At 38.6% G+C, this 62,671-nt stretch overlaps 1 protein-coding gene across 1 annotated transcript; it reads right to left on the bottom strand.

The window, feature by feature from the left end:
• Positions 1-2,140: 2,140 nt before the first annotated feature.
• Positions 2,141-52,691, bottom strand: RIF1 (replication timing regulatory factor 1). Its single transcript, XM_065413157.1, has 33 exons — positions 52,618-52,691; positions 51,660-51,790; positions 51,484-51,578; positions 49,246-49,435; positions 47,908-48,000; positions 47,667-47,805; positions 42,759-42,910; positions 40,597-40,717; positions 38,172-38,345; positions 37,748-37,858; positions 37,375-37,437; positions 35,330-35,430; positions 33,352-33,438; positions 30,648-30,721; positions 30,296-30,476; positions 27,846-27,953; positions 26,536-26,682; positions 23,580-23,679; positions 21,088-21,352; positions 19,433-19,475; positions 18,866-19,068; positions 18,208-18,307; positions 17,661-17,792; positions 14,127-14,272; positions 13,088-13,177; positions 12,943-12,997; positions 7,748-10,603; positions 5,773-5,922; positions 5,323-5,400; positions 5,118-5,233; positions 3,658-3,811; positions 2,825-2,933; positions 2,141-2,361 (listed from the first exon to the last, which is right to left on the bottom strand). Exons 3-33 carry the CDS (start codon positions 51,519-51,521, stop codon positions 2,141-2,143), a joined length of 6,597 nt encoding a protein of 2,198 aa, XP_065269229.1. The 5' UTR covers positions 51,522-51,578; positions 51,660-51,790; positions 52,618-52,691.
• Between the last annotated feature and the right edge of the window lie 9,980 nt (positions 52,692-62,671).

Genomic DNA, 62,671 nt, shown 5'->3' with positions numbered 1-62,671 from the left:
AAAGGCTTTGGGAGCTACAATGCTACCTTGGGGATTTCCTCCCAAGCCACGGTTCCACAGCTTCCCTCTGGAGAATCTGCTGGTATTCTTGCGACGATGAAGGCTGAAAGGAACACATTTGTCTCAAGGCTGGTCTGTATTCTCTCGTAAGGCATCGTGGGGTGTTAGAAGGGACCATTAGATTTTGTGGCACTGTCCGCCAGTACCTTGTCTAGCTTTCTCTGAAACGCAGGGCTCCCGTGAATTTGGCAGAACCTGGCGCCTGCTTTGAGTGGTTATCCACCTTCCACGGATGGAGCCATAGGTCACTGAGCTGGAGGCCATGACTGGCTGAGAAACTCATCGCGCCCTCTAAGACCTCAGCAACTGAACTGTTGCCAGGGGAACTTTCTTTAAAATAGAGCCAGTCAGGATGGTCTCTATCCTTTGAAGGCTCTGTGATCTTCCAGCCAGGAGATGTCATCACAAAGCACATAGCTGCTAAGGATGCTCTTCAGGATGCTGAGGAGGCCTTAAAGATCTTTTTTGAGAGTACTGTAGCCTCCATTTTTCTATTTATGAGGAGCCAGCATAGAGGCACTACAGCTGAGGCTCTGAGGGGTTCCAACAGATAAAAAACTGGCCCAAGTGGAGGAGGAGGGGGGGCTGTGACGGAGATCAATGCTCAGCACTCCCCCAAAGTTTGACAAAAAAGTCCCGTAGTCAGATGCAAAGGCAGGACCTGTAAAAATCACTATCATAATAAGCACTATTAAGAAAAGGCTGAGGAGACCCTTCAGACAGAATTTGCCAGGAGAGTTCTGACCACTGCCTGAGAGACATCTTCAGCAGGGCCGGCTCCAGGGTTTTTGCCTCCCCAAGCAGCCCAAAAATTTTAAAAAAGCCGTGATCGCGATCTGCGGCAATTCGGCAGGAGGTCCTTCACTCCGAGCGGGAGTGAGGGACCCTCCACCGAATTGCTGCCGAATAGCTGGACATGCCGCCCCCCTCCGGAGTGGCCGCCCCAAGCACCTGCTTGCTAAGCTGGTGCCTGGAGCCGGCCCTGATCTTCAGACAAGTTTCACGTGCATCATACTTCTTGTTCAGAATACACTAAAAAAATGAAATACGAATTTCTATTCGCAAGAAAGACTGTGTTAACCATTAGAGAACTATTCGTTGTTTTATTTTTACATACAGAAGTCCTAAAAACAGCTGCAGTAATCACATTATGTGACTGTCCATTCCTGAAACTACATTATATACAAATTATATTTCCAAAGTAAAACCCAAGAACTCTCACTAAACAAGGTCTTTGAGAAGCAGCAGTGCATTCCATGCAATCAAAATTCAAAATCATAAATTATAACCAACATCTGCAACAATAAGTCTATACAGAATATACAAAATTGTGCATGTCAAATCTATTTCCAGTGGGACATAACACTGCTGCACATAAAATTGTAAGGGCACATGAAAGGAGCCTGAGAAATTCTGCAGCAAACCCTTATGACCTCATAAGCCAAATCTATTACCAGCTTTGCCTTTTGAGGTCTATAAAAATGCATGCAAAAATAGACTAACTCAGGTGCTTGATAACTGGACCTTACTGAGATGTGAAAGATACTACTGTAAGGAATTAGTCAAGCATAGCACATCTCAATATGAAATAGGGTCTAAACCAGAAAGAATTCCTCTCAAAATATCAGCAATTTAAAAGAAAATCACAGGAGCATTAGGTAAAACTGAGCAACACTTTCTGGTTTCAATTAATTAGAGTTCTGAGATATATAACCTTTTACATTTAATAAGGCTTCACAGGAATAAAAACACTTTACATTTGAAAAATATTTAAGATACTATTTAGGTTTCACAGTCTTTGCTATTGCATATCTTAACAAGTTTACTTTTAAATTACTTGAAAGACTATGCACAGCTATAAAACAAATACTTTTAACATGGAAATGATCCCACAAATTAAAAAAAATTAAGCAATACACCATGATACACTGTCTCCCTCTGTATTAAAAAGTTTGCCATTGCATGAATGTTCAGTTTTTTATGGAATACTTCATATTATCAGTCAAAAATAAAAAACTGGTTTTCAAAAACTGTTGTATATCAAAACCTCATGCTTGAAAAGTGTTTCAAGTACAAATGACTAAATAGAACTTTCATGGGGTGGTGACTTCCAACGGGACTGCAAATTTTTCATAATACAGTTTGTCATGCTACCAAGTTTCTCTTGCATTTCAAAAAGTTGGCTCCCTGAATAACTGTGAAGATCTTCAGAGGTTAGCTGAGCAGCAAGTGCACTGACCTGGCTCAAGAGATCTGTTGTGGGCTGTCCATCTATGCTCAAGGCAACTGGTTCACTCAAATCTAAAAAAAGAAACAAAAGTGATTAATATATACTGTTGTAAATGCATCTTACTTTTAATTTGAGTGAAATTCATTGGTATGGAAATGTTATGAGTTTCTGCTATGAAAAAAATGCGTCTACATCACATTTATGGCACCAACATAATTCAGCTGCTGAAAGCGGAAAATTTAAAAATATTCCACTTTGATATGAATTCGTTAGCATGTTTATTATAAAAAAGTCTTCTATTCGTTTTCTAACTAGTATCTATGATATGTAGCAAAGTACTGCTAAAGGTGATCACCTCCCAAAACCAGCGAAATTCAATTACACAGCAGTTTTAGGAAGCTACCATCACAAAAGGGTATTAATTGAATTTGTCACGCTACTCAAACTAAGCAAGCTACAAGTTACACTTACAAGGGCAGGAGAGCAAGTGACAAAACCCAAATCTGAAGTCAAGCAAGATAATGCAATGTTTACCAGTTGCAAGTCTTTCTTCATCTGTGGAAAAAGGTTTCTCATCTATGACATTTTCTGTCTTCTCCCTGTCTTCAAGGACTGCAATTTCATCAAATCCACGAGCCTTCACCTACAGATTTAATTAGGAAAAAGATCAGAAAGGAAAGAAGATTTTTCCCCAAAAGGAGGCAGTCTGATATCACATGGTGGAAAGCATTTATCATACATTTTAAAAATGTCATTTGAATTTCACAATTTTTTGAACACAACTGCTGTTTAACCATATTACTGTGGTCATTACCTTGGTAAAAAAGTGACCTGTGTGATATTGGCAGCATGCAAACTCTATACTCAGCTGTAGCTGGTTTCCACCACACTTGAATATTGCTTTGATAGACAAATGTTAAAATTGTACTTTAAGTCAATATTAAAGCATGTGTAAGATTGGGAACTCCCATATTATTGGCATCACAAGTTACTTTTTTAATCCAACCAGTCACTGCCAACACTGTGCTCAGAAACTAGTTGTGTTTTAAATTTTAAGACACCTCATTTTATCGACATTCAGAAATCCTTCTCACCATGTGAACTTCTAGGCTTCTTGGCGAAGGAAAAAAGTATACTTTTGTCATAATGAAATATTACCACCACCAAACAGAAAAATGACTGAGATGCACTGTTACTCAGCTTGAAAATTTAAAATTAAGTTTCAAGTTGGCTTTAATATTGTATTTTAGCCTTTTGAGGAAAAGTTTTCTACATTTTAAAAAAATATAGATCTCCTGTGAAGAAAGTTAGCAATGCAGAACTTTATGATACTGTCTATTTCATTATAGTACTTAAAATAGCTTTACCTGTTGCTCATGATATCCTCTAAGAGCCTTTTTAACATTGGAAACTTTAGGAGAACGGATAGGAAGAGTTTTGATTTCAGCGGCTGTCAGAGTACTCAGGTCACCCACTGTCTTAATATTCTTTGCTCGAATGAGCTGCCCCAAACCTCTTGCCCTGGGGAAAAAAGGGATTCTGTATATTTATTCCTACTAAGACATGAAAAGGTGCTGGTAGGATCATGTTTCCTTCAGAGGCTGAGTTGAGGAGGAAGAGGGGCAAGAAATTTGCTGGAATGCATACTTTGTATTCATATAAAAGAAGGAGAAAAAAGTCAAAGCAGATGACACCTTTCTGCAGAAAAGAAAAATTTTATTCTCCACAGTTGATTGAATTATCCGTAAAATGAATGGCTTTTAAATCTAATTAAGTAACATGAATGGAAAAAAGGAGCGATTCAAAAACAGGTCATTCTGAACAGGTCCTGTGGTAACTCCAGAAAACTTGTCTTTTGGTACACCTCTACCCCAATATAACGCTGTCCTCGGGAGCCAAAAAAATCTTACTGCGTTATAGGTGAAACCGTATTATATCGAACTTGCTTTGATCCACCGTAGTGTGCAGCCCCGACCCCTCGGAGCGCTGCTTTACCACGTTATATCCGAATTCATGTTATATTGGGTCGCGTTATATCGGGGTAGAGGTGTATATGTTTTCAGATTCAAGGCACAAAAAAGCCAAGTTAGTTGAGCCTAGTAAAGCGTTGGAAACACTCATCCAAGTTTTCGTAATTGTGAAATAAGGCGCTTTCATCTCTTGAAATGCTCACTGCACAAAGCAGCATTTGACAATTTTTAATAAAATATGCAGGTAGGTCAGCTGGACATCATCAAGCATATTAATATCAGCTCTATTGAAAGGGCTGACATTCAGAATACTATAAATAAAAGAGTGCGCGCACGCACGCAAAAGCTAAAAGAAAGGTCACAAATACTGCAGAATCATAAGCTTTGTAATAAAATCTTGTTTAACAGAGACCGTGGAACATGTTCTTGTTCTAGAACACTAAAAATATATGAAATAAATACATTATTATAGGTAGGCTGGAAAAAAAAAACCAAGTTCATGTATCTTCCATATCTGAGTACAGACAGATAATGCAGTGGTAAAAACGCTAGCAGCTGAACCACAATAGTGCCCTCATTGCTGCTTTTACTGCTGGGGAAGCCCCTGTGCATTCTTGAAAGAATTTGCCAAGGCCTTTTTGTATTCTTAGGACAAGAATAAAAGAGTTGAGCACTTCTGCTAGATGTTAAAAGGAGACTAAGTTTGACAGTACAAACTCCTTTTACTTTTTTTTTTTTGCAGAAAGTGCCTCCAATGGATGCTAGAATTAGAGACCGATACATCCTAACAGAAAAGTTTATAAAATCCATGGAGGTGTAATTAAGAGTTTTTAGTCTTGAAAAGAATAACCACTTACCAAATGTTTGATGTAATCTGAGGTAAAATTATGTCAACTGGAGCTTTACAGCCCACCAATGCAGGGTACACACTCTCTGTAGGACACGGCAGCGACTCCTTGGCCATTTCAGTGATCTTGAATAGTACAGAAAAATTATTAAGTATCACACAACTGAATACAGGAGAAAATAGAGAAGGGATACATGAACTGAAGCACTTCTTACTAAACACTTCTTTGAGCTCTTAAATTTAGCGTTACGAGATCCTGGGGACAGAAGTCCTTTGGTTGGAGTGGTAATATGCTGGATAGAAAGAGAGGAAAAAAGATCTCTCAGGATCGTTGATATTTAAAAATAGTCATAGGATTTTAGTTATCAACATAAAGCTCTTCATTTCACAGGTGAAATTAGAATCAGACTATAAAAGTATTTCTTTCATTTACTAATTCTAAGGCCTGTTCTGTATCTTGGCCATTCTTGGAACTGTTTACCCTTAAATATAAGTTTACACTTGGCCATTCTTGGAACTGTTTACCCTTAAATATAAGTTTACACTGGAGTAAGACTAGCTCTGATAAGAAAGGCATACAGTTATGGTATAAAGGTTATGCTATACAGATTGTACTAATACCTAGAAAGAACTATTCTGAAGAAAACTTAAAACAAACAGTTTACCTTGGCTTGGGTATTAGATGAAGTTTTAAAACTTCGCAAAGATGGTGAACTATTCGAAGAAGAATGAGACCTAACAATGGGACTTCTCCTATCGATGTCATCTGCCAATCCTTCTTGGTAAATTGGATTTGCAAAAGAGACTCGACGAATCTGTTTTTAGAGATTAAGTGATTTTTATAACCAACTAACAGAATTTGATTTGTTACAACTATATTGTCAAATTAATTTCATACCAGATAGATCTAAAGTCTGAGACTTCAAATTGTTGCATTCATCAGATCTCCTGATTCATACAGCTGTGTTTCACTAAAGAATATTTAAGACCATAATAAGTTTGGTGGAGAAGGGGGTTAGAGTTAGGGTTACTGCTACAGGAAAGGTTACAAACTTTATAAAGAATTTCCGAAGGAATACAATAGTGAGGTGTTGACTGTACAACGATTTTGCACTAACAGTTATTTTCTTTAATAGTGCCAAAGCCTTGCTGCATTACAACTTGGGTGTTGCTACTATGCAAAGACTAATTAGGAGAGTGGCATAAAAAAGTGAAAACAAGAGAACCAAAAAATAAAGGGAAAAGTGCATAATAAGCATGCCTGAAAGGACAGAGTGGGAGTGAAAGGGTAGCAGTAAGACTACAAGAGAGGGAAGATGCAGGGTTGAACCAATGGGACAATAAAATGTGTATTTTATTTGGTAATCCACATTTTCATATCCAGTGCATTTACTGGCCTTACTGGTTAGGTTAGACAGATTCTTGATGAGATAGGAGGTGGGGAGAGGAGGGGGGAGGCGGGGGACAAACAATATAAATATATACACTACATACTTCCTTGGATCTTTGGCAAATAGACATTTACCCTAATCCTTTCCATTTCCATGATCCTTTCCAATATCCTAGAAGAAATACTGATTGAGAACATACTGAATTTCATATTCACATGCTGGGTATAGGAGTCATACCATTAGAATTATTCTGAAACACTGAAATAGCTGATTATTGCGGGGAAAACATAAAAGTTATTTAAATCCTGGACATGCAACACTTACTATAAACTTCAACTCATGTCCAATTTGCCTCATGTTCCACAAAAATTCCACCATAGAATCAGATCATAAGGGAATTGTTACCAGGTGTTAAAAATTGAACTTATAACACAAAGAAAGTCAGCTGTAACCACAGTAGACACTATTTTTCCAGTAAAAAGGAGAGCATTCAACAGTTTTTAAGAAATTAAACATCTATATTGCATGTAGCAGATAACTGTTAACCAGGTCAGAGAAAACAGAGAAATTGAGTCTCTTGGCCCAGAGCACTTATATTTCACAGCAAGTCACATAAACAGTGTTAAAGGTAACCTGCAAAGGGGAAAAAAAGCTGGGCTTGTCTCCCTCTTTCCATTCTGCTTGTTTATGATTTCACAAGGCCTGAAATGATTGCTTATTTTTTAATGGAAATTTAGGTCCTGTATAGTTCAGAAGACTATAATGACATGAGGAGGAGGACCTGATATCACAAGAGCCAAGAGTGAAAGTTGAACAACTGACAAGGGAAGAGATTTTTAGTCAGACAATAAAACAAACAGTTTTAATTAAAACCCATGACCACTAATTTGGAGAACAGAAGCTTTTACTAAAGATTCAATGCCCCCACCTTCAATTAAGGATGAAGTTAAGTGTACATCCTGATCATCCTGCCCCTCCAAACAAATCCTCCAGCAAAACCAAAGAAGGTAAGGAGTGGACAATATATATTTCCAAGGTAAAAACATGCAGAAAAATCATTTTTAAGATAAAACCTGTCAGGACTTACACATGAGAAAAAGGGGCACAGCCTAATTAAAAAAAATAAAATCTTTGCAGGTCTTCATTAGCACTTCTGCAAGATCATGTGGTAATGGCATATACTCAGTACACTCTCTATGTACACTCACAAGTGCTCAGTAGTACCTAAGACTGAACTACATCACAATACCTTGTTAGCAGGTGATGGGGAATCATCCTCTTGATGTCTTTTTATTCCCCTCTTTAAAATACTGGTGGATGGAGAAGCAGAAGGAGACCAAATGCAGCGTGTCTGCACTCCATTGGGGCTTTCATTAACTTTAACCAAAGCTACAGAATCAAGCTCCTTCAATTTCTGAGGAGAATCCACATTGTCACTTTCTTCTGCACCCTCCTGGTCTGAGGCTACATTTTCAGGCACTGTAGCTGCCACTGCAATTTCAGCGAATATTAAATCTTCCTCCATCTCACTATCTTGAGGGCTGTGTGCTTCTATAGGAGTGTTCTCAGTCTTTTCTGCATCATTCTGATCATGTTTTGGCTCATTTATCTTTGTTTGGTCAGGTTTGTTAACAGTTTCTGTATCAGATATCTCCTCCATTTGCCCATTTTGATTCATTTCTTCCTTTTCTATAGCTTCTGGCTCTGTGCCATTCTCCAAAGGAAGACAACTTTCTATGGACTCTTTTGAAACACAGTCAGTTAAACACTGTCCAATACTGTCAACTAGATTGGAGGGCTCTGGCTCCTGCATGACAGGGTCATAAGTTTTATTTTTGATATATGACAGTTTCTCATGATCTTCCTCCACTGGAATAGTATTTCCTTCCAAATCGTTCTCAGATTTTATTCCTCTTTCTGAATCCTTAACAAAACTAGATTTCTTAATGGAGAGCAATGGTGTACTCATTGCACAAGGTTCCACAGACAGCCTCTCTTCAAAATGAGAATCATTAGAAGAAGTTTCTAATGCAGTCATAGTTACCTGAATACATGTGTTTTTATGCTCACTTTGTGCATGGTTATCTGCATTTTTTAATTCAGTGAATGACTTGTCTTGCTGTTGAGAGTTTTCACCACAGCAATTGTAGCTCTTTGATCTTCTCATCCTCTTGCTTCTTTTGTGCTGGCACTCAAGTATCTGCAAAGGTTTTTCAGAGGAAAGAACAGCATCTGAAGTGGTAGTTACTGCTGCAAATTCAGATAGAATGATTGCACTACAGCCTTCTACACTTCTTTGCTTATCAAGTGATTTATTTGCCTGTCTTGTTTTCAAAACTGGTTCAGATATGCATGGGTTCATGAAGGGTTCTCCCAATATGTTGGTTTTATTTTGTTCGACATTTGTGTTCTGCCCACCAACTGAAGTCTTTGCCAGGTCTATAATTCCTGTAGATTCGTTAATAGCTGTATAGATTTTTTTGTTTTTCACTTCACATGCCTGAGATATCAATACAGTATCTTTGTCCACTTCAGAACTTGTTTCACCTTTATTTTTTACTTCAGACAGATTCCTAATTTCAGTTACTATTTCTTGTGAAGAGAGCTCCTGATTTTGGCTCTCTTTTTCTTCTTTCACTTTGCTTTGAAGAGGATCGCTTTTATTTTTCCATTTTCCAGATCTTTTCCTCTTGGTACTTTCTTCTCTTGTCTCAGAGCTATCAGACTCAGAATTTTCTATACTAGAAAGCAATCCTTGTGAAGCTCTTCTTGTTTGATACCGGGTGCGCCCCCTTGTCTTTTTCTGACCTGTTATATCTGAACCAGAATCTTGAACATCTATTTCAGATTTCAAGTTATCACTTTCAGATTTCTTGGCATTTTTGTTCATTTCCTCTTCAAGACCCCCTGAAGTGTGTGACTCCTTTGGACCAATATCTTCTGCAGCAGTCTTCTCATGAAAGCTGCACTCTTTTTTATTTGCATTTTCTTTTGCATCTACAGCTTTTTCAGGAACAGATTTCTGCTTTTGGGATGCATCCTCTTTAATTTGTGGCACCCTCTTCTGGAAAGACTTTTCATCATCTTTACGTTTGTCCTTTTTCTGGTGACTGTTTTCTTTATCTTGACTGTCTGTTGTATTTTCTGCAATTTCTGACCGTCGTCTTGAAGAACGTCTTAGTGTTTTCTGATTAGGAGACATCTGTGGAACTTGATTGTCATCGTTAGATATCTGATCAGTTGATATAGCAACTACTGGAGGTGTATTTTCTTTAGAATCCAAATTGGGTCCTATACATTTTTCTTCCTCTTCTACACCATCCACAATTTGTTTTTGCTCTATTGTTGTAGTCTCTATCACTGCAGAATTGGGAGCTTGTGTTTGAGTATCTAGAATGCATTTTGTCTCTTCCGTTTGACTAGGTGTGCCAGATTTATTTTCCAAATGGGAGGCAACAACAGACTCCCGTATACTTTTCTCCTGTTCTAATTCTGTTAACAACTTGGATTGCCTCATTTCTCCATGCTGTGTTTTATTTTGCCTGCTACTCAACCTTTTTATCCCAGTAACTGTTCCTTCAAATTCAGATTTTGAAGAACTTTTATTCTCCTCTTTAGGTTTTTCTATTTTGGAGGGAGTCTTTGGTGCATCTATACTTTCCTGTTTTAGAGCAGCAGCAGTCCCAGATGCTCCTGATAGTCTATTCAATGCAGAAGGGCTAAAGGGTCTGTTCTCTGAACTATCAAACTTTTCCAAAGTAATAAAGGACTGTCTTCGGCTTGCAGGTTGCGGTGTTCCAGAAATAACATCACTAGAAGATGAACTGCTGCTGACATTTGAAGTGTTTTCATTTCCAACTGAAGGCTCCTTTGCAACTGTTTCAGTTTCATGTTTTTTTGAATCCTCTCCTACTAAAGACTCCTTTGCAACCATTTCAATTATACTTTTTTTTAAATCCTCCTCACAATTTAAATCTGAACTTTCTGGAACATGAGTGATGGATTTGTCTTCAATATTCACAGAATTCTCAAGAGGTTCACTTGACTTGCAGTTCCCAGTGATTTCATGTGTACTATTGTGCACATTGCTCTTTGTTCTCTCATCCTGCAAGGACAAATTAAGTGATATTATAATTTTGCTACTTTCACCATGAACCCACAAAAAATGCAATCCCATTTGGATTTGAAATAAAGTAAAAAAAAGACTGCTCTGCCTAAATAATGACAATGATTTTGAAAAACCATCCACCCACTCAAAACACTACGAATTTTCCTCTGTTAGCCACAGTTTAACTGTGTAACTGTTCCAGTGTAACTGACATGCTTTATACGGCAATATTTATTTTATTTGTATAGTCCAAAGAAAGGGGAACAGTAGAAAGACCTTGTGAAAGTCTGTAGACAAAGAACAGCAGTAAACTTACTATCTACCGGGTTTTGTTTCAAAGTTATTAAATAGTACTTCATATACTGTTTACATTGTTTTTCTTTACATTAATGTAAATATTTTCTAAGCATACTGTACAGTACTTTCTGAAGGCAATTAGGAGTTGTTACTAACATCTAAATTTAGGATTCTGGATACAATACAACAGCCACGGAGTCTGACTAAGTAATGCTTTCAGAAGAGTCCTAAAGAGACAGAACACTGGCCTTAAAGACTTAAGTTAAGAGCAGGAAAAGGATGTGTAACAGGTGTGCATAATCTGTACACATGCTATATTACACCAATGTTCCTGTGTCATGAATTCTACGTCCATTTAAATGTTCAATGTTAACTGTGTGTCCTGTTCAGCCTGTACAACTTAATCTAGAGTCAAAGTTTATACTGCTAAAAAAGCCTAAAAGAGGATCTTTCTTACAGATTACGTAATTTATTATAAAAGCTACTGTCATAAGAGAAAATACATTAGCTTCAAGAATTACCTTACTATCTAAAAACTACTTTGAAAAACTATGCAGTCTAAATGATGTCTAAAAGGCTAGATGGAAAGTCCAAGGTTTTTTGTATCCTAATGAAGTTTCAGGTCCAAACTCACAAGCAGACAATAAAACATTTACATTTTAAAATAACCAGTGAAGAAGGAGAATGTGATATGGAAGTCATCAAAAATAAATTCTTGGAAAAAATAAGATGGGCATGTGAAATAAGTTCATGTTTCAACCGTGGTACTAATCGAAATTCAAGCACTGAGGAATTTCTCAGAACAATTCTGTAATATTTTTAGTAAGTTACTGAAGGTGTCTCTCATCAATTTTCTGATTTGTCTACTAGTGTATACAGATGGATTGTTTTAGAGACTCTTCTTGCTGTATCTGGTAGTTACAGGGATAACAGCACTACTTATAGTTACTTGAATACCTAACTGCTGAATCATGTAATTATGATTGAGTTTAGTTAATCAGGCAGAGACTCACAAGTTTAGTATGATTATGTTCAAACAGTCAACAGTGTATACAATCTTGCATATGTTCTTTTCCTATCACCTCAAACCCTGAGGACTTTCTACTGTAAATCACAAGCAAACATTATATGGTTCTCTCTGTTGTATTTGGAATTCATCTCAAATGAGGTAATTTGAACCAATAAAGGCAATTTAAAAAAAAACAACACTAGGCATAAGACTATCAGTATGCTTTACACAATCATATGATTTCTGTGGTTGAAGACATTGAGAAAACTGAATAAAAAATAAAATCTAAATTACATTGCATTGCAAGAACAAACAAGATTAGCAAATGTTCTCAAAACTCTGAACTTACTAACACGTCTTTCTCTTAGTTTTTATTCCTGGACCCACATAAAACAGCCTTACCAGATATTCTATAAAATGGACACTCAAGCCCTATAATATAAGAAATTTAGAGGTGCTCTTTGTTTTAGACTTATCAAGCTTACCCTCCCCACCACATATCAACTTTGGTCTGTGATCAGAGAAGTTCACTGTCACCATATTAGAATTGTTCCTCAAACAGATTATAAATAAGCGTGACAGAATTTAATTTTTTTAAGTAATTTCAATTCATATCAATGTTTATTCTTAACCTTTCTTTAATTTTTATTGATTTAAATTTTTACATTTGGGGAAAATTATGGGGGGGGGGGGAGAATCAGACAACTATTTAATGAAAGTAGATATAAAGCTTTAATTTTTTGAGTGTAACTGTTAAAATGCAAACTGTCATCATCACATGCCAAAATATACAAAGTAAATATCCTTAAATCAAATTCTAATAAGTTCTCAAGCAGCATCTTTCTACCTTGTCTATCTATAAATTTTGATTATCGATGGAAATATTTTTGTTGGCTAGTATGTGTACACTGAAATCAATTATTACCAACAATTACCAATAAAAATCTAATCCTTCCAAGCCTATTATAAAGCATCATTAAGGTAGTTGTAATTCTAGCATCTCCAATACTATTAAACATGGTGAAAATACCTGAGGTTTCTTTTCAAGATCTTCTTTTGGCTCTTCTATTAAAGATGTTTTTAATCTAAAAACAAGATCACCCAAATTAGATCTGTTGCAACAGAACTTAGAAAATATCTTATCACCACAAGCCCAGTTGGTATATCGTACTTACAAAGAATCTTCCTGGCTCTGAGTATATTGAGAAAACAAGGCAGTATCTTGGGATGCATCCAGATTATTGTACATAGCAGGAATATCAATTCTGGAACCAAAAAATATCATTTCAGGTAGGTGTAGATTTATCTCAGAACTTCTAGTGAGAGACAACATGTAATTTAAACAACACACAGTTTAAATGAGCTGAAAATTCTCATCAAGGAAACTCTACATAGACTGAACTGCAAAGTCCTCACAAGATTATTTACACTTCTAAATCACTCTGTGATATGGAATGAGAGACCTCTTGCAGTGAAAGTGTGTTTCAGCAATCAGTGCTTGCTATGAAGCAACTGCTGTTTACGTATGGGTATAAAATTCTTTTTTGATCTTTTGATTCCGGTCTTCAGATCATACTGCCAGCTGAAGACTTTCCTTATTTCAATTACTGAAAAATGCCATCTTACTAGTTTTAGCCTAAAAGCGAACATGAATCATTGGGTGAAGTTCTACTGCCTGTGTCATGCAGGTGAAACTAGACCAGTGGTTCTCAAACTTTTGTACTGGTGACCCCTTTCACATAGCTAGCCTCTGAGTGCGACCCCACCTTATACATTAAAAACACTTCTTTATATATTTAACACCACTATAAATGCTGGATGCAAAGCGGGGTTTGAGCTGGAGGCTGACAGCTTGCGACCCCCCATGTAATAACCTTGTGACCCCCTAAGTGGTCAGGACCCCCAGTTTGAGAACCCCTGAACTAGACAATTATGGTCAATTCTGGACCTAAAACACAATCTGTGAATGAAGTATAAATCAGAGATTGGTCCTGTCCCTTTAAGATACTGTTTCTTCCAAACAACTCTGATGTCTTTAGCCAAAAGATCTTTTTAGGTTAGCTTCAAGCTCTGGAGCTTGCATGTAATAGCACAAGATGCATAATTAATATCCTATTCAAGTTTGAGATGGAGTACATTCAACAAATTAAATTTAAAATTTGTCCTGATCAATTCATAATACAACCACTCTTGTCAGTGCTATGGATTACAAACCTCTTTGTCCTAAGAACTTCTTTTTGGTGTTCTGTCAATATTCTCTCTTTTGTTTCCAAAGGAATAACCACAAAATCAACAGATTTCTCCTCTTCCAAAAGTATCTCGTTTGATTTTGTCTTTGAAGATGAAAATTCTAGTTTCAGCTACGGAAAGGAAAAAATTGGTTTAAAAAACAAACAAGATAAAGGAAATACCATCCCAAAACAGAACAAATACTAACGTATAGTAACTGTGGTTCTTAGAGATGTTGCATTCAATATTGATCCTTCTATAGGCACATATGCACCTCATGCATGAGAGATGAGTTTTTTTATTTTTTAAATAGCTGTGTGAGGGACATGTATGTACCCTATGCCTCTTCATGCTACCATGTGAGGGTATACATAATTGATAGGTCAGATGCAAAGTTGGAGAGAACAATATTGTATCTGACCTGTCAGTTATGTGCCCGGCATAGTGTTTGACAAAGGTCAGTGGGTTACTCCATGTTGCTGCCTTACAGATTTAATATTGGCATATTAAAGCAGGCAGAGGATGCAGCTTGTGGTGTGGTGGAGTGAGCTTGGATGTTCAGTGGGAGAGGTACATCAACCAGGTAGTAACACAGTGAAATACATTTTGTTAACCATTTTGATACTCTCTGGGCAGGGATGGCCTGACCTTTAGAACATCTGGCTACAGCTATAAACAGATGGGATTTCAGTAGGAATGGTTTGTTCCTTTCCATAAAGCAGAGTCCTGGATATGTCTAGGGTGTGTGGTTTCTTTTCTTTTACATAGAATGAGGTTTTGAGGCTGATTGACTGGTTTAGAAGAAAATCTGAGACCACTTTATGAATTATCTTCAGGTGAAGCCTTAGAACTGTCTCGTCCCTATCAAATGTCATTAAGTGGGGTTCAGCCATAAGTGCCTGAAGCTCACTCACTCCTCCTGGTTGAAGTGATAACCACTAAGAAGATTTACTTCAGAATGAGGTGGTGAAGGGAGCATTCTGAGAGAGGCTCAAAACAGAGGATCCATGAGCCTCAGGAAGATTATATTGAACTGCCAGGTGGAAGTAGGTTCTCTAACCAGCAGGTAAGAGTGTAAAAGCCTCTTGAGAAATTTTGATACTGTGTGTGTCGACTTGAGTATCACGATCGTTTCCATGATGGGTAAAACTGGCTGTCTGCTCTGAAAGTATGGGTGAACCAGCTGTTTCTTTTGAGACTGGTATTTGCAGAGCTTCCTGTAGGGGATTGGTGTACAAATCCTCAGTGACCTCACAATGACCCTCGAGTCCTTCAAGGTGTCCTTCATTGTTCTTTTGGTGAAGAGCTCTAACCCCTTGAAAGGGGGGGGTGTCTCATGACCCTGAACCTCCCTCAGAATTCTGGATGCTAACTGCCAGGACAGCCGCGGCCATGTTGGAGGAGTCCATGACTACCTGCAAGGCTGTTCGGGCAGCTATTTGGTCTTCCCTTATAATCTCCTTTAACTCCTCCCTAGTGTCCTGTGGCACTTTTGCCAGGAAGGGAGTCATTCTCTCCCATATGAGGAAATTACATTTGATGAACAATGCCTGGAGCTTGCCACACAGAACTGCAGTGAGGTGGATGAGTAGGCTTTGAGCCCAAACAGAGCTAGTTTTTTGGGGGTTATCCTTGGGCATGCCTTTTGTCAATTTCAATTTGTCCTGCACTTCAACAACTACCAGGGGCCCTGGATCTGGTGGGATTAAAAGCCTTCCAAGTTTTCTGGAGGCACCTGACAGAGCTTCTCCACCTGTTTAGAGACAGGTTGGAAGGTAGCCAGAGCGTGCCAGAGCACTTTGCTAGCTCCCATGTGCCCGTATCACAATATCCCCAGTATGGATAGGTTGGCATGGCATATGGGTATGCCGCAAGTTGGCCCAACGCCACTCATGTCTTTTTTGAGGCAGTGCTCAGAGAGAGTACCAGCTCTAGGATCACTCTCAGAAGGTAACAGAGCATCACTGTTTGTTGCTGAGATAAAGAAGTAATCTGGCAACAAAGATGTACTTCGAATTGCAATGCTGTAGTGCTGCACCAGTACCAATGATGTTCCCTGGAGGGAATCTCAACAGCTCTCTAAGGTGTACCTTGGTCCTATAATAGGTGCAGCGGTTGGCACATATGCCTTTGTCAGTGCAGATGCTGGCAGTGCCAGCTTACTTAGGGCCACTTCCTTGGAGGAGGACTAGGCTCCTATTCTTGGAGGTCTGATGTCTCTCTTCTCTATGGGGAAGTGTATCTGTCTGGTCTCCACTCGCCCTTACTTTTGGCCTCGCCACTGTATTGTGGTGCTGATGCCAATGATGATGTGGTCAGTACCAGAGAAGCAAGTGCCAAGTCTGCCAGTACTGGTGTCAAAGCAGCTGCTGGCACCGGTGTTGGGAGTAGCATCGGCTAATACTGAAGGCTTTGGTGTTGGGGTGATGAGCACCAATGTAACCAGTTTCTATTTCAAAGATGTTTTCTTCCCTGCCTTCTTTTGCTGCTGGGTCCTCGGATGGGGTGTCTGCTCAGCGGGGCACTCACTGAGGATGACCCGTTAGATTTTTTTGGAGATCTCCTCTAGGTCTGAGATAATGCGTATTGATTGCGTGTGTGTGTGTGTAGCTTCAGCCATGCTGTCCTCACCTTGCAAATCATCGATGAGAAGGATTTGCACACTGAATACTTAAGAGGAGGTGCCTCTCCCCCAGACAGAAAAGGCTTCCACTCTGCCCATTAACAAAGAGAATAAGTCCACTGAAAGTCAGTTAGTGCTTATACCCTGAAGGTTTAGGGTCTGCCATTGGGGGTTGGCATGAGGCACCTCACCCTCAGCCAGCTGCATAGGGGTGTCTTTCTGGGATAGCTTTTTAGGAATGTCCACATTAAAGTATTAATGAAGATAAGGAGGGCAAAGAGGAATTTCTTCACAAAATTAGTCTAAAAGATGAGCCTGAAGGTCAAAGTAATGGGTTAGACACTTACCAGGTTCCATCCTGCTACCCAGGCTGTAAGAGGGAGCTGGGGAAGGTCCTGGCTGTGCCACCATTCATAACCTCACAGGTGCACAAGAAGGCACAGGGTACATGCACGGCCCTGATGGACACTGCTAGTCAAAGCAATCCAATCTCAGATGCATGAGGTGCATGTGCACCTACAGCAGGATACACACACACACCCACACACCCACCCACCACTAATACTTTGCCACAATACACAGCCAAACACAACTAATCAGATCTTAATGTTCAGCATCCTGCTGGCTGCTCTCCCTTATGGAGCCTCTGTTGATTAAACTTCCACTCCTTATAAAACCTACCTTGCCTTAAGTTTCCATAGCAATAACAAAAAAGAAAACTCCAAAAATACTAGACAATCTGAATAGGGAAAAACTAACAGCCAACTGCTATTGGCTGGCTTGCTTCAGACTGGTGGACTTGAGATACAAAAACAGCATACCCGACAGTCTCTTGTGGAAGAAAGTCAGCATAAAGTAATGTTTACTTTTATTACATCCATTTGTATGCACCTTACCTTTGCTGCTGTTACATGAGCAGTGGTAGTCTTGTCTTTCAGACCATTGGCCTGTCCCAGCAAGGAATCCCTTTTTCCACCTGATTTTACTTCTATTCCACTTATCTTTGCATCCCACTGGGAATTTTCTGTCTGTTTAAAGAGAAATAAAAATTGTGTTTAGTGTAAATAGATAAAATAGATAATTTAATGAAACTTTGCATAAGATTCAATTTCACTCATGACTTTGAAAAATATGTTTGCTTACCTTCCCCTGTATTTTCCTCTAAAATGTAAAGATTTTTGCAGATATGCTGCGTAAGAACAGGCCAATAGTTAAGATAAAATTCTAGTTATTATTTACCAAATGCCATCTCAGCCTAGGCCCTTCAGCCTCTGGTTATTCTAATTTAGGATATGGTTATTACCGCAAACACTAATCAACCTCCAATCATTATAGCAAAATCTTGATTACTGTAACTCCATAGGACATTGTTACTATGTCCAGCACAATTCCAGAACTGTATAGAGTAAACCACTCATAAGTAGTAACATAATAGATACTTACAGCATCAGAAAATGGACCACTGGATTCTTCCACTACCTCAACACTTTCAAAACCAGGTAGTAAAAGCAGAATTTTCTTTTTGGCTTGGCTTAATATGGATCTGTTTAAGGGAAAAAAATAAGATTTATGGGAAAAGTGCACAAGGTCGTTAAGTTCACTACTACTTCTAATAAGCAGCTCATATACGGTGAAGCAGAATGAAGCTCACAGATTCTGTACATCTACAGATATACTTGTACAAGAAAGGGTATTTTTTAGATCTGAAGCTTTTTACAGGCAAAGAACTCATTTGTGAGGACTTCCAAACTATCCCGATAACCCATGAACACCTTTTCCTTCCCTTCCAAAATTCCTAAAATAAAACTTCACATTTAAATGCTCATTCCATACAAATTCACTCCTATATTAGGATACTTTCATGACTTAATCACAATTAGTGGTTTGATTATTTTTTATCTCTATGTACTTGACCAAGGTTAAATCCTGAATTTAGGAACAGTTTTCCCTACTTAACATCTTATTTATAAGAAGTTATGATTTTTTGATGTTTATGTCCAATAACAAATTAAAAAGCTTAAGTTATCTTGGTTTGATTTATAAATACTCTGTGATTATGTAGCAAAATCAAACATAACAAATATACAAGAGAGCATCTTACTTTAATTCTTCAGGGTAAGTTAACACTGTAGCTTTAGCAAATGTTGCATTCCAGAACTGAGCACTTTGGTTGCGTATCTGTTTACTCTTATGCAGAAAGATTATGCATAGCAATGGAGAGAGCTGCTCTAATAGGTCACTATCATAAAATCCAGTATAGTGGGATTGTAAACATACAATGATCTCTCCCAAAAGTTTTTCTAACTGGAAAAAAAGAGAAAGGTGTAAATAATTTTTGAATCACGTACATATTCTAAAAATTAAAATAGTGAAATAAACAAGATTTATATAGTGGCAGTTTATGTGGCTATGACAAGAATATGGCCTGGACTCAGTTCCACAGAAATACTAAACCTCTATATATGAAGGAGCCCATAATATTTAATTCAACGCAGGTTTGTACTTCACCCTAGCCAGTTTTCAGTTCAAGTTTGTAGTACACCTTTAAGCGAAATGCTTACTAGCTTGCCTTAATACAAATATAATTTTGTTTTTAGAGCACAAAATTCTCAGATTTAAATGTCATACAGTAGTAGTTCTTTCCCAGACTTTTTCTGCTAAAATTTACCTTGTTGCTGAGACTACTGTACACTCTAGATCCATCAGCAAGCCTATGAAAGAAAGAACATAGTATGGATGAAGTATTCATGAAATATTTCTTAATCCTATTTGTTCTCAACAAACATTTCCAACAATGTTGATATAGGACACTAGAAAAGATGCAATAGTCCATCTTCAAGGTCTCACACCAACATATGAAGTTGCATATTATTTTAATAGCTACATTTAATAATTGACAACCCTTCTTGATTCCCCCATAATGGCCATAAACAAACTTTTTAAGCTAATGAGCATAACAATTAAAAATTAGTTCTAATAATCCACACAGAGTAGTTTACCGATCCATAACGAATTGTTTTCTAATAGAGTAATTTCTGCTACCTTCCTTGTGCTCCTCTTGGTCTGAGATACACCGACTCTGCAAGTAAACTTCCCTAACTAACTTCAGAGAGATTTTTGCATACATAACTGCAGCAGCACCTGGAGAGAGTTTAATACGGTATCCAATAGGCTTAACTGTAACCACCGTGCATGGTGAAAATTAAACAGATTAATAGTTTTCACCTCCAAAAATAAACATTTTTAAAGGAAAGTCTTTGGAAAATACAATGGAATGAAGAGCATTGCAAAAATATTTCAAAACCTTTATATGAAATTTCCCACAGTTTAAACATTTTAGGCTTTTACTTAAGTTGAAAACATGCGTCTCACGAAGCGGGTATTCACCCACAAAAGCTTATGCTCCAGTACATCTGTTAGTCTTTAAGGTGCCACAGGACTCTGTTGCTTTTTACAGATCCAGACTAACACGGCTACCCCTCTGATTCTTAATAGTACTTAACCCATGCAACTGTATACTGAATAAATTGAAGCAAGACATCTTTGTGTTTTTCTTTATACCTTCTGCTATACAGTTTCAAAGTGGATTACTTAAGATATCGTATATTCCTATTGGAATCTGTTTAAAGAAAAACAAATTGGAAATAGCTCTTCGGTTGGTAAGACTAGATAACTGCAAGTGTGTGTTAATTAGCACATTAAAGAAGATTGGGGTTTATAAATGCTATTTTATGCAAAAGTTTATATTTTGGATAAATGTATTAATGTTAAAGATAGTCATGATAAACACAAAATACTTTTAAAGAGTAAAGTTTTCAATGTGAGGGTTAAGTGGCGAAAAAGGATAAGGATCCTGAGGTTGACACTATGTTCATTCTGGAGGAACAACATTGTTAAAGACCACCTTCAAATTAAAGCTATTACTAGCAAGTCCTTATTTGGAATCCCAGGGAGACCTCACTGTCCAACAGTTTATGCTCAACGTAATTACAGAGCAAGAATACAGCAGTTTTGAAGAATGGAGTCTTCAGAAAATAGGTTACCAATATTCTAGTAGTAGTTGTGTATCCAACTTGTACAAATTCAAACTTGATATCTCAAATTCAGGCTGAATTCTATAAGGTACAGGGCGCCCTCAAATACCACTAAATTCAGCAGGAGTTGTGGACACTTAGTACCTCACAAGACAGAAGCTTTGGGTAGCCTGATTTATGGGCTATATTTTAATATAGCATGCTGCAGATGCCACAGTTTCACCAATATGCAGCAATATTACAATGTACATTTATCTAGAAGTCATCCCATAATTTCTGAAATACTCACTTTGTTTTTTCATAAAACATTGCAAGTGGTTTTGACAGAGTTGCAAACATAGTTCTGATCATCGAAGGCAAAGAAATATGGCTAATGATGTTGTGAAGAATAGCAATAACTGAAGTGCCAACCGAGATCAATGTTTCTGACTGGGTATCTTTGGAACTGAGCATATGGAAAGAGTTTATCAACTTCACTAGAAGTTTAAAGAGGGAGGCCAGCTTTCCAAGAGGTTCCTTTTTCTTCTTAGACCAATCTGTAGGTGTCTGTGGGGCTAAGGTAAAAAATAAATCCATTAAAGATAGTGACCTTAAACTTTCCCTTCTGCTTTATACAAAATTCAAATCAATATTGTCTGACATACAATATTAGAATGAAATAGCTCAGGATTAGAATGAAATAGTCCAGGGCAATAGTAAACAGCATATTTGGACTCCTAAAATAGCTCATCAGTATAAATACACAGTTATTCAAATCCACTATAACCAATAAAAATTCTAATTTAGTGCAGTTGCTGTGGATTTGATTCCAATTTGCCATTCACCCACCCTTATGGCCTGGAACTGATGCAGAAGCTTTGACACTGAGTGATCTTACATACTACTCTTAAATTCTATGTGTAAAAAACAGAAGGGCCAGATTCTGATACATTTAGTTATGTGGACTAGTACTCAAAATTGGATAAAACTGAAAAAGTTTCAATTAAAAGTTTACATCACATTATTTCAAGGGGAAAATCATTTCTCTTCAGCTCTAACTAGTACGGAGGTGGGCAAACTACGGCCCGCAGACCACATCCAGCCCCCAGGACTCTCCTGCCCAGCCCCTGAGCTCCTGGCCCGGGAGGCTAGCCCCCATTCCCTCCCCTGCTGTTCCCCCTCCTCCGCAGCCTCAGCTCACTGCGCCACCAGCACAATGTTCTGGGCGATAGAGCAGCTGCAGAGCCGCAGCCTGAGGCGGTGCTCTGTGCTGCGAGGTGGCATGGCTGGTTCCAGCTGGGCGGCGCGGCTGCCTGTCCTGGTGCTCTGGGAGGCATGGCTGTAGCACCGCCAGCCACCGGTGCTTCAGGAAGCGCGGGGGGGGGGGGGGGAGAAAGAGGGAGGAGTGGTTGGATAGAGGGCAGGGGAGTTCGGGGTGGTGGTCAGGGGTGTGGATAGGGGTCGGGGCGGTCAGAGGGCAGGGGGGTTGGATGGGGGCAGGGGTCCCAGGGGGCAGTCAGGAATGACAGGAGGGGTTGGATGGGGCAGTCAGGGGCGAGGGGTCCCGGGGCGGTCAGGGAGGGGTGGATGGGGCAGGGGTCCCGGAGGGGCCCATCAGGGAACCGAGGGGGGAGGAGTTGGATGGGGCAGGAGTCCCGGGGTGGCCATCGGGGGCGAGAAGCGGGAGGGGGGGGTCGGATAGGGGGCAGGGGCCGGGCCATGCCTGGCTGTTTGGGGAGGCACAGCCTCCCATAACCGGCCCTCCATACAATTTCGGAAACCCATGTGGCCCTCAAGCCAAAAGGTTTGCCCACTCCTGAACTAGTACCTCCACTCATTGAGTAGTCCTCCCAGATAGCTGCATGTAAGATACTACTCAATGTGTGCAAGGATGGCAGATGCTACAGTAAAAAATTAACTCAATTTCCATTTGAAGTTCCATCTTTAAAATAATGTTCTAGTGTTTACTTCAATTTTAATGGCTATGAACAGGACAGTGGAACAGGAAAACCAGTAACATTGTGTGCCCAACACCTTCTGTATTTATATATCAATAGCGCAAATGAAATGTGGAAAACAATTTCACTAACATAGGACTTTGGGTCAGTTATATGGGACACAAAACTAATAAAATGAAGTAATGCCCATTTCAAGTGCAGCACTGATAAGTGTTATGAAATGTAACCACATGTGCAGAAACTTTTATGTTTTAAAGTTAATTGCTTAATGTATAAATTCTTCAAGGCACATTATATGTTTAACTAAAACTGGAAACTGTAGAGTAGTAATCAAGTGTTGCTTTTTTAGGCTATGTTTTAACAAAGAAGTATGTGAAACGCAGGAGTTTTTGGACTGCTACTAAAATAAAATGCCTTAGTAGACTTAAAACTTTAAAAAAAGAAACTATAATTGAACCCACAACTAAATTTTCCAAATTTTAAAGGACATTTATGTTTTCAATAATCCACTAAACAGGAAAAAATTAGCTGTCATAATATACCAACCTATACCCTGATTTTCACATGTGCTGAGCCCCAAGGAGCTTTTACCAAGCTTGCATGGGAGCTGCTAAACGCTCAATACTTCTGAAAAATCAGACTTAAGTATGGATTTAGGAGCTTAATTTTAGTTTCCTATTTTTGAAAATCTTGGACTCAACTCTTAATTAAGAAAGAAAAATACCTCAGAGGTGGACTGTTAAGCATGTACAATACCTAATTTATCACTTGCAATAATTCTAGTTTTCAACCATTTACTCTTTGAAATCACAGAACAAATCCAATTATTGGAAATTTTTCTTACATATATTTTTTGGCTGATATTTAGTACCATATGGTGCAAAGTTGATGCAGTCAACCATAACTGATACAATATGGGTGAGACCATCCACCATTGACAGGCTCTAAGGGGGAAAAAAAAGCAAAAATCATTAGCAAAGCCAAAGCCATGGGGGTAGCGAAAAATGTGAAACAGTGTTTGAAAGAAATCTAGTAGTGATTGTGGGTAACAATCTGGATACATGTTCGCAACTATAATAAATGGCAAGGAGACCAATGCAATTTTAAGTTGCAAGGAGGAAATAATCAGGGCCAGGTTACCAGCTAGTCTAAGTCAGCATCACTCCACTGAATTCAAACAAGCAGATTTACACAAGCTGAAAATTCAGCCCTCTAGCTTTATCACATGTACTACTCCATTCAACTCTGACACCACATTACCAGAAATACCTGCAAATGGAAGGACTTGATAGAGGAACATCAAAAATGATTATAAGTCTAGAGGAATTGACCCCTAATGAAATGTTTTATATTACAATGTGTGGCTAGCTGAAGGACTGTCACGCTAAGAGTGCACATTTTTGGTTAAAATATTGTAAACCTAGCAATAAGATCTGCATAACAAGGAAGTTCAAGGGGCATATGATTAATCAATTGCTAATAGGAACACTAAGTTTGAGAGAGCATTTCCCTCAACCCATCGTGTTTGCCTAAAAAGAACTACATTTTGTTTAAATAATTGTGCCAAAACTGTTCAACTTTCATAGAATTTATACTTTGAAGTTCTTCAATTTAAAATAAGTCTGAGTGCAACAGCTATTACCGAAAATATAAGAGTCAGATGCAAATTTCCTATATTAGAATTAAGAGATGTGGTAGTATCAAGAGGGAGTTTAACAACAAGTGACAAATTTGTAGCATTGCAATTGTGTAGCTCTATTTCTCAGGCTTGACCTTTGTTGTATTTGTTCTTAAAGGAACAAAGTGTGGTTAACAAATTACAGTTAAATTTACAAAGTCTAAAATTTTATGACAACTTAGTATACATTTACATGTACACAAATTGCCAGCCCCATTTTGCTTGTCTGATCTGTTCTTATAAATAGGAGAATCAGTTGAAACACACTAGGAAGAGCCAGCATGATTGCAAACAAAAACAAATGCTATAAGCCTTGTTTGTTGGTCAGGCTACCCACCTGATAAACTGGTAATTGATTAATCTTCCTGACCTTATTTTACAAGTTGACAAATTATTAGTTGGGTAGTTCAGGTTTAAGGTTGTCAACCAGTGTGAGTTACCATTTAAATATGTGGAGTGTCGGTCGCAGTGGATTTAGACTATTGAATAAAGCTGATCACATTACATTTTTCTCTAATAGGCTTGTGGCAAGTTCAACGTCTTACTATACTTCAGTACTTAAAGCCCAAATCCAAAAATGTCCTTCAGTTGCAGTTTTACAGATAGAGCATAATCACATAATATTTGTATAGCTAATAATTAGTTTGTATAAAGTTCTATGCATCTGTTCAGCGGGATGGGAGGCCTAAGGATGAATCACAGACACATTACTTTGCTAATTTAGGGCTTGTCCACATTTCAAAAAGGACTAGATCAAAGCATATACATGAACCACTAACGCACATCAGCAGGTTCCACATGGACAGTTAGTCTGCAGCAGGCTAGTGTAAGGTAGATTCACACCCCAGCTTGCTACAAATTAAATGTTCATGTAGACAGGCTCTGAGGACTTCCCGTATTGATTATAAAATTCTATTTCTGTTCAGCTAGAACAGCATTCATTTTATGATTTCAAATTTACTGAATTGTGTATTTAACAACCATATTAGGCAGTAGAGCTTTCACTTCATGAAGAAGCCATCTCCAATTAGACAATGTAAATTCCATTCATGATCTGTAAATGGGTTAAAACAAAATTCTTGTTAACTGTATAACTAATGTTGCTGGGTTATGTTAAAAACTAGAAAATTGCTAAAGACTTGATATTTTGATAAATGCTTTATAAAAATTTTCTATAATCTATTCATGTGCACATTACTTCAAACAGTCTCTGAATCAACTCCTAATTTCTGTAGGAAAAGGATTATGTATTTTTCACCTGGTTTGTGTAAATAATTCTGACTGTAGTGTACTATTTGCTGTAGTTTATAAACAGATCTACATTGTTAAAGAAGCAGCTAACCTAGGCTGAAGGGCAAGGTGCCACATTTACAGTACTATAGTTACATGTGCTAGCTCCATTAGAATTAGCACACATATGCCTATCTGTACTACAATCACACTTTCACCTACAGTGTAGCCCTAAATTCCCTCTAAGCTGCGTGGTCACACAGCTGCCTATTAAGCTCCATGCATGGTCAGGGCTGCGGCGGGGAGAGGCGCCTCTCCCCGCTGGCCAAGACATGGGCCTGCCCTGGACTTGGCGCAGCATGGGGAGAGTTGCCTCTCCCCCAGCCCTGAACTGCTGCGGCTAAAGAGGGTTGGGGGGAGTCCTTGCCCCCCACCGTAGCCCTGAGGCAGCCTGCACCCCAAACCCCTCATCCCTGGCCCCACCCCAGAGCCCGCACTCCCAGCCAGAGCCCTCATCCCCCACACCCTAACCCTCTACCCCAGCCCTGAGCCCCCTCCCACACTCTGAACCCCTCGGCCCCACCCCCACTGCACGAATTCTGTTATGTACACCAATATGGAGGTGATGTGTCACACATCACCTCCATTTTGGTGCACATAACAATTCATTCCACACATGTATGTAAAAAATTAGAGGGAACACTGTTGTAGACATACTTTTATAATCCAACTCCTGATGTTTAGGTTTGACTAGGCTTATAACAAAGTTTGATGGTTAAATTTAAATTTAACTGAGTAAATGCAAAATGAAAGTTAAAGGGGGAGTGTTTTTCCGTGTGCAGACTGCATCAGCAGGAGTTTTATATAATTTAATATTGTGGTTTATACTTACTACTAGGGCTTCATCTTCTAGTCCAAATATTTTGGCACAAAGTTCTTCACAGCACAGATTTTCTTCTGCCGTTGCCACTAAAGCAGCACAGCGGGCAAATGTTCTATACAGCTCTGACCAGGTGCGCAACAAGGACTTCACAGTGGGCTTTAACGACCAAAACAGAAGTTATACATATAAAAATCAAAACAGTTTGTACAATTTTTCCTTCTTTCTGTATGTCAGAAGTCAAAGTGGGCAAGCTATTTGATTTTCTTCCTGAGCCGTGGGGAGAGATCCACCAAGTCTAATCTTGATTTTGTGTTTTTATATTCCTTTCTCTATTTGTCAATAGAACTATACCAAGTAACTGAAGCCTCGCCTACATTTTTCTAATAGGAAAAGCTTTTTCACATTTCAATTAACAAAACTGCACTGCTTTAAGTTCTAAATATAGATAAGAAACCCTGTGGTTACAAGTTTTGCTTTTATCATCAAAAGACTACAAAATGCCAAGACATTAACCTTAGGAGTACACACAAATACAGAACACAAGTTTATTTTTAAGAACGTAACATAAAAATGCCCATACTAAGTCAGACCAATGGTCCACCTAGCCAGTATCCTGTCTTCCGACACTGGCCAGTGCCAGATGCTTTGAACAGAATAAACAGAACAGGGCAATTATCAAGTGATCTATCCCACCATATAGTCCCAGCTTCTGGCAGTCAGAGGGTTAGTAATACCCAGGGTATGGGGTCGCATCCCTGACCATCTTGGTTAATAGCCACTGATGGACCTATCCTCCATGAACTTAATTCTTTTGTGAACCCAGTTATAGTTTTGGCCTTCACAACATCCCCTGGCAACACGTTCCACAGGTTGATTGTGTTGTGTGAAGTACTTGCTTATGCTTGTTTTAAACCTGCTGCCTATTAATTTAATTGGGTGATCCCTGGTTTGTGTGTTACGTGAAAGGGTAAATAACACTTTCTTGTTGATTTTCTCCATACCATTCATGAGTCTAGCGACCTCAATCATATGCCCCCTTAGCTCTTTTTAAACTGTCTATACAGCATGGTGCTCATTTCAAAAACTTCCAGATAAGTAGAAAAACTAAAAAATAAATAACTTACACTCAGTTTAAAAGTTTCTAGGAGACAAAGAGAAAGATTTAAGAATAGCCAGGTGTGAGCGGATATGGAGCCAGCTTACTTTGCATACATAAGATTCAGTATCTTAGACCCAAAGGAAGATTTGCTTGCCAATGTTTAATGTTTACTAGAAACACTGCATTTTTACAGAATCTAAGATTTGTTTTCATTTCTTACCTGTGGAAATTCTTGAATAGGGAAAATGTGGCTTATGGGTAACAGCAGTGCACTATAAACAGCATTAAAGTTGTGTTCCAGTGCATCTCCCTGATTTACTTCACTAGTCTAAATAAACCACAAAACAGTAACTTATTAGATAAGCAACCTACAAGGAGCAAAGGCCACCCAGATTAAATTTGGTTTCTAGTTTTTTAAATAAAGCTTTTACAAATTAAGACTAGAGTAATTCCATTTTTTAATTTTACAGTGTTTGCTAGTTTGCTTGAGAATCTAAAAATAGGCTATCAACTAGTTAAACAAAAAAGCAACAATGACCACTCAATTTTCACTGTCAAGAGAAAAATGCAAGAGAGAGTAAACAATCTATAAAACAGGATTCCAGGAATCATTTTGAAGCAATAGAAACCGGTACAAGCACAGCTGAGAGCTATTTTTGTTTACAGTATCACCAGGTTGAATCATAACTGGGATCAACTGTCTGTTACCGTCCAATTTTTAAATTTGCAGCTATTTTTGATTTTTTTAAAAAAGTTACAAATTACAGTCGTGTGACAGCATGGGCTTTTAGCTACTGTGAAAATCAACATTAGTGAAAAAATGAATTCTAAAGTAATAGAATTATTAGTAATAACTAGAGATTTTATTGGTAATTTAGGTGACTTAAAATACTTTAAAAACTATTCATATAGTTTTAAGGCCAAGGGACCATTATGATTATCTAGCTGTACTTCCTGCATAACACAGGCCAGAGAATTTCAGCCAGTGATTCCTGCATCAAGCCTATAACTTCTGGTTAAGACAGAATATATATTTTAGAAAGACATTCAGTTTTCATTTAAATTCTTCACATGATAGATTCTCCATCTCATAAGAACGGCCATACTGGGTAAGACCAATGGTCCATCTGGTCCAGTATCCTGTCTTCTGACAGTGGCCAATGCCAGGTGCTTCAGAGGGAATGAATAGAACAGGTAATCATCAAGTGATCCATCACCTGTTGCCCATTCCCAGCTTCTGGCAAACAGAGGCTAGAGACACCATTCCTGCCCATCCTGGCTAATAGCCATCTCATTCCTGGGTAAGCTGTTTCAATGGTTAAGTACCCTCATTGTTAAGAATTTGCACCTTCTGTCTAGTATGAATGTATTTAGCTTCAGATGCCAACTGTTGAACCTTGTTATATCCTTGTCCGGTAAAAGAGCACTAATATAAGTTTCTCTTTATGTAGGTACTTATAAACTGATCAAGTCACCTTTTTACCTTCTTTTGACTAAAGGTAAGTAAACAATGTCTCACTATAAGGCATGTTTTCACGACCTCAAATAATTTTTTGTAGCTCTTTTCAAAACCCTTTCCACTTTGTCAGCCCCCGTTTTTGAAATGTGGAAACTAGGACTGGATACTGCATTTCAGTAACAGTCTCACAAACGTCAACTAGAGGAAATAGCATGTCTCCACTTCTCATTGACATCCCCCCCACTTATACCTACAAGTGTAGAGTAGCTGTCTTAGCTGGACCCTCGCATTGGGCGATCATTTTCAATGGGTTAGACACAAAGACCCACCCCAAATTCTTTTCAGAGTCACTGTTATGTAGGCTGTAGTCCATCATATAAGTATGACCTACTTTCTTGGTGTTGACAAGTTGACAAGGAGCCCAGTTTACCAAGCAATACAGATCATTTTGTAGAACTGGCCTGTCATTTACTACCCTTTCAATTTGCATCATCTACAAACTACCAGCAATGATTTTTATGATTAACATAATTGGTCCCTTTAATTTTGAAGAGTAGAAAATACAACAACACAAATCAATTATGGAAAGTTATTTATTATTCCATCTACTTGATGTGTAATTTTACTTTAAAAAGTGACTAAATTATGACACTATTTCAGTGACCCTCCATAAAAATATTCAGTTTACAAAAGGTTGGTTTATATAACAAAGCATCAACCTAGACTTCTTCTCAATCATCACTAGCCATAAAAATTCTGCAGGACAAGTTATGTTCTTTATCACTCCTGTGAAACTCCACTGAAGCTAATAAAAGCACTTATGAATTATTCACATTTGATATCTGAGAAATATGAAATATTAGCAATGTCATATTGACATCACTTTTCAGAATAGAGCCATACTTTAAAAATCTACTTTTGGACAGCCTTCCACTATTGATCAACTACAAACTAGAATTATTTACTCTCTCTTGTAAAAAGATGAAGTAATACTTGCACTGTCTCTTTCTGTCTAAGGATGTAAACTCTTTGGGCAGGTGACTGATAACTGTATTTTTTATGGCTGTGCTTTTTTTTTTTTTTTTTTTTGAGCCATGAATTTACCAAAATGTCAAAATATGCTATTTCTTGCCTTTATGTGATCATAGTCACATTGCTGATAAGACAATCACACACTAAAATGCTTATGAGCATTTGGTATAATACTATACCTGGTTAATCCATTCAGTCAATGGGTTAACAACAATACTCCACATTCTCCAAAGATGTTCCTTATTTTCCACCTGTTTTGCACACTGATTAATAATGCAGAACACAGACTCGCTGAAAGCCAAAGGAGATGTGGGGCCAGACAAAACACAATCCACAAGGACTTCCAAGTTTAGGAAGAACCTAAAAACAAAAGTTTAAAAGTTAAGCAATTATGGGGGGGGGGGGAAGTAATATTTAAAATTCACAGGAAAAGCCTCTAAAAGTCAGCATAGTGAGGTACAGAAAAACAGGGCAAGTTTAGTAACAAAACAAATGAACATTCTCAAATAGTTCCAGAATAGGATCACCTACCTCTCATCTGTTACACACCATTCCAACAGATTATTATGGAAAGATAGTTGAATTAAGAACAAAGCTGGTGTTCCCTTGCAAGAAAAAAAAAATTAATCAGCCTTTTGAACTGTATTTTCATTAATGAAGTGTTTATTTCACAGTCAGAATAGTGTATAGGGTGGGTTTTTCTTTCAGTTAATGATCCAGAAACACAATATATAGGAGCTATATAAATTTAACTCAACGGGCCAGTAATTTACTCAGTCAACTAAAATTCCGAACTTGAATTCTGTACAAAAAAATGTGGTCACTTAACTATAACATCTAGAAACGGAAGTTTGTAGGTGGAAAGAGGAGAAATCTGAATCAAATTATTCAAACACCCTTACCTAGTGCAGAAAACCACCATAAACTGCCAGACTCCTATACGGCAGATTTTGTATTTGCCAAGTTATTGCCAAAAACGTATTTAATATTTGCCAAATATTAAACAGATTAATCAACCCCTACAGCAGCAACTAAACCTCAAAAACAGATGAAATCTTTTTAAAATTAACTTGGTAGAAAAATTATACAGACATGGGGGCAGAGTCCCTCTCCTTCACCTAAATGCACTTTTCTTTGATTCTTTTTGAGAAACGTATGCTCTCAAGTGCTTCCATACAGTGTTAAAGAGGTTTGTCAGTAGCCACTGCTACTGAGGCATCTAACCAGGTAATGACCCATAATAACTTTAGTCTACTGTAACTCATGCCCCACCTGAGGCTCATGACGTTTTCTACAAACCTAAATTAACCATAGCATTGAAACCATGGGTTTACTGCTGTATCAGTAGTATGACTGATGCACTGAGGACACCTATCCAAAGCAGCACTACTACATAAGAGTGCAAATCCTCCCAGCAGCCAGCCTAGTATTGACTTCTGAGAGATCTTGAGATGTAAGGACTGTCACCCAATTAGATTCCTCACCTTCTGGCCCTGGAAGAAAGATCTTCATTCTTTGCAGTTCCCTTGTCTTTGTGGGGATTGGAAGACAACTGAAAAGCTACAACTATAGCGATGAACTGATGGACGGAGGAGAACTGCATTGACAGATGGAGGACTAACTCTGAAGATGTTTGGGGGCCCATTACTGACTGTTAACCTGTCCTTGCAGGTGATCACAAAGTTACTTGGGGATCTCAAAGACAAGCAAGAAAGAGGATGTCCCCAGGCTTCCCCCCGTCAAGCTACAGGATGTTGGGGTGAAATACCTGGTTGCTCCACGCAATCCTTTTGAGGCTTGAGGGGAAATTTATTCTTGGGGACCCATATTGACCAGTGAGAGACTAAAGAGAACGCAGCACGTGTAGGACATGAGTGTGCAAAGGGATTGTACTTATATACGACATGTCTTTATTCAAAATGAAGTGGATTTCCTTGCCTCTAGTAAAGTTTGTCTTCTCTGGATACTGCTTAACCATCTCAGTGATGACTTATCCTTGGCTCATAAAGTAATTTAGAAGTCTAAATGTTTTTTTCTTTGAAATGCATCATATAATACTAAATGACAAGCAATGTCAGAAAAAACTCCCAAGAGGGCAGTGCATTGTGTATCACATGTCAAATTGCCAATTACTAACATGGCCTTCAGCAGCACATTCATGATGGAATTTGGCCCCAGCCAAGATTTAGCGAGTGCCACTAGTTAGCCAATATACATTAAAAATATATTACTTACGCCACATTAATATGTCTGAAGCGCACGGTATGAATATTGTGTGTATGCATGTTGGGCAGTTATACCAACTGAACTGTGCTGTTTTGCTCAAAATGCTAATCACTCTTGTTCACTGGTATATCCCACAAAACCTTGGAACATGACAACTGGGCATTTGGCATAAGTGGCTAGTAAATTGTCAAAGGCAAAATACATTAATGTTCTGCCCTGATACAAGCAGGTGAGGTATTTTTGCAGACTAGTACTGGGAATGCTAGTATCCAAAACAAAAATAAGGAAGGTACAGAATAAGTTAAGGAACTGGTGGGTTGGATCTTACCTATGAAGTGCTTTCTAACTAGTAAGCAACTGTCCTATAAATACAAATGGTTTAGGGCCTATTTTGGGAGCAAACATTGTGTATAAGGTGAACTGAACAGTGCTGCAAGAAACTGCTTCCCAGAAGGACTGGTATCATATTAACTCTTTCCTTCCTGAGGTGTATGGTTATTGACTTTTAGCAATAAATTAGCTAAGTTTGATTATTTTGTCTCTTGAACATTTTTTGTGACATACCACACATGTAGTCAATTAGCTAGACTATTAATCAACATACTGCTCCATCAATAACATGTAACAAAAGGTTATATAAACAGACCATGTTGTCTTCTTGGGTACTGTCTATGACCCTTGCAATAAATAGTGTGCTCAACAATACAAGGAGGTCACTTTCACAAATATGTCTCTTCAGAGTATTTTTCAGACATAAGGAATTGCTAACCCTGTTTCAACTCGTTTTAATCTCATTCATTGATGCAGTTAAACTGTCTGTGACAAGGGAATGCTAAACTTGTTCCAGACATTCTAAAATAAAAATACCAGTGAGAACTGTATAATTTCACCAAGATATGGCTCTTCTGGCTTACATAGTGTACCATGAATATTCAGTGTACTCCAACTCCTTTCTCAAAGTATAAACACTAACAACATTAAAAAAAAATATAACTAAGGTTTTACTTACATTTAAAAGATCCATGTCAGCAACCTGATATGCTGGTGATCCCAATACTTTTGAAGGTAATTCTTTAATTGTAATTTCTATAAGGGACTGAAGGAGAGAAGCAAACAAGAAAAGAGGCAAGTATTAAAAAAAAAGAATCCTTCAGAACAGACTATGTATAAATGACTAATTCTATGCAAGAGCCAAATACTAGCAAGTAAATGAGAAACCAGATGTTAACAACTGGTTTGAAGTCTTCTGTAGTGGCATAAAGAAAGCAGCTTTACAAACAGTTGCTCTCTGAATGAATGACAACTTAGGAAGAAAAGGGATACAAATGACTCACACCATGGGACTCATGCTGACATTTGATATATACTCCTTAAGGGTTCCTACAAAAGCAATCTATGTAGTTTGCCAAGAGAACTTAATTTTTTAAAATTCTTTCATAAAAATTACTGTCAGTTCTTTAGAACCTGAAGTTTTGGTGCAGCCATTGCAAGAAACTGGTATCAAAATCTAGGTTTCAATTATACGGTATCTACTTAACAGCACATAAGAAATTATAGGTTTAATGTGACGTTGCACCCCATAATGCTTTATAGAAACATGCTTATGAGTGTAAATATGACAAAACTGGAATATGTTTTACGCTAGATATGCCATGTAACATATCTTTGCAAGGGTTATGTTCTTCTGCATGTATTCATCCTATTTGTACGCATGCATCATTTTTATATCTGAAGTTATGAGCGTTGGCTCTATGTTTGTATTTAAAGTGTTTGCTGTAGAAAGCACCTACGGCAGATTTGGTCAAAATAGTGTGAAGGGGTTATTCAAGTAATTCGGAGTACTTGGCTAACAATGGACCTTGATAGACGCCAATCCACATCTGAGCTTTCCTGGGAACTCCTGTAAAGAACTGAGTCATGCATGGACATGAGACTTGCCCATGTGACTCCAAAACTCCATCTTGGAGTTGGATACTGCATAAGAGAGGAGAAGGGGTTTCCACCCACAAGAGAAAGTCTATTTAAGCCCCTGGGAAACTCCTCCATTTGGTCTTCAGCTGGCTCAAGAGATAGCCTCTCCACCCCAAGGAGACGCCTGAAAGAAACTGGAACAAAGGACAGTAACTACAAGGGTGTGAGTGATTGCTGGACCCAGACTAGAAGGAGGCTAGTCTGTCAAAGCAGCTTATTGGAACATCTCTGAGGATGAGATTTACCTGCATTTAGCTTACTACTGTATTAGGCTTAGACTTGCGTGTTTTATTTTATTTGGTAATTTACTTTGGTCTGTCTTTACTTGAAACCACTTAAATCCTACTTTTTGTATTTAATAAAATCACTTTTTACTTATTAATTAACCCAGAGTAAGTATTAATACCTCGGGGGGAGGGGGGCGCGCGCAAACACCTGTGCATCTCTCTCTATCGCTGTTATAGAGGGCGAACAATTCATGAGTTTACCCTGTATAAGCTTTAAACAGAATAAAACGGATTTATTTGGGGTTTGGACCACATTGGGAGCTTGGTATCTAAGTGCTCGAGACAGGAGCACTTCTTACACTGTTTTCAGTTAAGCCTGCAGCTTGTGGGGGGATGTGGTTCAGACTTGAATCTGTGATTGCAGCAGGCAAGCGTGTCTGGCTCAAACAAGGCAAGGTACACCTCTACCCCGATATAACGTGACCCAATATAACACGAATTCGGATATAACGCGGTAAAGCAGTGCTCCAGGGGGGCGAGGCTGCGCACGCCGGCGGATCAAAGCAAGTTCGATAACGCAGTAAGATTTTTTGGCTCCCGAGGACAGCGTTATATAGGGGTAGAGGTGTACTGAAGTCCCAAGCTGCCAGGGAAAACTGGCTCAGAGGTAGTCTAGGCACATCAGGTGGCCGTTCCCAAGGGGGTTTCTGTGACCCAACCCGTCACAACGGTATCTACTTAACAGTACATAAGAAATTACAGGTTTAATAAAATAAAATAAAAACTTACCAATGTTTTCTGAACAGGAAGTGTGCTTGAGGTAACTATGTTTTTTAAGGCCTGTAATAATACCGTTAACATTTCTGAACCTTGCCTCTCTTTCTTATTGCCTAAAAAAATAAAAGTAAAAAGCATGATCAAGCCAGAGATAAAGCTACAAGAGTTTGCAGAACAAAGCAATGATTAGTGTGATCATCATTTAAAAATTATTTTTACTGCAACTAAATGAATCTTAAGGCAAGGACATTTTTCTGAAAAAATCAATACATAACGTGGACCGTAGCACCTTACGTCAATTTTCAGTTCCACTCTCCTGCTATTTTGAAGATATGCAATGAACTGCCCAGAGAAACAGATTATAAATAACATAATATTTTGTAAGTGTGCTAGGTACTTTACTAAATAATTGAGAGAATGTCTCTGCAGAGCAGAGTGGATTAAAATTATTTTTTAAATTTAAATCAGATCTACAAATTCTTTACTTTCTTCCCATTTTGTAGTCTTAAATTGCTAGTGTGGTTGTTTTGTACTTGTCTTTCAGTTTCCTTTTAGAATTTCAGATTTTACAGAAGGATTGTCTCTACTTAAAAATTCACACTTAAATGTTCATCTATGCTGAAAAAGACATAGCCAAGATCTTATATTCACTGTGAGCGCATCAGAAAGTAAAAAAAAAAATTGATATGCAAATAATAGCTTGTTTTATACTTGCAACCATCACTTTCTGACGTATTGAACCTCTACAAGTCAAGAAAGCTGAAATGCTTTGACCAGACTACAACTCTTCCATCAGCATTTGCAGTGTGAAGTCAATGCAATTTATGCTCCTAAACTGCTTAGGTACACCTCTATCCTGATATAATGCGACCCGATATAACATGAATTTGGATATAACACGGTAAAGCAGGGCTTCGGGGAGGGCGGGGCTGCGCACTCCGGCGGATCAAAGCGAGTTCGATATCACGCGGTTTCACCTATAATCCGGTAAGATTTTTTTGGCTCCCGAGGACAGCGTTATATCGAGGTGGAGGTGTACTTTTGAAAAATCCCATCAGAAATTGCATAAATATGGGTTTGTGAGGCTAAGTTTCGGCTCCTTTTTTAAAATGTAAAAAACTTTTTAAAAGTTCATAACATTATTAATGTACTAAAATCTAAACTTCTCACTGTTAACACTAAAGCAATTTTGTTTTGAAATGACAGATTTCACTACTAAGAAAAGCATATATTTAAAATACAATTTTAGCTCCTAATGCTGCAAACATTTAGACAAATGCTTAACTTTAACCACAAGTAGTCCTGTTGACTTCAATGGAGTTATTTGTGTAAGTAAAGTTACATACCTGCTTAAATGTTTGCAGGATCGGGGACTTAATATTTTCAGTGTTTTTGTTTTTGCCTATGTCGGCAGGGTTTTGTAAAATTCAGATAAGATACCCTACACCAGTAATGGGATTCTAAAAAAGACAGCATTTACAATTTAGTTCATTACAAATTTAAATCTAAAGCTGCAATAGCCCAAGTTTTAAAATTAGTTTTAAAAAGAGCCCCACCTGACTCAAATAAGTGATTTTTTTTTCAAATCAAATTTAAGTAATTTAAAATCGCCTTGATATAAATCACTCAACCCTGTTTAAGAAAAATGTAATCTAAGACATGATATAAAAAAAAATAATGGGGAAAATGGACTGAGAGGTGACAAGACATACAGCAATAAGACCACCTGGAGATGATTTTGGTATCCTCACATTTTGATGTTTTCAATTTTTAATATATGATATGTAATCCTTATGATGCATACCCTTACTATGGGGCTAGGCTGCATAACCCTTACTCATGAGGAGGACTTCATTACAAAAGTGGCACAGTTTAGTCCCTTTTGCATACATATTATATATGCATATATTGTACAAAATTAGATTGCGTCTTATAAGTGTCCTATGGGTTTTTACGAAGGATTTTACTGAATAGCCAAATACTTTCAGGAGCATACCCTCCCCCCCAAAAACTCATGTTTTGGTCACCAATAATAGATATGAAATAAACGTTATTACCTGATTCAATAGCTGATTTCACAAATCCAACCATATGCTTCCATATAATATTTAGCATGGCATCTGCAAAACAAAAAGTGAAATTTCCATTCAAAGAAGTCAGTGAAGAATACCGAGCCAAAGAAATAGCAATGCACACAGAAAATAGGTGTTAAATTATGGACTTTGAAATGAATTTAAAATGTAATGCTACAACCCATACATGAAAAGGTCACAAACACAAAACTGGATATGTCGATAAGAAAAATGCTATTTTAATACTTTCATTATTACTCTATTAAAAATCCTCTTTTCCCTACTTTTTTATTTTATTTCCCTTCATCTCAAAATTACTGCACAAAATAAAAAGGTTATTTCACCATGAAATTTTTACCTGGAACCTCTTTTCCGATCGCAATGAAACCTTCCTGAACTGCATTTATGAGTGTGCTGGCATGCTTACAAAAAAAAGAAGGGCTACTGATCAATGGATATTGAAGAGGCTCTAGGAGAAAACAGAAAACATAAATCTGACATACTGCATGTGGATTTTTTTTTTTATTTATTTTTTTTTTTACACAGTCAAGAGTTTTCAAGAGATAGCCTAAAAGAAAAATCAAGTACAGTGGGTTCTTTAAGTGTTCTATATTAACACATGATAAAAATAGCTCCTAATATTAAGATTAGGATCTACAATTAATTATTTTAAAGTATCTATTATGTACATCTTTAGGTTTAGCAAAATATAGAAAATACAAAGTAATCATTTCAAACTATCCTCTGAATCAAGAGTGCTTTGAAAAATTTAGTGCAAATACCTAGACTAAGTACAAGTTTGTTTTGCTTAGAAAAAGCCAAAACTTCTGGTCCCATCAGGAAGTGAAGCAGCATTTCAATTCCCAAAAGTTGAATTGAGGGGATCACTATGATTCCTGATACACTAGAATTCAAGTTTATCCTTGGAGTGACTGGACTTCCAAATGGATAAGAACCTAAGGAAAAGAATAACACAATTCTTGTGACTATATGATAACTACATTCAAATGAGCCACTTTTAAACAAAAAGAAAACAGATCCAAATAATATATAAAAATTAAGTCTGACAAGTTTACAAATGGGCAAAGAGAACATTTTCAGACTTACCACTGTGGTAAAGCCAGGAATACAACCCAAATCTCCAGACTCCCAGCTTTGTGTTTTAGCCACAAAGCAATGTCTTGCTCACCAAAAATTTCCATTATAGTAAGTACCTACTAGCAATACTTTATTTAAGAAACGATCAGCGTTTCCATTAGAATCCTTTATTTTAAGGAGTTTATACTAGGTATAGGCCCTACCAAATTCACAGTCCATTTTGGTCAATTTCACAGTCATAAGATTTTAAAAATCGTAATTTCATGATTTCAGCTATTTAAATCTGAAATGTCAGGTGTTGTAATTGTAGGGGTCCTGACCCAAAAAGAACTTGTGGGGGGCTCATGGTACTGCTACCCTTACTTCAGTGCTGCTCCTGGCAGCGGCACTGCATCCAGAACTGGGCAGCTGGAGAGTGGTGGCTGCTGGCCAGGAGTCCAGCTCTGAATGCAGAGCCACCACCAGCAGCAGAGCAGAAGTAAGGATGGCATGGTATGGAATTACCACCCTTACGTCTAGGCTACTGCCTATAGAGCTGGGCCCTCAGTCAGCAGCCACCACACTGGCCGCCCAGCTCTGAAGGCAGAGCACAAGTAAGGGTGGCAATACCGTGACCCCCCGCCAACTCCCTTTTAGGCCAGGACCCCCAATTTGAGAAATGCTGGTCTCCCCCATGAAATCTGTATAGTAGAGGGTAAAAGCACAAAAGAGACCAGATTTCAGGGTCCATGACTCATTTTTCATGGCTGTGAATTTGATAGGGTCCCAACTATAACACTATAGAAGTTTACTTCAGGACTGCTTACCTTGAGGTTTTAGCTCAAGATTAATTTTTGAACAATTTTTCAAAAAGCTATTTTAGCCGATTAAAAAACAAAAATCTGCCTTTTTGACAGATTTGTCACAGTTAACATGTATTTTTGTCTGTCTTGTTTTCCAGGTCTGAAGAGAATCTATTCTCTTCCTATGCCTCATACTTAGCTTTCACTTCCCTTCCATATGACCCCTCCCTACCGACCAGCACGAAGTCGGCTTGTAAAAATCAGATACACCATTTATCATTGTTTAAGGGTGAAGTCTGCCTATAGTGGATAGGAAAATATATTTACCGTTTTATAAGACTTAAGACTGTCAATGATCAGACCTCTATGTTTCCAAGTTAGACTTGCCTTACCACTAATAGGCAGACTCCAGTCTAATATTAATAGTTGTGATATACCAACCAAACGCATACTGGGGAAAGGAGAGGTTTCCCATGCAAAGAAGCTGGTGATTGGGGCGCTGGGGTAGAGGAGAGATATGGGAGGGAAAAAGGTTCTGCTCTTAGGGGATCTGGAAAAGAGAAAAGAATAGACAGACTGGTGCTTTGATGCTGTAATTTGAATCATTCATCACCTAATATTTAAGCATGCAAGTTTAATTCTGCATAACACTTAACTATACATCTTAGAACAATTTTTAGAAGGTCACACGTTTTATCCTCCACTCTATTGCAACTAAAACTATTTTACATAATCTTAAAGTTTAAAGTCCACTTGTTTTTAAAAAAGCCTCAACTGAGATAGAGATTTATACAACACTTAGAGCTACTAAAAAGAATTACATGTTAAGGTTAAATGAATGGTTTAACTAGACGTAAACGTGAAAGTAATTTAGAACTGAGAATTGTTTATTCCATCATTGGCAACCATTCATCCAAATTACATCATGGTATATGCATAAGAGGTCTAATGAGGTCCCTGATGAATCTGCTTATGGCTGACAAGAATACCAGACAGTATGCAAATGAACAAATGTAACAATTATATATAAATATAAAATATAAAATAACATTTAGACACGGGACAAAGAATACTTGCAATATCTAGGAACAATGCAGTGCACCAAGGAATTCTTTCCCGCATTCTCGGATTTGAATAGTTTTGTAGGCTTAAAACAGACAAAGTTTTCTTGGTTTAATTAGCTACTAAATTACTCTAGACCAGTAGACTGATAAGAATGTGCAGTATCAATATATTGTTTGCGATTGATCCTCAATTAACACTTAAGTTTATTTTAAACTTAGTTCCAGCATTTGAGTTATATTTGGAAGCAGGGCTTATTTTGTACCTGATTTCTGTGCAGATGTTGCTGTGGCTAAACTCTGATTGGCTGCTGCACGAGAGGGAGTTCCTTGAGTTACAACAGAAGAATCTACACTTAAAGTGCTTTGGATTAATGGAACACAAACCTGCAAAGACACCAAACCTCAATGATAGTGTGTATGACACACATGAAGAGGAATAAAAGAGTACATTTAGTCTCAAATCTGCATTATACCTTCTCTGAGGAGAAAGTGGAATCATACAAAGACTAAACTGCTCTGTAAACTACTTGTTTTAAAGTTATTTCTAATATATAGCAGCTTCATTTTAATGACTAACCAAATCAGTAAAATTTTCAATAATGTCATCACCAAATGAAAGTTAAATAATTTCAAATGAGATGTTACTGAGACAGTGCAGTTTGCAATTGTTTCATATGTTTTTCTAATCTTTTCTATATTAAAAAGGTAGATCAAAAGCATAGCTCAATAAGTAAGATTTTCAGTTAATCACATCCTGGAATATAATTTGATAGAATTATGAAACCCAGTGCTAGCAGTTTGTGCTCAGTCCAATTATACTATTATTTAAGTAGTTTTCCAGTTATATCTACCAAAGTCTCTAGGTGCATTACTAGTGTCAGTCAAAACATGTCAAAAAGGTGTTAAAATTAACCTAACTGAAAAGCCTAATTCCAGAACAAGCCTCACCCCATCACTACCACTAAATCAACCTGTAGGTCTTGCAGGTCCACCAAGTCCATGCTCAACAGGATATAGAGAGTGAACCCCTCAAAAATAATAAATCAGTCCAATCCCTTTTTGACTAGGGGGCTGTAAACTTGACTCCACTCTATCACAACTGCTGCAGTATCACTTGAGAGACTGTCACTCTCCATGTAGCTAAAGCCCAAATCATTTAGGGCTTTATAGGTGAAAATGAAGACATTAAAACACCAACACTGTTCTTAAACATAAAATTCTTTACCTACTGTTAGAAACAACACCTGCATTACTATAATTGAAAGATTTTTTTTTTTAAATGGTCTTTTTTGTTGTGAATGTGACACTAGTCAATTGTGTTTGTTTGCATGAGTCTATAGAAAAAGTAGGTAGCTGTGATTATAAACCCATAAAAACTAGCAGGAAGCCTCAAGAGCAGAGATAATACTTAAAACTACTATTTACTTGAAATCTATTTGAATTTTAAATAGAGTGTCCTTTTAAACTTTGAAAAAGAAATGAGTAAGTTCATGGAGTATAGGTCCATTAATGGCAAGGTGGTCAGGGATGTAACCATGCTCAAGGCAACCCTTAACGTCTGACTACCAGAAGCTGGGAATGGAAGAAGGGTGGATTGCTTCCTAACTGCCTTGTTCTGTACACTCCCCTGAAGCTCTGGTACAGGCCACTGTTGGAGACAAGATACGGAGCGAGTCAAGCCATCACTGACAAAGTATGGCAGCTCTTATTTCACATAGAAGTTAACTGAGAATAAATGCATATCACAAAGATCAGGGTAACTACTGCTCCTTGCTAAGAGTACTAATTTATAAACAGGCTGCCAAATACTAGATGTATTTTCTATTTGTCCACCGAATGCCTCTTTGTGTCTTCTGAGCAAGGACCACAGAAGTGCCTGATCTACCTTTGCTATACTGTTAATTTTTTTATATCCCCTCTTACGTTTTCCAAGATAACAAATCCTGATCTTTCCAGTCTCTTTTCATGGAAAATTTTCTATGTGCAGGCAGGATGATGAGAACCGAACACAGTGTTGTAGGAGAGCTGATTTATACAGTGAAAATCTTATGTCAATATTTTCCATTTTATTCCTTATAGAAAGCGTATTTTGTCTGACTATTGGTGTGTACTGAGTAGAGGATTTAACTGAGCAGTCCACAGTTATATTCAGGTAATTCCTCTTGATAGTTAATTTAGAGCTCCATGTGTACCATTAGTACAAATTGTTCTTTTATATTGACCTACCAGCTTAAATTTTTGGAAGCATGTCAGGTTTGGAGCGTACAAGAGTGACAGTATCCTTTTAATAATTGTTTTATGGCTACAGATTACAGAGAGTCCAGATAAACAGCTACCGAAAGAAGATAATCATAAAGCAAGTTTCAGTTTTACATGAACAAAACATAGGCTCAACTACTATGCTAAAACTATTTGCATTTGTTACCTGTTCAAAGTTGGCAGGCAGCTGAGGTCCAAGTCTCACCAGTAAATACCACCAGACCTCCAGTTTTGTTAGTGCCAAAGCCTCTGTTCTTACATGGATAGAGCTCAATGGCTGCATTAGCAATTTCAGCCTTTTTGCACTGCACAGTATCTCTTGAGGAACAAAGAACACATTTTAAAAGATGCAATAAAAAGTCTAAATTATTTTGCAACACAATAAAAAGGGAAATTTCTAAACTGTTAGGTTATTTTCTTTCAATTAACACATTCACTAATTCAGCAAGAGTCAGTCTTCTCCATCAGAAGATTTTCTAGGTACTCAGTCCCACCAATATAGTCGGCAGGAAAAACTCATTTCCATTTTCCACCAGGAGACTGCCAGAACAAGTACTTCTGAAACTGTTTAGCAGTTAACACTGAAAGAGTAATTTTGTTAAAAAATACTCAAACAGGAATAAAAGGAAGGAAAAATAGCTTTTCCATACAAATCCTGGAAGAAAAGAATCCAAGCATAGAAAAGCTAGTTTTGATAAATGATCCAAATTAGCAGATGTTAAATGGTAGAAGAGAAATTACCTAATAAGGAATCCCCCTCTTATCTGAATCACAGATTTGGCAAGACTTCGATACAGCAATGACAAATCAAGGAAAGTGGAAAAGGAAAACTATGGTATTAAAAAAAAAAAACAACAACCCACAACTTTGAAAAATTAGGATTTAACTAATAGGGATAATTTATGCAATGAATATTTAGGGGAGTTGTCTCCTGAAGGAATAGGAGAAAAACAAAATCTAATTTATGCCTAATGAAGGTGTGAATCGGGGCTTAAGTTATAACTGCGTATTTCTTCTGCTGGAAACAAAGCATTCAGCTCACTCTAAAAGGTCAATATTGAGCTGGGTTGCCAATATTGGTATATGTTTTCTTGATGTAATTATCAAAGTCATATGGATATACTGAATTGAAGCTATTTGACCTCTGTAATTTGGATGAAAGAGCACAGCCCGAAGATCTCTGGTACAGCGAATCTATGCTCTGAAGGTTCTTCAGACATCCAGTTCACACTGTAGCTGCTCTTTTATTTTGGATACATATAGAATGAAAAGAAGAAACCTGACTTACTCAGCAATGCATTGAGGAACAAAGCATGTAAAAGTGTTCAGGGCTGCTGGACTTATCTCCCCCTAGAACACGTGCTCAACTTGTATTTGAGAAAATATGGAAAGGTCCATTTGTGGGCAGCAGAATTTGAGAGAGATGATGCTGAAACTTTGGAAGTAAGGCTCTGATGATCATATAGCGTATCAATGCTCCACTTCGTGCACTAGCTCATTCTTGAATGCAGTATCCAGTTCAAGATCTCTGTCCTATTATTTAAAGCCTTCTATGGAAATAGCCCTAGCAACCTGAGAATCTCTCTCTCTGTACTTGGGAGATCTGATCACAGCTACATTCTGCTGAAACAATTAAACTGTTGGAGCAATCTCTTGAGAAAGGGAGGCAATTTCCAAAAGGAGCTAGACCCATAGTATAGAACCTGTTAACCGAAGAAATTAGAATGACTGCTAACCTTATTCTAACTCTACTGCTCAATTCCTTCTGGCTGTCTCCCAATCCCATAATCCTCTATTTGGGATTAAACTCTAAAACCAAGAGATTCAGGGCAAGAATTTCTAAACCCAATATACTTTGGGTGCCATAAAAAGAAATAGTGATTGCTATCTAACATTAACAGGATGTACTTGAGGGAAAGTAGGAAAATTTGAAGCCTGAAGTTGTAGCCTTGTGTCTGTGTCTAAGTGCCACAGACAACATGAGAGTCATTATGTGTTCCCCAACCTAAAGGAATGCCATTAGTCATCTGTGTTTCGAGTAGCAGCGATATTTGTTCTCTTGCCGTGCTTATCACTTGAGAAGGTAACTTTGATCTTACTCACAAAACAATGTAGTGTCCAATATTTTAATAAAAATATCTTTAGTCACCTCAGATGAAGATTTCTATAGATATTGTGCCAGTAAGGCTGAGGAGTAGTATGGGAGAGCTCTAGATTATTTCTAGACTACACACAGACAGACTGATTATAGTGCAAGTGCATGTCTGTGGCAGACCTGTCCCATGGATCCACTGGTAGATGAGGGAAGATATATTATAAGATACTCCTCCAGTAGTAATTGGCGATGGAGGAAGATGGGAAGTCATTCCTGTCTAGCTAGGCCCCTGTTTGGATTCCATAATTTATTCCTGTTTAACCTGATCATCATCTCAGAATATTTTCAGGATGCATGGGAGCAAACCTTGTGGGCCCCCATCTTCATCAACAGTGGAAAAGATGTAATAGTTGTCTATGGAATCTGTCATTATTTTCTCGAGCTTTTCTCCAAATAGGCATCTCATTTCAAGTTTTTCACAAAGCAGAATTGCATAACTGCTTGTCTACTTTCCAAGGGAAGAGCAATATATACCATCCATCAGTGGTGTAGAATTTCATAGCTCAAGATGCGAACATGGGAGAGTCTATGGAAGAGATCTTGAATATGAACATAAAAAATGTCCTCTAGAGCTCATATAATGTTAATGGTTAGCCCATCAAAGCTATAGGGATTGAAAAGCCAGAGCCCAAGTTTTTCCTAAGGGTGCCTCTTTTAGGAAAAATCAGGTGGGATTTTGCCAAGGAGGCTTCTGCAACATCTGTCTTGAAAAAACAATCATGCTACCCTCAAAATGTTGGATTTATTATCTCGTGGTAAAGATTTATAAACCCTTACACTGGAAAACTCTCCATTATTTTATCACCATATCTGTCAGGCAACTGTCCTCCACTTTTCTGAAATATTTTTACTAGCTCAAATTTGGAAATAGATTCAAGTTGCAGTACTCACTAGCACCTGTTTGCAACTGGTTTTTAGAGGAATTGTTTTAGAAATAGCCAGGTCCCTTCAACTCTAGCATCCAATAAAGAAGGAAAAGGGGAGAGAACCAGGATTCACTCCTTAGCTTGAATATCATGTTCAGCACGTTGAAACAGAACAAAAAGACTTGCCAGTGAAGGTAAAACAGCATCAGGGTTCAGGGCTGACCAGGCTCAGAAAGACAGAACCTGCCAAATACAGCATTAGCAACACTATAAGAAGAGTGCTGTGCCGAGAGCACCTCACTGTATTTGGAGTGGGCCTTCCCTGACTGCTTCAGCATCAGCCCACCACCACTCAGCTAAGATGAGGACAGTGTGGAGCCCTCCATACTGTGTCTGTAAACAAAGGGAGAGCTCCAGAATTTCAAATATTAAAGTGAAAATACGCTGCAACTCGTTATAGGTTACTGGCTAATAGGTAAAGGTTGTTAATTTGAAGAAGAGTGGTTAGTAGGATAGTGCTGCATTGCTGGTTGTTCTACAAACAGAGCTTTCTAATGAGCTCCTGGAAATGGCAGGTGTTTCCCCAAGCTATCTTAACTCCAGTAGATGCATGGAGGGAGAAGATCTACTCTTGTTGGATGTGGAAAGGAAAAAAAGTCATTCTATCAACATTTGACATTGTAATAGGAAAATAAGACCATGAATAAACTCTACTTGTACATTTTAGCAACTGCATCAGGCTGACAGATCTTAAATTAGATATAGATATGTCTGAGGTCACAAACGTTCACAGTAGCAGTGAAGTGTCTGCATGGCTTGGCTATTAGTTATTTCTCACACAGCTTTAATTTCCCAGTTTAATTAGCCTTTATACTCTGGAGAAGTGTCAAAGCAAATCCAGACAGTTTTTTCTTGACTCCACATAAAAGCATGCAAAAGAACAGAGAAGATGTATTTAGTCATTTCACTAGTATGGGATAAATACTGTATGCTACAGAACCACAGAATGCTAAGACTTTGACTTAGATTCCTTATTTGTACTGGAAAATTAAGCCACGTTACCACCAATAATCCTATCTGTTATTTCTTTAGCAGAACTAAAGCATTGCTAAATGATCTATTTTAAATAGCCTTGGAAGGATTAGCTTTTTCCTGGTAAATGTCCATTTTACCATATATACATAAATGGACAAAAAAAAACTACTTCCATTTACGACCATCAAAACTTACAGATAGGCAAAGTAAGAAAAATGCTATTGAAAACTTAGGAGTCTGATTTAAGGATATTTACTTTGTATATTTTGACATGGGATGTTGACAATTTGTGTTTTAACTGTTATAAAGCTTTAACATTTTGAATCTCAGCGTCAACTATAATTAAATAATTGTTGTCAGACCCCCATAATCTCCTGCAACTGTGAAAATTTAAATCAATAAAAATAAAGGCTTAAAAATAATATTATCCATACAGATTATTAAAAAAATTGAATTCTGCCAAGTCTAATAATGAGGGTGGGGAATAAACACTTCAGTGAGAATTTAAATGAAATTTTACTAATTTAAGAAACTTCCATTTTTGTCTCATTTTCCTTCGGAATACGTATCCCGGAGAGTACGGTCCAATCTTGCAAAGGATCTTTTATAAAGTAGTCAGGATGCATGCTGAACTTAAACAGGCTTGTTTAAGTCTCAGTACTGATTACAGAAGTAATTTCTCAATCTCCAGATTCCTTGACCACAGTTCCCGGTAATAAATCCATGTAGCACAAAATAAAGAACTGTAGTGTAACCTTGTGTGTCCCATCTCATTGCTATCTGTGCTTGGCCCAATTAAACTACTATGAAAAAAAAGTTTAACTTTAGTAATTCTGCCGTGCAGCAAGACTGAGCTAAGAAAGAACCATTAATCAGTAGAAATGTGCATTTTTAGAGAGATCATATTTAACCTGTACATAGTTGAGCACTACCAGATTACGATGGGTAAAATAAGTGTTTTCCTTTCTCCTGGTTAGCTCGACATTAAACTTAAGTTGTTTAATATATTTTTATCTACCTGGATTCAAAGCAAAATTATCTATCAGACTCTTCCATGCAATGAAGGCTATTTTCTTTACCACTGGTGATCCACTACGGAATCCAAGTTCTTCCAGTTGCAACAATGAGTTGATAAAACTGCCACTACGATGGAGTGTCTAAAGGTAAAATAATACTGTTTTTATACAATGAAGCATTTACACTGTCAGTATCTATTGTCATGGAACCTTAAATAGTAAAGTTATTGCTCTTCTGCTTACCTTTCCAAGTAGCTTGACAAACAAAGGCCACAATTTCAACACATAGGTCTCATTTTTTGAAGAAAATAACTTTTGGAGTTCTGAAATTACTTTCTGAAGACAAGAAAAGGTTGTTATATTTTCTTATGCAGTGAAATACACAGAATGAGCTACAAGTTTTGTACTGAAGATTAAGTTAAATACAATTTATAAAATACAGATGCACTATATTGACAAGAGTTAAAAGGAAGTGACTCCAGCATGGGATTTAACTGTACTACTTCTACAAAACCTTTTAGAGGCGCAGCACAAAACTTGCAGGTCACCAGAGGTGTAGGAGGGAATATAGTAGCTTTAAGTCACCTTTGCATCTTCCCGATGCTGGGTTGCTCTGGGGCTGAAGTCGTCCCTGGAGCGACTTAGACAGGCCCATGGGTCTATGAAAATTACAGCAGCCAACCAGGCCACAGTGCTGCAATCAAGCCCATTCACCTTTTAAAAAAAAAAACTAGTTCTCTCTCGACTATGCAGTAGAATAGACAAGCAGACCTCACACAGTCCTTTTCCATTTCTAATATATAACTTAATATAGAAATAGTGGGCAATTACTGAACTAGTCATTGACCTGGACCCCATCATAATAGGCCCTGAACACACACAATAAAAACATAGCCCTTGCCCCCAAAGAGCTTGAAATGATTTCTATAAGGCTTACGCAGTCTTTCAAAACTGTCATGAAAGTTTACAATCTGGCGCAAAATTAATTCACTTTCCCTTTAATCTTAATGATGATAGAAAAAAAACTGAAGATACTTTACTCACACTGGACAAATAGAATTTTGCAAGGCTGGCTAAGGTGACTGGTAATATGATAGAGCCATTCATCTACGAGGTACTGGTTCAAATCCAGCATATGTTGATAACAGCCAAAATAGGTTGCCACCATTTGGCTACTGAGTTAGGAAAAGTTAGCTGATGATCTCAGTTCTTAATACTTTCATTGGTACTCTCAGCAGACAAATCAAAGAATGAATGGGAATGGAGACAGCGTCCCTTCCAAAACTGTGTGGAAGCATACTGGGACACTAAGAAAGCTTGCACTTCTATTCACTGTCCAAGCTGAATATGCCTTCAGTTCTATCACTGTTACCTTCCGTGAACCAAATTCACGTTAACAGATCCTTTGAAAAAAATCATAGTATGAAATGGCCTTCCAGTCAAGGTTGCAGAGACAAGTACATAGTTAAATGATATTTTTTCTGAATTACCCTAAGAGCATAAAAGAAAACATTGCTAGAAGTCTCACAGCTTCTCTAAAATCCTGAGGGAAAGAAGTTTTTAAAAGCACTTTCCACTTACAGTAGTCATAAGATGTTCAGTTATGACTGCCACTTCCTGCTGTTTCTGAAGTAACAATGGCATTCCCATCTCCAATGCAGCAGCACCTCGTAACTGCACCTTATGAGCTGAATGGACGACCATAGGAATGATCAGCTTTGCCCACCTCACAGCCTCTTCTCCCATTTGGGTTGGAGTCTGTTCCATTAGACTGAGTTCAACAAAGCACACATGTATTAAACTACATATAGAACCACTATACTTACTGCTGGGCTTAACAAAAATATCTTTAGCTAGTGTTATTAAAATATGCATTTATAATTCAGATGTATTATGCACTAACAAAATGCTGTTCAAAACATTTTCTAATAAATTTGAATTACACTTTGAAAATCTAATTCAGTGAAACTCTACATATCAGTATATCACTGAAGTACCAATTCAGATACTTCCGTCGAAAAGCCTGACCAAGGTGATAAAAACCAAAGAGAAATTTATTCTGAACAACTTCCTCTGAACTTGTTTTGTTCAAGTTAAGATTCCAGATCTTAATGGTATAACCCAAAGCAGCAGATGATACTATACAGAAGTAATTTTCAATTAAGTTAAAAGGGAAAGAAAACTAGTCTGAAGGACCTCTGAACAGGTGTCCTTGTTAAAAAGATGACCTTCAACTTGAAACCTAGTCAATTATTTTTAAGTTACATTTAATTTTGGGTCTATACAACTGCAACCTCTGAGGATATCTGCCAATTTTACAATCACATTTTCCTAGTGAGAGCTTTTGTCCAATAGAGAGCTATCCTCTCTATTGCTGTGTGAAAGACACACACACGGGGAAAACTGAATTATGCAAATTAAATTAACAATGCCCACAGTATTGCCAAATATACAATATAAACAGAGAGAAAAAAACCTCTAACTTTTCAGTTATAGTAATCTTAGGTATTCCTTGTAATAACAGTAGGTAAATATTCAAAAATTACTGAGTCAAATGTTTGTCTTTAACAAGTACACACTGAACCGTCTCAACTAAAGCCGGAATTGCTTTCCATACATCAGGAAAATGTAGCAAGTGGACAGTAGTAACTATTATTGTCTACTTTACAAGGTTTATTTTGGAAGGGCCAAACAACATAGGGACTTAAGTGAACTAGCCAGTTTGCTCTAGAGCAGTGTTTCTCAATGCCCAGACTGTGGACTGACATTAGTCCCCAAGGTCTCCCTGACACAGTTTAGAGACTGTTTCTCTCAATCTTTTTGATACCAGGGACCAGCTTGCTGCCTTCCTAAAGTGTGACAGGGAGAGCTCAGAGACCGGTGCCAGTCCATGGACCGGTCATTCAGAAACACTACTCTAGAGAACTTAAATCAAACTGATTAGGTCTCAAGTGAAAAAGACTACGAGACTGAACTTGCGTGCACACACACATAGTTCGGTGCAACTGTGTAATTTGTCTCTGCTCAATAAAGGACCATGACTGGAACATCAGGATTGCAGTCCATTAGTAGAGATGGTAAGAGTATTTTACAATGAGCCTAACATGCCAGCTTTAAGCCAACGATCTTAATTCTTCACTCTCAGGAATATTAAATTCACTCAGTGTTGATGATAAAATCTACTATTTCTATTATTTCCAACAATGCCAATGGGAGGAACATACTCAATAAGTTTTAATCCTAAAATGTAGGCTTTGTAATTAAAAACTAGTACAAAACAGTATCATAATAAATACTGTAATGAACTTAAAACAAGTTTTTGGATGTAAACATTCCCATGCAATGCTGGAAACATCTCACTGAATTTAGCTTCATTTTTCAAGGTGACTAAAAGGTGTAGGGAAAAAAACAAAGAAACAATTATATAACGTAGAATAGATTAAAAAAAAAGTTTAGTAACTTAAGTTGTTAAAAATGGTAGCAATGAATATTTTTTATCTGACTGTGTCCCTTTCCACATCAAAATCAGTGATGACATTATAGGTCTGGAAAGACATTTTGCAAATTAAATGGTCCAGCAGGCTTCAGAAAAAGCATAAGTAGTTATGACACAGTTCATAAAAAACCTGACTTTATCATACTGATTTTTTTTAAATATATACAGGCAACATTGAGAACATTACTTAGCATGTTTAACAATTTTAAAGTAGGTCAAATATTGTCCTTAAACTATAGTGCCTCCAACAGATTCTTTTTTCAAATGGGCTTTTCCAAAGACTCAATATCTGTTTTAAACATTTAGCATTACAGTTCACGTACCGTATGACAACATTTAGTGCTTCATATTCAACAGCCATGGAATATACATCTCCTTTAGTAAGTATGGTTTCTAGTGTAGAAATTATACTGGGTACCTGAAGAAACAATGGGATGAGGTTAACTAAATTGTCTCTTTAAATTAGAGGGGGGGGGGGGGGAAGAGTTAAGAAGCTCACCTCCTTCCCAACAATTTCAGAAGGAAAGGTCTGCTTAGAGATTACCCAAAGGGCTCGAGTGCGTGTATTCTTGTCTGAAGTTTTTACAGCAATACTGTTCACTGTTGAAAGTAATTCTTGTATTTCAGTTGCTAAAAAGCAGAACAGAATATATGGCATTCAAATTATGTTTTCACAAATTCTATTCATTTTCTTAGAAAGCTTTTAGGTCACACAAGAAACTTTGGCTTGGGAGGATCAAACGTTAATACAGGACCAGCTACGCAATTCCAAAACCCACAAAAATGTAACTAACATTTTAACTATATTAAATATAAATAAACTTTCCAATAAAGAGCAACTAAAATAGACTACTAATAGGCAAAAATGTGTAGAATAGTACATATCTATGTTGCCATCTACATTAGCACTATAGAAAATTGAAACAGTATAAACTTGAAAGTCAAATTTCTATCTGAAAAACGTATCTATTACAAGAAACACCAAAGACTACACAAATTTCTCTCTAATTTTCCAGGGGTTTTTTTTGTTTTTTTTTAAAAACACTGTGCAATTGGTACCACTTTAGCCATAGTCAATTTCACTGTTTTGTTGATATTGTATGCCCATCCCAGGCTCTACATGGTTTTAACCATTAACAGAAGCAAAGCTGAAAGTGAAGCGGCTGTTTGTACAGCACTTTGGAAGAAAGATAATGTTCAGCATTATTAATGTGATGATATGACAATGTAAAGTTTGAGAGTTTGGGAGCAATGAATTAATTACATTCTGTCTATACCACAGGGCAAGCTGTTCCCATCACCTGGAACCAACTCATCAATTAATTCCGACATTTTACTTACAAATCTCTGCCTCGTTCCCTGAAAATTCCTAATTTTAATCTAGAATTAAAGAAACAGATTAGGGCACATTTCAAAATCAAGGTAACAGAAGGAGTTCTAGTAATATTTTTTTTTACCAGATAATTCAGAGGTAATCTTTGAGTTAAAGACACAAAATCCTAAAGCTTGTAGTGCTGCACTGCTCAGCTCTGAGTTCTGACTAGAAATGTGTGCCTGTAAAAAAACAAAAAAAGACATTAAAACTCCAAGTCGTATCACTAATTACAAAGTATGATTATGTACTGTGTAGCTGCTTAGCTGAGTTATGATTAAGTCAATGAAATGGAACACAGAATAAAAAAAAATCCCATGCTTAATGAAATCTTATATCTAAATGCAAACTGAAAAATATGTCTACCTTCTACAGCACAAAGTCACACCTAAAACTACAAAACCTAGTTGGGGTTTTCAAGACACTTCTGTCACCTGTAAATCTGGACACTTGTTATTGAATTAAGTTCCAAAACATCCAAGAATCTGCACTGAAATGATTTTTACATAAATGGGGAACAATCATCCATTTTTTTATTATTGTATTTTGAATAAAATAAGCATTACATGCTTAAAATAGAGATGAACTGGTTACCAAGAAAGGAAGTCTGAATAAAATGACCTGCAGATAACTTTATATTACATCAACAATATCTTGATGATCTCCACTACTCAGGTTATAAGGGTATTCACTACATAGAAAGATACAGACATCTTAAAATTCTGAAATCATTCCATCCATTATGCACTACACACTGACACCCCAGATTACATTATTCTTAATTTTGATTACCAGTGCCAGCCTACTGTGGGATGCATCAGAGAAGTGGCATGGATAAGTAGGGGTTGCTTTTTAGTTTTAAATTTTATTTTTTTTAAGTATTGGTTATAACAATCATAATAGACAGTGAGCCCTTACTGCAAAAACACAACTCGACCTGACTGCACCGCAAGACATCCATGCCTCCCAACCAGTCCTTTGCATCCAAGAAACGTTGGTTGCAAGCCATTTTGTAGTCAAGAAGTAAACCTGGAGAAACTAATCTTTCTGTAGTCAAGTAAGATCAGGGCCGGCTCCAGGCACCAGGCAACCAAGCACATGCTTGGGGCGGCACCTGGTAAGGGGCGGCCAATCTTGGGGGGGGGGGGGGGGCAGCGCTCAGGCGGCGCGGCGCTCAGCAGGGGGGCGGGCTCCGGCGGCGGCGCGGCGCTCGGCGGGGGGGGCGGCGCGGGGCGCTCGGGGGGGGGGGGGTTCCGGCGGCACAGCGCTCAGCGGGGAGGGCAGGCTCCGGCGGCGGGGCGAGGCGCTCGGGGGGGGGGGTCCAGCGGCGCAGCGCTCGGCGGGGGGGCTCGGCGGGGCGGCGCTTTTTTTTGCTGCTTGGGGCAGCACAAAAGTTAGAGCCGGCCCTGAGTAAGATACAATCTCCATGATGTGAAGGAAAAGCCAGGAGAGTACAATTTACTGGATACCTTAACTCACAAGGTCAAAATTAGGCTACTTCCTCACCCAGCTTGACTGCAAATTAAATTAGCTCAGTGTTTAATTCAGCCTCACACTGAACCCAGATCTTGACTTAAGCTTTGGTTCTTTTATTTACTAAGCCTTGTACAGCAAAATTAACTTGAGGGAACACAACACATACCTTAAATACTTTACAAAGTCGAGGAAAGTGTTTTCCAACATCTGCAGTGAATTCTTTTCCTTCCTCTCCAGTCAGGCGACTCCAAGAAGCAGAGAGAAAAAAAATAAGTCATATTTACAAATATAAAACATTTTATTCCTATGATAAGGTTTATATTAAAATACTGTCAAATTATTTATTTTTTAACTAAAGGTTACAGTTTCATGAACATCTTAAAAAAATAGTTGAAACATAGCACTCAAGTGTTGGTGAAGGAAAAAGAAAAATCACACCTTTAAACATTACAAGTCTATACTTAAGCCTGTGACCATTCAGAATGACTAATATAGCCCATCGCTGTATTGTGAATACAGGATATTAGTGTATTTTATATTTTGCTACTCTTGCTGCTAAACAACTAGAGATTAATCAACTACTAAATTGAAATTGCTACTGAAAATCAAATAAACTTTACAAAACCATACATCAAAAAGAGTTAAAGAAAAATTAGTATTTCTTTTTTTTTAAACTAACATCAAACTTTGAGTTTGAGCTCCAAGTATTAGAAAGAATATGCATACACAATAGCTAGTGATCCCCACCAACTATCTGAATGGAAGATTGAACCCTAAATGTAAAGGTCCCACATCATAAGTGAGCCAGTAAATTTTAATAGTCACAATTTAAGCCATGTGTGAATAGTTTCTTAAAAGAGAAACAGCTTTTTTTTTTAAGTGGGATCACCAAAGGCAACTCTGAGGAAGCTTTTCTTGTGAAGAGTTAAGTTACCAGCATTCCATTCTCTCTCTCTCCATTATGGCCCCACTCCTGCAAACACTTAAGCATGGAGCAGTCTCATTAAAGTTAATTGCATAAAGACACCTACCTAAAGGTGTCTGCAGGATTAAGGCCTATTTGATTTTCCCCAAGAGTAACTTCAGAGAAGGGATGTTGTCTTTGTATTTATTTGTACAGTACCTACATAATGGGTCCCCAATTCTCAAATGGGCTCTCCAGGTGCTACAGTAACTTAGTTAAACAGGCTGTCATCAAATAAACACTTTGATAAAATATGATATTACAGAAATCATGAAGGATCCAGCCATACGAAAAGTGAGCTTTTCTAACCAGAAAAGCACATTGACCTCAAGAGGCAGGACACTTGTCCATTCATTTCTTGTGAAAATTGGAGCTAGTTAAAGGACAAAGGTAAAAGCCCATCTGCGAAATGGCCAAAGATTTCTAAACTTTGCAGCTATTCCCTGCCCCCGACCTCCAACTAAAAATGTGCTTGAATTTGCCCGTGCATGAGTGTGCCTTTGGTATTTGCTGACAGTCGTATCGCTGAGGCTGTATCCAATATGCCCCCTTGCCTTCAATAGGGTGCACACAGATTCCCCACACTCGATGCACCATGCCAGTAGCTCAGCGTGTGGCTGCATACACACGCTTCCAGTCATGCCCCTTTACCCGCTGTCTGTAACACCGCCAAGCTCACACCTGTTACACAACCTCCCTGACACACACTCCCGCTCACCTTCACCTGGAGCACCCCCCTACCCACACACACAGCCGCTCTCACACCTGTTGCACACGCGCGGCTCCCGCATCCTCTCCCAGGCGGGCGCACGTGAGTGAGCCCAGGGCAGAGCCCGCCCCTCCGGCCCATCACTTCGCGGCCCTGACAGGCAGCCGTGCCGGAGCTGCACTCCCTACCCCCCTCGCCCCAGCCCGGGGGTGTCGGAGCCCGGGGCGCGGCGGCCGCACTCACTTAACGATGGTGAGGTGCGCGTCCGTGAGCTCCCCGAGGGGGGCGGCCGGGTCCTCCAGGGTCTCCAGCAGGGGCAGCAAGCTGGGGCCGGCGGCAGCGCTCATGGTGCTGCAGGGACAGAGACACGCAGGCGAGCAGAGAATCCTCCCGGCCGGGCGCCCGCTCCCCTCCCTCACCGGCAGCTTCGCTTTCTCCCGGGCTAAGATGGCGGCGCGCGGGACTCGCCGCCAGACAGACCGGGACTGGACTTGCCCAGCCAATCAGCGCCGCAAGAGGCGGTGCCTGAAGCCGAACGCCGAGATAGCGAGCGGAGCCGTCCCTCCCACCGCGCGCTTTTCCCCGCGCAGCCGTGCCTGCGGTGGAGCGCCGAGTCATCGATCGGAACTCCTCCTTCTCCCCTGTCATGGATTGGACCCCTCTTGGCTGGCTGCAGCTCTTGCAGGGCCCGCCAGTTGGGGGCAGGGTGGATGTGTGAGCTGCTGCCTGCAATCCACCTCTGAACAGCAGCCAGTGGCTCCTGTAACTGTAGCCAAGCCAGAGGAAATGGGCACTTGAGCCATCTGGGGCAAAGGGATTTAGGGTTACCATATTTCAGGTTCCCAAAAAGAGGACACTGCAGGAGGTGGGGGAGGGAAAGCTGGGGGAGGAGTTACTCCCTGTCGTGGTGGCAGGGTTGGTGGCGCAAGCCCAGGTCGCATCAACAGCCATCAATCATTGCCTCACTGCAGGACCCTCTCTGCAGGCCTGGCAGTTGGGGCCTGGGTGGGTGCAATCCCCCAGCTGTAGCTTGCCAGGGAATGGAGCACTCAGCTGCTGATGCAAGGGAGGGGCCAAATGGGAAGCAAACCAATCACAGCTCTTTCTGAGCTGCAGCATCTGCTCTGAAAAAATCCTGGACATAGCCTGTTATTTGAAAAATCCACCGTGTCAGAGGATGGAGGCTCAAAAAAGAGGAAATGTCTGGAAAACCCAGACGTATGGTAACCCTAGATAGGGTTATGGGCCAGGAAAATAATTCATCAAACAGCATGGGTGGGGTCTACGTCACATTGACCATGTCCACCATCTTCCAGGGGAACCCAATTTTAGGATTGCTGGCTTGGTGTGAAAAGTGCCGGATTTATTCTTACGGCAAAAATCTGAAGAAAATTCATCAACTGTTTTTGAGTTTCTGGTTGTTTGGTTAACAAACAGGGTGTAGATCCTGTCTACTATGCCACTGTCGTGCTTCCCAGGGGTACCCAGAGTTGTGAGGCACCTCACTACCACCTCCCCTTAGTGTGAGGAAGACTTGTTTGTGCCTGCCAGGGGTCAGCTTTCTGACTATCAGCCACGAGCAACACAAGAATTCCTCTCTAGGTCTTGCACACCCTGCCCTGTCTCGCTACAGGTTGGTGACTGGCACACTCCAACCCCTGAGCCCTCCGAGCATTTCCTTAGAGTGTCCAGCACCTGGTCCACTGGACACTTGCAGTATTCACAGATTCATTTTTCACCTTACCAATTACTCCTCAGATCACTGCCTAACACATACAACTTAGATATGTTTATAGTGAAAACAAGTAAAAGTTTATTGAACAACGTATAGAGATTAAAGTCATATCAAGGAGGAGTATTAGTAATAAACAATTACATATAAAATAAAATCATAACAAGCATTCTGGAAGCTAGAGTTACATAAGTAGATACTTTAATGTCTTATAGCGATTTACAGCCAGGCTTGGCTGTGATCTTCCATTTATGAGACAAGTCGCGCTGTCAGCTTGCCTCCTGGGTGAAAGGCCCAGGGTGTTCCTCTGCACTCCCAGATATATCCCAACAATCCACTGTCTTTACTCGTACATAGGATGCTCTCCTGCTGTTTATTTCTTCCTGTAAATTTCCTTTCTTGAAGATTTCACAATGTCTTGACTAGCATTTGGCTGAGCATGGAAAAAAGGCACACATCATGAGACACATAATACAGAATGACCAGAGAGGGATATAAGCATCTGTTACCCCCTATAGCTGAGGCCTTGCCTCACGTGAATAATTAGCATATCGAGGGAGGTCTGATTTCTTGGAGGATAGAATTAAGGAGATAAACAGATCATTATGCTGAAAACAGAATGTTTGTGCTAATAAGATACGTAAATAGGTCATCAGGCTAAAAAGACAGAATGTCTGAGCCTGCTAAGATAAGCGGGAGAACACCCAAGGAACCATTTACTAACAATGAACAAGATAAGTTAGGAATATAGAGATTAGGTAAAGAGTAAGTTGAGCATGGACAATGCGTGGACAGAGTATGCTGCACAGAGATAGGCTTGGTTACTATGCAGGAACCAATCCCAAAACGTGTGATGCAAAGAATAGTAAATGCAATGTATTGTGTAAATGTATATAAAGGAAGAGGTTTTCTGTGTAACTATGGATGTGAGGTATGCCCTATACCCACCCCCTATACTTGAGTCTGATCAGCTCAGCATAGCTTTTCTGTATGCCAAATAAAGGAATCCGAGTGACAAAATCCAGAGTCAAGCTGATGACTAGAGAACTGGACAAGGTGTTCTGGATAAACCAAGTGGAAAGGTCTCAGAGGAAATTCCAAAACCCCTTCCTAAAAAGAACCTGTTTGAGACATGTCACCTCCTGTTAAATATCTTAGGGACATAATTTTCAATATAGACGCACAATTCCTTCAATATTACCCATACATACTTTTCACAATGATTATGATTACCAGATCCAGTTGGCTTCTAGCTCTCATTAGAGACCTCATATGGCACCCTTTAGTGAATTATTATGCATATATCTGACTCAGGGGATCCCAGTAAAACTCTATGCACCTCCTATGCTCTCTGCCAGGTGGCACCAAGAAATCATTGAGTCACACTGGTCATTAAAAAGAAATAAGAAGGTTATTTACCTTATAGTAACTGCAGCGGTTTGAGATGTGTGGTCCCTCTGCGTATTTGCTGTGGTTTGTGCATGTGCTCTGTGTGCCCATGACCAGAAATTCTTCAATAGCAGTATTTACAGGACTGTACCTGTGCACTACACCTCCCCATGCTGCAAACTGAGGGCATAAGTGGTTGTGCAGACTCTAGATCCTACTCTGCCATGAATCATGTGAGGATCCAAAGCAGAGGAGGAGGTCAGATAAAGAGCTAAGGGGATGGCCTACTGCACAGTCAGCCACAGTGCCACCATAGCAATCAATTTGAAAGACTCTAGAAAGGCCTCAAGGTCATCCTCTGGGCCCTTCTTGGTGAACCTCATTGGCATAGCTGGCATCACCACGGCTGGGCCTGTGGGCCTCACAGGATAATCCCCAATCACCTTGGTAGTTGCAAGAGAATCAAAACTTCTTGTGCCAGATGTTGATGCTGCTCCTGAGTCAGTTGCTGTTTTCATTTCTCAGTCATCGCTTTAATGTTCACTCTAGGTCTGTATTGCCATAGAATAGCCATTCACCCCCCACCCCCAAGCCTTGGGAGGGCTGCAGAGCATGGCTATTCAGGCTTCTCCCTTCTGCCTGCATTCTCCACCCACATGTGACAGGATTGCTCCTGGGTTCATGGACAGCAGTTCATGGAAACTGCTCAGTTTCCAGTGAGATAACAAAAGTTTTTATTTAGCTGTTGCCCCCTTCAGGCAGGGCACCTGCAGTAGTCCTCCCAGCAACAAGCAAGGCATTGGTAGCAAATTGAAACAATAGTCCATCAGGATCAGATTCCCTCAGGGAGGGAAACTGCCCGCAGCAGTTTCTTAAGCAGTTGCTGACCCTAGCCAGGCTTTTCTGACAGAGCTAAAGGTCTGGTTCTCTCTCCCAGCTAGCACCCAAACAAGCTTTTAAGCCTTCCTTGTTAAGCCTACCAGTTGCAGGTGTAACAGGACAGGGCTGACTGAGGCCACGGCAGTTTAGTAAGCCTTTCCTGGCCAGTGAGCATACTCCATTACAGGGCGGTCATGCAAATTTTTTGTATAAAAGCTGTTGACCTTCCTACTGAATATCAGAACGCTTTCCCAATGATCAACTATGGACTTACTTAGCTCTGTGTCTGTCACTGAAGACTTTAGAACCACCCAAGGGGCAGAGCTTTTGACAGTTGCTCCATGGCTTTTCCTACAGTCTGTAGGATTTAGATGGCTGCCTGTGAGCCGCAAATGGCTCTTTAATGTGTCTCCTGTGGCTCTTTGCAGCACATGATATTAAAACACTGTGATTTAATTATTAATGAATCAAGATGCTTTTAGTATGTTATTAATATTAACCAATTAAGTTATCAACTTGCACTAAGTTATTAACTTATTTGCTGTGAGAATAATATATATATAAACTGAATATTTCCCTGTCATACTGTTTAAATATGAATAGTACTATAATAAATGAAACAATGAATTCACACTACTGGAGCTCTTTTGGGTAATGTTGATCACTGAACCACTGAGGTCTGGTTTAGATGCTTCTTAGGGATCCCAGTCTCTGCAATTCATCTAAACTCTTCAGAAACAGATTTTGAACTTACAAGTTCAGTTGGGGCCCCAGTCTCTGCAATGTTTGTAGAACTTACAAACTTGTCTTAGTAGCACAGTAACTCTTACATCTCCATGACTGAAGCACCTGTGCAGCTACATGGAAGCCTTTGATGTACTATGATAGAATTCTCAAGAGTAACAAATTCTTGAAAGTACTTTTTAGAATGATATCACTGCAGTGACAGCACAGCTGTTTGTTGGGGATTGTTTTGTTAGCCTTGGATACTTTCAGCAGATATTTTGATTCTGGCCCACATCAGTTTAAGACTTCAAACTTGTCAGTTAAAACAATTAATATTTTATGCTAAATAAAATATTAACAGACCCACTTAACACTCTTAGTTTGTGATCAACAAACTACTACTGCTGAGTTTAGCAAAATAAAGAACATGTAATTATAGGAACATGTCTGTGGCCTCATTCAGTCCACCAGAGGGCAGGATTTAGAAATATTATTTATTTAAATTTGATTCAGTTCTCAATAAGTGCACCTTGATTCAATTAAGTATAGTTATATGAAACTTATTTTCCGCCAGTACTAATGTGATGCACATAGTAAGATAATTTGGAATGAGAGGCTGGAATAGTTGTATTATTGCTCAACAGAGTTATGAAATGTTTTTTTATGTAAATTATAATTTTATATGTAGTGTTCTGTTCTCTTTAGGGGATTTCAGATGTTGTATTTTCTGGGTTACTTCATTTCTGAGTCATTCCCAGTGCTACTGATTTGTATCAGAAATGTTCAAAGCATCAGGAACTCTTCTGATAACAGGGTCCATATGGTATCCTAGTCCATTTTTTGAGGTGTTTTAGAAACATATAGGTGCGTGTCTGAGAATAACAAAGGAATGGTGTGTGATGTAGAGATGAAGGAACCCCCAGCAAGTAAGAGCCAGAAAATTACATAACTTTTGAAGAGTGGTGGTGATGGGAAAAGGCCACTTGGCTTTAATTTATTTTAGCTTACTTACACAGTTAATACTACTATATATTATATTAGCTTTGGGGAATCCAGATTCCCAAAGGAAAGGAGCTATTTATGATATAGCCATTTCAGCAGCTGGAAAGGGAACATTTATGGATTACAAAACTAGAGGATAACTGGATTTTGTAATGGCTGCCAGCATACAGTGGTTTTGGAACAGTTAAAAAACAGAGCTGTTTCTGTAACTCTCATGTTACATGCTGGAAATGAAAATGGTCCTTTCTGGTGGATGCTGTCTCTACTCTTATTTACTTGTAGTATGTTTTTGGCTTCATTTTAAAGTTAAAAACAACAACCCCCTCAAACTAAAGTACACTGAAAGTACCCAGGAACTGTTAATGCTGTAGTGTTGAAAATTGTTTGGTGAGAGGGCTGATTAGCCCTAAAGGTCTCCCATTCTTGCTGGGAACTTTTCCAAGAAACAAAGTACTTTGCCATCTGCTCTAACACCTACTGAAGAAGTCAGTGGAAAGACTATAGGTGACTTCAATGGGCACTGGAGTGGACTAATTTCTGATTTTTATATATATATATATATATATAAAAAACACACACACACACACACACACACACACCTACTACTATCAAATGAGCCAGCTGTCCCTAATTATTAACACAAAGTCAATAAAAATACCTAAAAGTATCAGAAAAAAATAAACAGCACAGATTGGAAACCCTGGACATGTTTAAAACAGAGGTAGTTTTAATGATATTTTGGGGTCAGGGGGTTAACAGACAGATATAAACTGATATCAAGAATGGATACATGTCTATCAATTCAGCATAATGCAGTTTTAGAACTGGTGTGAACAAGATGAAGCCTGTTGACAAGGTTGAAAAAGGGTTTGCTGATAGTTGATGGACAACTCCTTTTGGTCCTTCAGTTTCTCATTAACAGAGAATCTTTCATCTTTTTGCCCTTTAATAAATGTGGTTTGAGAACAGAAAAGGCTTGAATAAGTCTGCACTGGGTAAGGAAGACAAACTCCTTACAAATCTGTTAAATAATTTATGATCCAGAACACAATAAAATCACAAGGACAGTACAATTACAGATTCAGTGCTTTTCATGCAGCTTTATTACCTTCTGGCTCTAGAAGCCCATTACATATGAGTTTGTCAGGGATATATCACAGGCCAACTCTCAAGATGAATTTGCACTTTGAAGTAAACTATCATGAGGCAAGACTTACTCGAAAGGCATTGGAAGTGAGTTAGCTTAAAAATAGAGAGAGAGA

The sequence above is a fragment of the Emys orbicularis genome, chromosome 11, assembly GCF_028017835.1.
Source record: "Emys orbicularis isolate rEmyOrb1 chromosome 11, rEmyOrb1.hap1, whole genome shotgun sequence".
NCBI classification, from domain to species: domain Eukaryota; kingdom Metazoa; phylum Chordata; order Testudines; family Emydidae; genus Emys; species Emys orbicularis.
Note: the sequence above shows the minus strand (reverse complement) of the source record. Positions and strands in the feature narration are given on the sequence as shown.

Coding starts and splice junctions, on each gene's coding strand:
- RIF1 (XM_065413157.1), bottom strand. CDS start 51,521: ATGGCTGTTGAATATGAAGCACTAAATGTTGTCATACG. Junction 33,439..35,329: donor TTCCTGTTCAGAAAACATTG/GTAAGTTTTTAT, acceptor TCTCTCCTTCAG/TCCCTTATAGAAATTACAAT. Junction 26,683..27,845: donor CTATTCAAGAATTTCCACAG/GTAAGAAATGAA, acceptor TGGTCGTTAAAG/CCCACTGTGAAGTCCTTGTT.